The 70,627-nt window shown below is 40.4% G+C and overlaps 7 protein-coding genes across 9 annotated transcripts in view; 3 read left to right on the top strand and 4 right to left on the bottom strand.

The window, feature by feature from the left end:
- cnot4b (CCR4-NOT transcription complex, subunit 4b) overlaps positions 1–14,233 on the bottom strand; it is a 14,393-nt gene extending 160 nt beyond the window's left edge. The window contains exons 1-13 of one of the 2 annotated variants that reach the window (XM_079656564.1): positions 13,980–14,233; positions 10,331–10,558; positions 9,894–10,091; positions 9,153–9,239; positions 8,953–9,054; positions 8,744–8,869; positions 6,939–7,063; positions 6,602–6,781; positions 6,098–6,152; positions 5,571–5,826; positions 4,601–5,092; positions 1,077–1,316; positions 1–456 (exon numbers count right to left, since the gene is read on the bottom strand). The exon at positions 1–456 is cut by the window's left edge and continues 160 nt beyond it. In XM_079656564.1, coding sequence (XP_079512690.1) covers positions 173–456; positions 1,077–1,316; positions 4,601–5,092; positions 5,571–5,826; positions 6,098–6,152; positions 6,602–6,781; positions 6,939–7,063; positions 8,744–8,869; positions 8,953–9,054; positions 9,153–9,239; positions 9,894–10,091; positions 10,331–10,504 — 2,319 coding nt within the window. In that variant the 5' untranslated portion in view covers positions 10,505–10,558; positions 13,980–14,233 and the 3' untranslated portion in view covers positions 1–172. Of the gene's footprint in view, positions 457–1,076; positions 1,317–4,600; positions 5,093–5,570; positions 5,827–6,097; positions 6,153–6,601; positions 6,782–6,938; positions 7,064–8,743; positions 8,870–8,952; positions 9,055–9,152; positions 9,240–9,893; positions 10,092–10,330; positions 10,564–13,979 lie in introns of both variants that reach the window. The other variant, XM_079656563.1, reaches the window with a different exon arrangement.
- Positions 14,234–14,877: 644 nt separating this feature from the next.
- LOC307022613 (toll-like receptor 1) lies at positions 14,878–16,950 on the bottom strand (the record flags this gene model as incomplete). The annotated part of the gene is given in 2 exon segments (XM_079655458.1): positions 14,878–16,845; positions 16,848–16,950. Coding segments are annotated over 2 exon segments (1,389 nt in total). The 3' UTR covers positions 14,878–15,559.
- Positions 16,951–16,971: 21 nt separating this feature from the next.
- LOC307022614 (toll-like receptor 6) lies at positions 16,972–18,363 on the bottom strand (the record flags this gene model as incomplete). The annotated part of the gene is made up of 2 exons (XM_079655459.1): positions 18,091–18,363; positions 16,972–18,012 (listed from the first exon to the last, which is right to left on the bottom strand). The coding sequence occupies exon 2, from the start codon at positions 17,893–17,895 to the stop codon at positions 16,972–16,974; it is 924 nt and encodes a 307-aa protein (XP_079511585.1). The 5' UTR covers positions 17,896–18,012; positions 18,091–18,363.
- A 12,577-nt stretch (positions 18,364–30,940) lies between these two features.
- mkrn1 (makorin, ring finger protein, 1) lies at positions 30,941–42,413 on the top strand. 2 transcript variants are annotated; one of them, XM_079654533.1, is made up of 8 exons: positions 30,941–31,093; positions 31,763–31,894; positions 34,856–35,037; positions 36,012–36,235; positions 36,757–36,971; positions 38,417–38,527; positions 39,011–39,155; positions 40,832–42,413. In XM_079654533.1, the coding sequence occupies exons 1-8, from the start codon at positions 31,020–31,022 to the stop codon at positions 41,042–41,044; spliced, it is 1,296 nt and encodes a 431-aa protein (XP_079510659.1). In that variant the 5' UTR covers positions 30,941–31,019; the 3' UTR covers positions 41,045–42,413. The 2 variants fall into 2 exon arrangements, with proteins under 2 accessions (XP_079510659.1, XP_079510660.1); XM_079654534.1 differs by lacking the exon at positions 31,763–31,894.
- Positions 42,414–43,179: 766 nt separating this feature from the next.
- tmem121b (transmembrane protein 121B) lies at positions 43,180–48,921 on the top strand. The gene has a single exon (XM_079654814.1). The coding sequence runs from the start codon at positions 43,313–43,315 to the stop codon at positions 44,489–44,491; it is 1,179 nt and encodes a 392-aa protein (XP_079510940.1). The 5' UTR covers positions 43,180–43,312; the 3' UTR covers positions 44,492–48,921.
- il17ra1a (interleukin 17 receptor A1a) lies at positions 48,919–57,743 on the bottom strand. The gene is made up of 11 exons (XM_079654813.1): positions 57,478–57,743; positions 56,464–56,488; positions 55,637–55,783; positions 55,389–55,510; positions 54,900–55,026; positions 54,431–54,478; positions 54,213–54,352; positions 52,952–53,026; positions 52,748–52,829; positions 52,065–52,175; positions 48,919–51,465 (listed from the first exon to the last, which is right to left on the bottom strand). The coding sequence occupies exons 1-11, from the start codon at positions 57,565–57,567 to the stop codon at positions 50,018–50,020; spliced, it is 2,415 nt and encodes an 804-aa protein (XP_079510939.1). The 5' UTR covers positions 57,568–57,743; the 3' UTR covers positions 48,919–50,017.
- Positions 57,744–63,357: 5,614 nt separating this feature from the next.
- rergla (RERG/RAS-like a) lies at positions 63,358–68,127 on the top strand. The gene is made up of 5 exons (XM_079654640.1): positions 63,358–63,584; positions 63,671–63,727; positions 65,141–65,214; positions 66,916–67,064; positions 67,155–68,127. Exons 1-5 carry the CDS (start codon positions 63,533–63,535, stop codon positions 67,432–67,434), a joined length of 612 nt encoding a protein of 203 aa, XP_079510766.1. The 5' UTR covers positions 63,358–63,532; the 3' UTR covers positions 67,435–68,127.
- The last annotated feature ends 2,500 nt before the right edge of the window (positions 68,128–70,627 follow it).

Genomic DNA, 70,627 nt, shown 5'->3' on the forward strand with positions numbered 1-70,627 from the left:
GTGCATTAGGGGGGGCGGGGGGTAGCTTGAGACCAAATCGAACAACCAATTAGAAACCAAGACAAGAAACACACAAGCTCTTGTGGAGAAAGAAATATTATATTATATTATTAGTCGTTAATATTTTTGCATCTGCTGATTGGCCGTGGGTCATGTGATTTGTGTAGGGTCCCTAATGGCGGTCGATATCGGCGCTCTGTAGCAGGTCCGCCTGCGTCTGAGTGGGGGGTCTGAAGGCTGTCTGGAAGCCGGGTGGGGGGGAGTGGAAGTGGGTGCTGGGGGTGGAGAAGTGTGCCCAGCTGGCTCTGTGGGGGGGGGGCTGGCCCCCGTAGGAGCCGTTGTGTGAGGCGGAGCTGGGCGGGGGGGCATCGTTATCTGTGAGCGTCTGCAGGGACTTGAGCCAGTGGGGGGGGTTGTCGTCCTGAAGAGAGTCTACACTGTTGCCGGGGGGGAGTCCTGCAGGGGGACAGGAGACAGTTACTCACACATTGATGGAAATCCTTTAAAGATTAAGAGTCTATAAATACAATGCCTTATTATTTTTAGATGGATGGATGGATGTGGCTATGGTACTACACAGTATTCAGCAGAGCAGGGTCTGTGGATGTTGTTTGTTTGTGCAAACTTTATTATTATTATTGTGACATTTTAAATCAGTTTGTAAGTTATTTTGACTGCATTTCCCTTGATACACTTTCCTGGAACCAGCCAATAGTTTTCAAAGGGACCCTATAATGCACATTCTCAGGTTCATAGTTGTATTTTGGGACATGTCTCCATGCTTTAATGTTCAAAAAGCTCTTATTTTTCTCCATAGTGCCTGTGCTGCAGCACCTCTTTTCACCCTCCGTCTGAAACCAGAGCCCAGTCGCTCTGTTGTGATTAGTCAACCGCTTAGAGATGTCCCTCCCATTAGCCTATCATGTACAACTTGTTGGAGTGCTAGCCAATAGAAACTGAGAGAACCTTTGGGAATTTTGAGCCTAAAATAACATTTACAAAAACCAATATAAAACCCTACAGGAAAGTGAAGCACAATAGGGCCCCTTTTAAAAAGCTTATCAGGGGGCTCCTACCTGTGATGATGGCGGGGTCCATCCATCTGGGGGGGCTCTCCCAGGAGCGGCTGTGAGGAACACTGTTGAAGAGGCCCGGTGGCCCCGTGTGGTTGACGCTGGATAAGGAGGAGGAGGAGGATGATGATGAAGAAGAGGAGTTGGGCTGTCCTCCAAAGTTGATGTTGATGTTGGGTAAGAGCGCTCTGAGGCCGTCCTGCCACTGTTTCACATGTATACTCTCTGCACAGCTGCTGCTCTCTGCACGGACACAGGGGGAGAGGAGGCTCATGGGAAACAAGCAGACCACCAGAAACACTGATACAGTATAAACGATAAATACAGCCACGTCCTAAATGCCCTTTTTTAAAAACACTCAAATCGCGAATAGACAGACTAAGAGTTCATTATGAGTCATTTTATGCATCATTTCAAGGTTTCTATTGCTTTGTGTCCCAAAGACAAACAGTAGGAGTGAGTACTTTTGGGGTTTAGTGAAGGAATAAGTCAACTAGATGATGAATCTGAACATTACACAGATGCCACATTTCAATTCTAATGTCACTACAAATGAGAGTTGGCTGATGATGCCCTCAGAAACAGAATTAAATAGGTTTGAATTTCACTGTTTCTATCCCAAGAAACAGTATAAAAAGACACCCCATCAGTGTGAGACGATCCACTGACATTCCCAGTTAGCTTCTTGCTACATTTTATATCGCCTATTCAATGATGGAAATCTTTGGAAGTTTTTTTTAAAACATACGAGAACAAAAATATGGTTTAATTTAAAAAAAAGGCAATCTAATGATCAAATAAAATGTGCCTGTGGTGAAAAGTGTCCCGAGTCCGGAGAGGCTGCAGCAGAGAGCTCATTATTCCTCCTGTTAGCTGTGTGTGACGCTGAGGTCTCAGAGCTCTGTCTAATGACACGGTGCAGGACAGGAAGAGGAAGACAGCCTCCCCAGATATCATGGCTCCATAAATAATAAAATACTAATAGACAGGATGTTAGTCTGCTCCCTCATTAACCCCAAAAGCTAGCTTCCTACAAGGTGGCGAGGGAACAGAAGCCATTCAGATATTATTTATTCATCATATCGTGGTACGTTGTATTTCTATAAATATAACCATTAAAGTTACCAGAGACATAACTTAAGCATTGAGGCTCCGGAAGAGTTCATTCATTTATTTATTTATTATTAGGGATGGGTTTTGTTACGATTTTGCCAATACCGATTTTTTTAAAAGATACTCTAATCGATAATTTGGTGCAAAAATGTAAAACGTTCCATAAAAAGCTGTTAAAAGATTCAATAAGTTATTTTATTGGGCTATTTTTGCTGAAATAACTATAATTACAGTCGTTACGTTTCTCAAAAGTGGTAAATAAAGAAAAACAAAGACAACAAACACCATAAAAACAATATTAAAAAAGAACATCGCTCTGGGATTTCTCGGTATATTTCGACACCGACCAAACAGGAAGTGGTACCAATTTAGTATTAATTCTACCCATCCCAATAACTATTTTAAAGCTTTGGCATTAACCCCTGTCACACTTAAGGAGAATACTTCCTCCCTCAGTACTGCCTCTTTGGTTTGGAATCAGACTGTCAGGCGGCGGGTAGCATTAGCATTAGCATTATCCCCTATGTTGCCATTTGCATCCTCAGATAAACAAGTGCCGCCATGTTTCATTCATGAGAGCGAGAGCTGCCTTCCAAATCAATTTGAACCAAGTTAAGCGATGCCACAGAGAGAGATTACTTTCCATTAGATTAGCTTTTGTCCTTTATGACTGCTTTTAGTGTCTGTAAATGCTTCCTCATCGTCTCCAACTAGCGCCATTTAACATCCATTAGCTTCCATTCAGATGCTGCTAACATCTCTGCGGTTCAGAAATGTTGAACAATTTCAAAATGAAAGAAGCTGCTTGGTTTGAGTAGCTTTCTTCTTCTTTTGGGGCTATGCTGTGTTAGCATGCCTAGCTGAATAGCTAACTACCCAGAGTACTACGCCAATGTTCCTCCCTACGTAAAATAAGCACATCAAAACCCTGATACATTATTTAGTTTGTTTATATGTTGTGTTCAAATCTAGTACACGTCACTTCCACTGTGTAGTATTCCCCAACTGGTAGTGGATGCTAATTGAGAGTTGTGGCTAATGTTAGCACCCTCTACTCTGCTTTTTAGTTTAAATTATTGGCTTTTTTCGTGGACCCCCTTGCAAAAATTCCGGAACAAATGTTAGGTGTGAAAAAAATGTATCAATGTTTGGCTTTTATGGTAAAAAAGTATTTTAGAAAGTCCAAAGAAGACTCGGTGTGTGATCTGATCCGTCTCGACCCTGATGAGCGGTGATTTGGGACGGAAGCAAAATCATTTCTTGTGAGGGCATTTACAGTCAGATTATTTCAGTTCACGAGGGGCTTTTTGAAGGGGGATTTGCTTATAGAGCAGGTGTTGAGGGAAGGTTTCAGATCATCCAGTGGAGACCACAGTAGGCGTGTGATACAAGATGGAAAGAAATGCTCAGGAACACAGAAAGAAATTCAGTTTGCTTTCTCAATATGTACTTGACTTAAAAAACGGTCTGCTGTGTGTTTCAACACTGCTACAGTTAACGCTGTGCTGCCACCAAGTGGTCAGTGAAACACATTTTTACCCACAATGCAATGCACTAAATGACGTCATGTATCTGTTCTGCAGACAGCCACTTTGGTGAATAAATGACCTGAAGAACAAACTACTCTGCAGTCTATGTGGTGGTAAACTGCAATCCTCTACAAAAGAAACTGATTGTAAATATGAAGGCTTAATAACACATTAAGGATTTAACAAGATCAAAAAAAGTGAATGCTAACTTCTTTAGAAATCTGTTCATGATCATTTTAAATCACTACTTAGACACAAAAACGTTCATTCATACCTGTAATCCACTTTATGGTCGAATAAAAACACTCACATTGACCTTGAAACGGAATTTGAGTTCTATGACTGTTATTTTGTATATTGATTGTTGTGTTTTATCTTAATGAGTGTATATGTATAAATGTGTCTGTTGATTGTATATACAGTATATATATATATATGAGATACATATTTTATACATATTTGTATTATTGTATTTTTGTATTTCGGGATTCGGTAAAATTGACATTAAAGTTGACTTTGACTATATGCTGTTGGAAAGAGGAGATGATTAGCTTTCCGATGCTATCGTTATGGTATTGTACTCCAAACATGAAAACATGAAAAACCCCTGTTCCTGACCCCCATGTCATTTCCTTGAGATATAGGGAGGGGGGTGCGCTGAGGAGCAAGAGCTAGTGTCGACGGTGATTGTTGAAATTCTCTTCCTGTCTCTTCAAGCTTCAAAAATGTATTTATTTGATGAAAATGATTATAATCATTTCTTATTCTGGCAAAACTGTATTTTGAAATCAACCAAAACCCCATAAAAACTAAGTTCATCACAAAATGACCTGTTCTGACTTCAGCGTGATGTTGATGAAGCGTGTCACGTGTGCTCAGTCTTACCTGCGATGGGGATTCCTCCGAGCCCAGTACTGTGATGTCCCAGCAGCCCTGTGGAGTCCAGGAAGCTGCTGTGTGAGGTGGACGTGGTTAGACTGTTTGTGTGGTTCAAAGGCACAAAGTTTCTGCGAGAGGAGGCGGGGCCCATCCAGGATCCACAGGACGCAGAGGAGGAGGAGGAGGATGAAGACGATGATGATGTGGGGAAGCCGAAGGTGGTGTAGCCTCCCCTGTGAGGGTGTTGATGATGGGGGAAGTGGTGAGGATGTGGGAGGGGGTTGGGGAAGGGGCCTCTGTGTAGCGGGGGGGCGAGGGTTCTGTGTGGGGGGGGGCTGAAGCTGTCCTCCACGGAGAGCTCCTTCTCGATGAGGTCCGCCAGAGCCCGGCGCGTGATGTCGAAGGGGTCGAAGCCAAGGTCGTCCTCCTGCTGCTGTTTGGACGAGCCGAAGCCAAACGCCGCCTGCCAGTCTGTGGAGGAGGACACCGGCATGGTGTCTGCAAACACAGGAGGGAACAGTGAGCAGCACACCTCAGGAACAAGTAACACAACATTTGCTTTGCTGGCTCCAAAATGGTGGAAAGACTGATATCAGGACAGCAGAAAGTCTCCACATCAATCACACTTGTTTCTTTTGTTGAAGGATGAGACCCGAGTCAGCCGACCTCCGTTTGTTCACTGATATCTAACAAATCAGTTTCCCCTCACACCGACTCCTCTCACGGGGAACATATTCACAAAAAGGGAAGAGGAAAACGTGAGGGACACAATATGAAGGGGGGGGGGGTCCTCACAAAAATAATTTTCTGTGTACAGTGACTGCATTTTGGAGGTCAGCTCTTTAACGTTTAGTAAATGAAGAACACAGAATTATTAAATACAGAACACAGAATTTGTGTGAAGAAGAAATGTTTGACACCAAACAACACTGCATATTTACAGTTGTTACACACATCCTCCGTATCTTATCTCTACCTGAGGTGAAGAGGCTGTGCGGCTCGGGGGTGGTGGGCCACTCGGCGTTGCTGTGGGGAGGGGTGGGGAAGCCGCTCATGCCGCTGGGCAGGGGGTTGGGATGCCTGAAGTTGCTGTTGTCTGAGAACAGAGACTGGGACTCTGCAGCCGCCGCCTCGAAGGGGGAGCGAGGCGTGTGTCCCGTCACGCTGAGGGGGACCATCAGCCCCGGCTTACTGAGGCCAGGGGGGGGCGACGGAGAGTCACTGCTGTGGAGCTGAAGCACAAAGGACAGGTGAGCGGGCTACTTCTTATATCATTTATTTGATCTGGTTGTCTCATGGGGATTCTAGTTGAAATATATGACCAAAACAGTTAATAACTGCAGAACAACTATTTATATTTAAAATAGGCAAATCATATATCCCTGTTTTAAGATTATCAACAGGGACAACACATACCAAAATTAAATATGTGTTCTTTTAGTTTACTATAAAAAGGGTCTTGGAACACATTCGATGCTTTTGTAATTAAAGTCCGTTACTTACCAGTTGTGAGGTTTCACCGTTGCCTATACTGATGTCTGTCAGTTTGTTTCTGGGGCTGTCAAAACAAAAGCAGAGAACATTAATAATTGTAGTAAACGTAATTGCAAATTAAAGCGAGTCATTAGTAACGGCCAATTTAGAAATAAACACTGGTCAGTTTAGAGTAAAAGCCTGATAACAACAGGGAAGCAGCTGTAATGGGTTGCATTCACAGTAGGGATGCCAGCGATTATTCAAATATTCGTTACAGTCTCCATAATCTAAAAAAAAAATGTTTAATTCGATTTTATTTATATAGTAAATAATCGATTAATATTCGCCAGGGCTGTCCGATTTTCGAATTTGATCATGGTCAGTTTCTGGCATCCCTAATTCACAGTAGCTTACAAAGGATAAACAAGTGACACATTTGATATATTGATTAACTGCCAATAGGTCAGTGCTACACATTTCTTCAAAACTTCAAAAATATTTGGACTAATTCATCTTTTGATCTAACTTTACCTAGCAAGCTCGTGGTGTGAGGAGAAGGAGCAGAGGGCCGGGACAGGGTCAGGGCTGAGATCAGGTTCGGGCCCCTCGGGGCTCAGGTGTTCAGAGTCGGAGCCATCTAGAGTGGGGCTCCTCCTGTGCTCTGAGGACAGCCCGTTGGTCATCCTCCCGTCTTTACTGGAGCTGTTGGACCTGTGGCAGCACACAGAGAAACGCACACGGGTCAGCACTGAACAGAACGGTTCATTAGAGAGCTAACACATCTCCATTCACAGTGAAGTCACACAATCCCTGTGATTGAAGGAATGATGTCACATGACTTCTGAGAGACACAGAGGTGCATGAATACCTCTGTAAAGAGTTGGCCTTGCCCTTGGGTTTGTCCCCTGGCACAGCGGGGGTCTGCAGGAAGGTGGGGTTGTTTTTGGAGAGGTCTTGGAGAAGTTTCTGCTCATACTCCTGATGCTTTCCCGCCTGCAAGCAAAAGAACACTTGAGCATGAGCTATGTAGACGACTGACGGAAATTAAGGAAATATATACAGGGGAGTATCGGTACAAATGGCATTTACAGGTATATGGTATATTCCTATATATGCCTTAGCTGGTCACGTGAAATATTATTTATCAGAATCATTTAAGCCAGCGGTTTTCAAAGTGTGAGGCGCGCCTCCCCTGGGGGGCGCCAGAGAGCTTCAGGGGAGGCGCAGCGTGAGACACAAAAGAACGAGAAAAAGACGAGTAAAGTGACACTTGCCCACTTGTGGCTGTCTGTGGAGACCGAGTTCCCCCACCTCGCCAAAAAGGCTGTAAAGTGCTCATTCCCTTCACCTCCACCTACTGTACCTGTGTGAGTGCAGGTTTTCCACATTGACTTTGATCAAAAGCAAGTACCGGTAAAGGCTGCAGCCAGAGTAGTATCTGCATTTATTCCTGTGTGCATCAAAGAGGCAGACTCATTGTTCCCACTAAAGTAGGGGTGAGTGTAATAAGGAGGCAAAGTTGACGTTCAGTGTATTGCCGGGAGCATATAAGGATTTATCCACCATGTTGAAAATGTTAAAAAAAATATGTCTTGAGAACACGGCGTGCGGAAATATACGGGTCGTGCTGCAGCTAGATGTGCCTGTCCTCTGTAAGAAGGTGTCGGCGACTGACATGCAAGGAAGAACGGCTGTCCACAGGCTGTTCCAACTTTAACAACTGTATTAACTTCCAGGGTAGTGAATTGAACATGCAATTGTAATTGGGTGTGTGGTATATTTTCATGCACGGACACGCATGTTCCACAACACACAAACTGAACAACACTCAATTTTCCGATCGCTACCAGTGTCCTTGCGATCTTGTTATGATAACAAGTGCACGTTACTGATGCAATATGGTTGAGACCATTCGGGCTTATTCTAGAGGGGTGCAAGCAAGTCCAAGTAGTGGGGGAGTGTTATACAGTATGTTTAAAACATAAAAATAAAAAGGTTTAAAAAAGTTATTGTTTAATGTTTTAAGGAGGTGACGCTACTCAGCCAATCAAATCGGTGCAGTCAGCACAATAGATTCAAACACACACACACAGAGACGAGACAAGAGGAGAGAAACAGTCGGAGTAATTTCAAATGGCGGAAGGTAGACAGCGAAAACAGAGCATTTAATTACATTTTCTCTTACTGGACCTCTTTGAAATGCAATTGAATACCCCTGCATTATAGCAACAACAACAATAATAATAATAATAATAATAATAATAATAATAATAATAATAATAATAATAATAATAATAACAGCAATAATAATTGGGAGGGGGGGGTGCGGCTGTTCTTATGTTCTCTGAGGGGAGGCTCCCCTACCCACACTTTGAAAACCCCTGATTTAAGCGACACATAGTTTGGATTTCTTGCCTGTATTTTGAGGAGTTATAATAAATAGTTGTATATAAAAACAGAGGATTGTTTCAATGTTGATGCCAAGTTAACTGGATATTCTGAGCTTAAGTTAGCTCAGAAAACAAACCCACGTTATCATGGAATATTTCACTCTCGAAGATTTACGATCAGTAGCTGAACCCAGCTATAGTCTGCTAGTTTAGATTTGTCTTACATTTCTGATGCAAATTGAATATAGAGTTTTAGTTTAGCGGTCTCCTGGATTGGACTTACCTGCATCTCCTCTTTAGTAAAACTGGCAGCCTCGTCCCCCAGCTCGTGGAGATACATGCAGTCTGGTTTGGGGCACTGCATGCTCTTTAAAAAGTAACTGCAGTATTTTGTTGTTCCTAAAGAAGCCTGCAAAAAAAAACAACGCTACAATCACAAAACATTCACTCCGTCCTTTATCAAATGATATGACATGTACGTCTCAGGCCTACCTTGAGTGTTCTGCTGTCCACCACCACATTGTTGACACACTGGATTGCTCTGAGAGCGTCTTCAGAACGAAGATATGTGACATAGGCACTGGCACTGGGCCCCTGGGAGTGAGAAGGAGACGGAGACAAAGCCAGAATTCAAATGTAGTTTCATTAATGTGGGCTGTGACGCACTGTTCACTGTGGGGGGGCGGCCTCACCTGGGAGCCAGCGTATGAAGTGCTGTTGTTGATCACCACTTTGTGAATCTTCCCGAATTTCCCAAAGTATTCTAGTCTCTTTAGAACCTGTCAAACAAATCATCATTATCGTCATCATCTTATTGGTCTTTTTTGGCGTGTCCTGTGGAGCTTGATTAGTGTTATACCACAGGGCTATATCACATCTCTGATATACCACTTGCTAACCTACTCTCTGAACTTGTTTACTGTCTAAGACTCTTAGACTAAATCCTCTTTATGTATATACTGCTTATGTTATACTTTATGTCTCCTCATCCTATCTTACACCTAATATTGGTTTTCATTTATAAAATCTCATCTTTAACTGCTGAAGTTGTTCTTTGAAGAAAGGGGATCGGGCCCCTTTAACTTGCATGCAAATGATAAAGTAAATAAGTGTTGACTAGTTGTCATTGGACAATCCACACATCCAGATGTTCTTATTTGACGTGGTGCCTCCAGACGGCTTTCACTGCTGGAAATATGATTAATAGCTTCAAGGTATTTCTGGCATGCATCGTCATGGTGATGCTGCTGTTGTTGTTTCCGGGCCTGCTGAGTGTGGGAGACGTTGGCAGACTGAACTGCTGCGGCAGGATTACATCCCATTCACTTAATGCTTATTCTAGTCTTCTGCGTGGTCACGGCAGCACACACACTGAACACTTGCTGTGTGTGTGTGTGTGTGTGTGTGTGTGTGTGTGTTGCGTGTCGTCTCACCTCGGGGTCAGCCAGCCTCTGGGACAGCCCCACTACAAACACCAGGTTCCTCTGGACCACTCGGACGCTGGCCAGATGCTTCCTGTTCTCTGTGATCTTCTGCTTCTTCTCCGTCTGCTTCTGCTTCTTCTCGTTCTTTATCCTCTGCAGCTCCTCCTGTGACAGCGGCTTGTACACTGCAGGGTCTTCTGGGTACGGCTGCAGAAACACAAACACATCATTCAAGGAAATCAGATGGTATCACTATCCATTCATTGTTTTGTATGACAACCGTGTGTAAGATCTGAAATGATGTTTACAACACACAGTTTGGGTAATTGAACCGGTTAGCCAAATGAAATAGATAAACCTGGACTTTTCTTATTCGACTGCTGTTTCTTGACCTGTCTGATGTCATGGTCATGTGACATTGCTGCCCTTCACTTCTGGAGCTCTACCTTTCTGCAGGCAGGACAGAGCCCGTTCTCGTCGGTCCTGATTCGATGCCAGCAGAAGCGACAGATCTGGTATCCACAGGTGCAGGGAAAGAAGTTGACATCATCGATCTCCAGAGGTTCCATGCACAGAGGGCACTCCATCATGTCGTCCTTCCCACAAGGGTGCCGGGACATCCTAGGGTTACGCACTAGTGGGCCGACAGCTTTCACAGGACAGGAACAGGAGGCCTGAACTGGACCAGAGACACAACACAGGTTAGACATCCTCTCGGTATCAGGCTGGAATTAAAGTGAATGGATTCTCCATAATGGACGAGGCCTTCGAGGTAAGAGGGTAATATTTAGTATTTGTGATTCAAGCAAATGCTATTTGTGTGTGACCTGTTTTTGTTTAAAATATTAGTATACAGCTCTGGAACAAAAATAAGAGACCACTGCACGATTATCAATTTACCTGGTTTTACTATTTTAAAAAAGGTATGTATTTGATTAATATAAAAAAAAAAAAAAAAAATGTCTTCCAAATTCGAAATAAAAAGATAGTCATGTCGAGAATTATTACAACTGGTCAAAGTAAGAAAAAAGATGCAGTGGTTTTAGACCTTGGATAATACAATGAAAACGAGTTTATATTCATTTCTAAACATCATAATACTTTTGTTTTCTAAATTAGGAAGAGTTAAGGAATCAAGGTTAGGTGGAATAGTCCAGAAACAGTATTTGTGTTTGGAGATATGTTTGTTTGGGCGCATAACAGAAAGTCATCTAAATATAAACAATGACTAGTGAAACCACTTAAATGCTGATTTCCAGCCAAAGATGCGAGGATTCAGTGAAAACACAATCTAATGATCTGTCATTGCACAGAGGGCTGCAGAGAAGATGCACAACTTTGTCTAAATAAGTCCAAGTGGCCAATTAAACTAAAACCCCTCTGCAGGCAGATACTGCGGGTTAATTGGCAAGAAATCGGGTGATTTCACAAAACATGATTTACCTTGATGCATGGCTGGGCATTCAGCTAATGGACAGACAATGAACACAAATAAAACATAAAGGCTGTTTTCTTTCAGGATTTGGAAGTTGGATTGTAGACCTATGTTTTGCACGTTTCTCTGAGACTGATTGAACACTTTTGATACTTAGAAATAAACGGCTGTGCAGGTTGACTCTGCACACCTTCATACTCACTATGGCCCTTTTGTGACAATGTGAGTATGTTGTGATGCATTTTAATTTAGACAATATCATGTTGAATAAACTAAGATTAGCGCCTGTTCACACAATTACATCTATAATATATCCATGTAGAGACCACAAACTTTCATTATTGATAGTTGAGTGTTCCAATTTGTCTGTGTTATGACTCCGATTAGCATTAGTTGTGTTCAAAGGACTAAGTTTACACATAACGTCTGCGACTATTGCCGATCACAGGAACTTCCTAGGTAACGAGTCCTGAGTTTTTTCTCTCCAACAAATGTAGTGCTGTAATACCACCTACTTGTTTACTCTGCCTTCCTGCATGATTCCTAGGTTGGAAAACAGACTTTTCCTTCTTCACTTATTGCTGAATGATCTCAACTTATTTCACCTTAGCCCACTGCTGCAGAAAACATCGACCTTTGTATTACACAAGATGAAGAAGCTTCTATCAGGGCGCAAGGCACAGCATGGAATATCTCGATTTACATTGTGTCAATTACCTTAGAAAGTATTACCATCATTTTTCCCAGCTCTAATGACTGAAAACAAGTCGCTGAAGCCACCACTAGCTAGTAGACACAAAAATGCAACACATCCAGAATGACGCTGATACAAATAAAGCACACACAAGGAACTAATAAAGATACCTCTGAAGTTTGATTGTGATGCAGTTATGACTTTTCCTCATTAATAATTAACTGAAATGTATTGTCTGTGTGTTCACAAAGAAACTGGTGAGCTGCATACAAATTGTCTGACTCAGGCATGTCAGACAACAGGTCCAGATTGCCCCGATGCAACGCACACATGTGAAATGACTCAAGGCTGATAATATCACAGAAGTGCGGTTACAAAAATGGCTTCAATCTACTTATCAAAACTGTATGTTACAATGAAGTTAATACATTAAGGACGTAAGAGCCTCATTGATAGCCCTTTGATTCTACTATCTGTTCAGGGCTAGCAAGTCAAAGGAGAATAATGTCAGGTGTGAACACAGAAGTGACACTTAAGAGACCTTTGGCTGAACGGTAGAAATGTATGAAGATAAAACTGTAATAACTCAATACGGTTTGTTGTGAGAAGCCCTGCCTACGGAAAGCTAGCGACAGACGGAAGAATTAGTGAGTCGCAATATAGAAGTAATTTAATAATTGCTGTACAGGTGCTAGGCTAGGTTAGCGGGCTAAAGTGAATGAGCCTGGAGTGAACAACATTGGCATTAAATAACGAACAGTGCAGAGTAACTGAAGAAAAGAAACAGGAATATACATTTTGCAATATAGTCTACAGTCTAAACATGTGTGGAGAATTTACTGAAAATGTCTTTGCATATATCATTAGTTCACTGTCATGTAGCAGTGTTTGACCCAAACAGTCATGAGTATGTTAAATTCCTAGATTTGAATACCCTGTAATTATAATAACACCGTTACAAAAGTGTTTGCGGTAATTCCAGGCATGTATTTATTCAATTAGCAACCAAAGGTGCCATGTATCCTGACATCCTTTGGTGCTTAGCTGTACACATTCAGCCTTTGCACCAAAATCAATATGTGGCACAGAATTATCAACAATGATTTTGTCCCCAACATATCTTTCCACCTTTCCCGGACTGTAATGTTCTTTTATTAGTTGCATGGCTGAAACAGGACATGACTAAATGTGCTTCACTATTCATCATATGGTTATAGTAACGTTAGCTTTAACGCCGTGTAAAAAGACTGAATGCACCATTACGTTTCAGGTAAATACCACCGACAGTATACAATGCTACCAGCACAGTTTATAAGCAGTGCTAAGTCCCCTTTTAGCTCAAATATAAACAGTCAACTGGGACAATGGTGTTATAGTCACATAGTTGTAATAAAAGTGTGAAATAGCGAGCAGTATTTGTTGACTGTCATGTGACTTGTGAAGAGACACTAAGGGCGCCGCCGGGGCTAAGCTAAGCTAAGCTAACCAGGCTAATAAGTTAACCAGCTATGCTAACCGGTTAGAGTGCCAGGCATGGTGTCAAGCTGGAATGCTGCTAGCTACGGTCTGTCTTACATGACGTCGGCAAATGGTTTTTCTCCTACTCTATCGTATCGTGTAATACAACGAAGACAGTGGTGATCCCCTGCCAAAGTTATTAAAATATACTGGCACTTCCTCTCACACCAGAGCGGTGTGTCTAAGTTGTGTTGCTCACTAAAGTCTGTCAGGAAGACGAGTTTACGCGGCCTGCCCTCCGCCGGCAGAGCCCGATATAACCGAAACACCAGCCCGATGTGAATGGAGCTGCCGCGGCTCTTCTCCCGGAGCAACGCCTTTCAATGTCTACCGGACGTGGACAGCCGTTGAAGGCTATGTCTGAACTATAGTGTGTCCAGTAAAAACGATGAATAGCCTTGTTTATGGCGCTGGGTTAATAGGGATAACTGTTAGTCTGGATACTCACCCTGCCTATGTGCTTTTGGAGATTCTTGTCCAGGATGTGGGGGAGAAGTATGCCTGTGTGCGTCGGTAGCTCCGTTACAGCAAGCTTCCGCCCCCGGGACTCGGTAGCCGCTCTCTTGAGGAGACAACCGGCCCGTTTTCTCAGCTTATAGAGGTGTTGGCTACCTACTTACTCTACAAACCACCATCTTACATTGAAAGGAGGAGAGAACAGGGGCAAGTATCGGCTACAACTCAGTGAGTCGGCGCAAATAGTCTTGATGTTACATGCATTGCATTATGGGTATTGTAGTCTCTGCTAGCAAAGCGTCAGACCAAATTCGTCTGTTTTGCTAACATACATCAAGACAATCTTTAGCAAAGAAAGGTGCTTTGACTTGTGTATAAAAGAATGATGACAACAACATAAAATAACTTGAATATCAGCACATATAAATCATCTATTCGTATTTCTTTCAAAAAATGCCCCCATTATATGCCTAATAGCCAAATAATATATTTACGAATAACTATACATTAATGTCATTTATTTGTTCTTCAAAGAAAATGAAAACAACTTTTGATTCCCATGTTTGTGAAATAATACCCTATCCTTTGCTTTTGTATTTATTTATATATTTAAGGACAGAAGCAGCCAAAGGGATTTAAAAGAAGTTGTTATTAAACATAACTTGTAGGTGATTTAAAAATGTTCAATACATGATTCATTAATAGACAAGACAGAATATTAAACACCAACTATGCCTTTTATACATGATATAAAGTTGACAGCAATGGGATTTACCACCTTAAATATATTTATAAAATACACAAGGATAACCCAATTCTCCTCACAAATTACATTATAAGCCTTTTACAAGATCCCCTGATAAGCAAGTTCAATGTTTGAATATGTTTGGATCTATTGAATAACAGTGTAACAGTCTTATAATTCATTCCTTCATAGTTTATGGTGTAAAGACTCATTATAAACAGTAGATGGAGACATTTGCTTAAATTAAAAGAGGCTTTCAACAGATGACACAAACATTTGGCCACATAGCAGAATACAAATATTTTTCTCTGCTGGTAAATTACATTGCATAGAAATTACATATTTGTATCAGTTAAAAAAATATGTTCTAGTTGTTGTACCTTTTAAGACTTCTTCTTTTGTTGAATGAAACCTCTAAATAGGCTTGATTTGTGTTCAAATGTAACTGTAATTTTGACTTTTTACAACATATTATTGATATCTCCAATTTTGTATAACCGGCAGATCTAATGGTGGTGGTATTAGCTTTAGCATTTTCAGTTAGAAGGGAAAGGTATTTCCCAAAGTTAGTCTTTTCAGTATTATATTAATACTGTGTGTGACTTAGCATTTGTGGAAGCAATTTCATACTAGAAAGACAAAATCTTTGTAAAATACTAACCTGATTTGTCTAACTTGACTTCTGAAGCCTTGTGTTAGCATTAGCTGAACTTTGGAATGCAGATTTGTAGATCACTCACATTTGTATTGCACGACGAAGAAATATTATGAACAAGAATAACAATTTCAAATAGAAAAACATTTTTGCCGTACAAGAGGGTATTTTTCTAGATTTGGTCTGTAACTAAAGTTGCTGTATCAGCAATGGCCAAAGCCACATCCTTCAGAACCATAGATTTGTCTGCAACACGTAGCATCGATTTAAGACTTGCCCAGAAAACCTGCTGCTTCCGTTCGTCGTTCGGCCATTCAAGGTATGTCTGCTGCCTTAGTAAACTTCTAAGTCTCGAGAACTTCTTTGGCAGGTAGTCAGTTGGAATGGGCTCCAGCAGTATGAACACTAAAGAGTCCTGCTGGATGTTAGCGGCTCTGTGCTGGGCAAAGAACAGCTCGTAGTTGCACCATTCACTTTGGAAAAAATGTTTGGAGAGGATAAACAGCGTCTTGTAGCTAGACTCCACACAGTTGATAATGTTGTCTATGATCCAGTCACCAGGGACAAAGTCACGCTCATGAACGCAGAGTGAAAACCCGGAACCTTCCAGAGAGCGAACCAGTCGGCTGTCCACCCATCCCGAGTCCTGGTGACTGTAGGAGATAAACGCATGATACTGGAATGATACATTCTTTAACATGTTGGAGTTTTTCTTGCCTCTCCTCTCCACTCTGATCCAGACCCATAACATCTTTGTATACCAAACTCCGTCACATTTATAGAAAACCAGACCTATGGCAGCAGATATAATTATTAATACAGGGATAGCAACCGCAGCTTGAAGCCACATCTCACATGACAGCTCACTGGTTTTGTACTCTGAGAGGGACACTCCTGCAAAAGATGGCGGCGTGCTGCATGTATAATCTAAGGGCCAGTCCGCGGGCAAAGACTTGTTGAGAACACTGACGAACCAATAGGAGTCACATGAGCAGACAAATGGATTGTTTCCAGCTTTGAGGGTTTGAAGCTTGGAAAGTCCTGCCAACTTGGAAATGGATGTGATTGCGTTCTGGTCTACGTAGAGATTGAGCAGCGATGGAGCGTTGAGATCTGCAGGACTAACCTGGATGCTGTTGGAGCTGAGTTGGAGGTGTGTCAGCTTGGGAAAACGAGACAGATCCTTTTGCGTTATGGCTGTTATTCCCGTCTTTGACAAGTCAATCTTCTCAAAGTTCACCGACAGGTAATTAAAGACGTTGTTGCCCAGGATATTGTTTGCCAGGCTGAGCTCAATCAGCTGAGCAGGCCAAGAGCAATCCCTGTCCAACGAGATGGAGTTGAAACTAAGGTCAAGAAACTCTAATGTCTTCATCTGATTTGTCTTTTCAGAGATGAAGGAAAGACTGTTGAAGCGGTCCTTGCTTACATACAGTCTCCTGAGTTTGGGGAAGACGAGCAGAGAAACCACCAGAAGCCTGTATCCTTTAAGAGGTTATCGGATAGATCCAGTGTCTCCAGTAACGGCAGGACAGATATGAGATTGCAGGGTAAAATGTTCATTCAGGTCCCAGAGAACTTTAACTAGGTCAGATTTGAGACAGCCTCTAAGCTCATGTTGATTTGGGGGTATTTGTATTGGTAATGCTTCACACCGTTGAAGTTAATGGAGCAGAGATTGACCGAGTGATTTATGGTGCGAAACTGAAACCCGTCTGGTGTGTCTTCATTATAAGTTATGTTGACAAATGAGAGGTCATAAAGGTGGGAAAACCACACATTCTTCATAAACACCTCCATAAATGAACTGTTTATCCAAGTGTTTTCTATGGTGAGATTCTTTAAAAGTGGCATTGTTTTCAGGCTGTCCAAAAAGTTCCCGGTCACGTTACAGTTTTCTGGGAATAGAGTGATGATTCTCAATGATTTCGCTCCTGTCACATTCACGTCGGCAAGGAGGTTTTGAAACATACTGGCCTCCTCACAAAACGATGCAAAAACTGAAATAGTTTTAAGAGATTTCAGTTTTGCAAGGGCACCAGAATCATATTTTTGCCAGCGGATTCCTACTTCCAACACCAAGTGACTCAGAGAAACGTTGGACAATGGATCAAAGTCATTGTAGTTTACCGACAGAGCAGTTGGACTACCCAATGACACCACATCCAGATTTACGAGGTTCTGAAATGATGCTGGAATTCGATAGCTCTTGTACAGATTGTAAACCAAATCGAGGATTTTCAGCTGTTTCAATGAAATGTCAGGGACGATAGGTAAGTTATTGAAAGATATATTGAGAACTTTGAGTGCTGGTGTGTAACTGAATACACTGGGAGAAATCTCCTGCAGGCCACAGTGAGTTACCTTCAGACAACAAAGCTGGGACAGCCCAGAAAACGAAGCTCCGCTAAGTCTTCGGATAGAGTTGTGAGAAATGTCCAGATACTGCGTGTCGTCGGGTAGATTTGAGGGAACATTCGTCAGCTTTTGATAAGAGTGGTCTTGCATTCCTCTCCTCGATGTGACACACAGTATGAATCCCTTTTCATCTTCTTTTACAGCAACACAGTCAGTTTTAATCAGGGACAGGATGGCATGGTCCCAATCAGAAAAGCTACGTTTGTACTGAAAAACATGCAAATAAAGGAGTAATTTAGAAACATGGTATTTCAATATTAAAAACAAGAGGAAAAAGGGGCTTACCTTTGTGTGGACATGGCTTCAGAGATGGGTTTCCAGCAGTCTGAGTGTCGGGATCTGGCGTCTGCACTGTTTTGAGCTCTGACTTTTATACTCTGTAATCTGAAGAGCAGTCTATCAACCAATAAATCTCTGTTCCTGTTTCTGTAAATTCCTCTGTAAGGGAAGGCAAGGCAAGTTTATTTATATAGGACCTTTCAACACAAGGCAATTCAAAGTGCTTTACAAAAAATGAAAGACATTAAGAAAATGGCCTTTAAAATCAGTCATTAAAAAGCAAAGATAATAGTCTTTTAATCCTAGAAATATTTGTTAGGTGATAGTATGCTGATTTAGTAATTGTTTTAATGTGACTGTTGAAACTCAGGTCACAGTCCATGACTACACCAAGATTTCTGGCTCTATCTGTTGTTTTGAACATTGCAGACTGAAGCTCAGCGCTAACTTTTAATACGTTCTGCCTTGGCTCCAAAAAACATTACCTCAGTTTTATCTTTGTTTAATTGGAGAAAGTTCTGACACATCCAGTCATTGATTTGTTCAATGCACTTACTCAGTGTTTGAATTGGAGCATAGTCTCCTGGTGAAATGGTTACGTACATTTGTGTGTCATCCGCATAGCTATGGTAACTTATTTTGTTGTTTTTCATTATCTCAGCCAGTGGTAGCATGTAGATGTTAAAGAGAAGAGGCCCCAAAATGGAGCCTTGAGGTACCCCACATGTCATATTTGTCAACTCAGATGTGTATTTACCTATAGAAACAACGTTTTTTCTGTCCATTTTCACATTCTTTACGTTTTGGTAAGTCTTTAGCGAAATGTTGTAATATTGCAACGTTGGGTTTAGGTAGGAGCAGAATTCCTTATTTCTAATCACATTGTATGAATAAATATATTGAACAACTAAGGGTTGCTCTCCCTTTTTTCTTCAAGCTCTTCTCCTCTTCAAGGTTGCAGTTGGATGCGCGGAGGCAAGCTTCATCACAACATCACCCGACAATCCAAGTTCAGACTTGGCTCATATCCCATTGACACTGCCTTGGTACACATCAAAGTCACAGATCATTCCAGAGATTCCAGTTCTCACCCACACTTTGAACCCCCATGGGTTGCATCAAGCAATCATGTATTGCTTGATGCTGCTGAATTTTCCCTTGAAAGTAATCATCAACTCATCCTCAGAGTTGTGTTCTTCTGGTACCACCTGCAGGCATTTCTCTCTGAATGTATCAAGCCAGGGTCTGAGTTTCCAGAGTTTGTCTTTCTTTTCCATCTCTGACACTGTCAAGTTGTTAAGAAAAAATAATGATGTCAACAGATGTTGGAATCTGTTGCGTGCCATCACATCAGAAACAGGGGGGTACCGTGTCTGTGTCCCAATACATACGGACTCCAGCCATTTCTGGCTTAGCCTATGATCATAATAAAAGCAATACCTACACCATGCAGGTAAATTAGTTCAACAACTCACACAATGCTGTCTGGCTAATAATAATAATAATGCATTTTATTTATATAGCGCTTTTGATTGAGAGAGGGGGGGGGGCTTATGGGTAGACAGAGTTAATGAAGTTAAAGTTAATGTTAATGATAACAGGCTAATGATCATACTAAAAGGGATACATCCAAGTGTCCCAACACATTTCAGAAATAGCTGTTTCTGCCAGAACCAGAGAATAGTTAAATGAATTGTTGTAACTAATTAACTGATAAGATACAAGTAGAGTTTAACATATTGCTAGAGATATAATTTCACACATTCTGGTCTTAATTCAAAATCTTAACAGAGGACACATTTAGAACTGAGTTATAGTTAATTATCAAAGACAGTATATTTCTATTTGTGTTGTGTTTGTGTTTGGCAATTTCCATTACAGGGACACATGCTATTTTGACTACCACACTGACCCAAAGACATAAGCTGCTCCAAATGTGATGAATGTATTCCACAAAAACTAAATATGTACATGTTCTAGACATTGTAATAATCACAAAAATATCCAGTCCAATAAAACAAAGAGATGTTGCTCGTTTGAAGATTCTGAAGTTTTGTGAGTGTATGGCCAGAGGGCAGGATCTATAAACACATGCACTACCCAATAGCATTGTGAGGCTGAACAAAAGGACCTATTGACTATGTAAATGAAGTCTTAAAAAAAACAAAAAACATTTACTGACTTTTTTAGGATAACTTAAAGTAATGTTGTAAAATTACAACAGTGGGCCTTACAAGGTTAAGTAGGATTCAAACCAATTTAGAACTGTTTCCGAAAGTCCCACCCGGTTTTCTAGTCGGTCTAGTAATATGTTGTGGTCAACAGTGTCAAACGCAGCACTGAGATCTAATACTAACACTGAAGTGCTGCCACATGTGTTTAAGTGGATGTCATTGAAGACCTTTACAAGAGCAGTCTCAGTGCTGTGGTTTGGTCGAAAACCTGATTGGAACATGTCGAAACAGTTATTTAAATGCAAGTAATTACTCAACTGTTGAAAAACTACTTTTTAATGATTTTACCTAGAAATGGCAGGTTTGATATGGGCCTGTAGTTGTTCATTACTGAAGCATCTAGATTATTATTTTTTAAGAGCGGTTTAATGACTGCAGTTTTCAGGGCCTGTGGAAAAACACCTGAGTGAAGAGATTTGTTTACTATGTGAAATAGAGGCCATGCAATGAAAAACATTTTTGAAAAATCCTGTTGGAATAATATCAAGGCAGCAGGAGGATTTTAGAAGTTGAATAATGTCTTCTAGGTTGTTATAATTAATCTGATGGAATTCTGTCATGATGTCTGAATTGATATTAGGTGGACACAGGGACAACACATTTGCTGTACCTGATACAGAGGCACTGACTGCTTGTCTGATTTTATGAATTTTGTCAGTGAAGAAGGAGGCAAAGTCATTGCACGCCCTGGTGGATAGAAATTCAGAGTTTACTGACACTGGGGGGTTTGTTAGTCTGTCAACGGATAGCAAACAAGGCCCTTGCGTTGTTTTTGGTAATGATGTCAGAGAAGAAAGACTGCATTTTTAAATTCCAAATTATAAAGGCCAAGTCTCTCTCTATAGATTTCAAAATGAACCTGGAGATTTGTTTTTCGCCACCTACGTTCAGCTTTTCCACACTCTCTTTTTTCTGTTTTCACGGTCACTGCCTTTCTCCATGGAGATATTTTCTTGCCAGACACTTCCTTTATCTTAGTTGGAGCAATGGCATCTATAACATTTTTAATTTTTTAATTAAAATGATCTACTAACTCATTTACTGAGATGTTAGCAGGGGCAAGTGTGGAAGAAAAATTCTGAGTAAACATTTCCCTAGTATTTTCAGTTAAATATCGCTTTGTGGTTACCTCTTTTTGAAAAAAATTGTGAACAGAAATAGAGCTCTCAAAGAAAACACAGGAATGATCAGAGAGTGCAACATCAGTCGCCTCAACCTTTGAGATATTCAGACCCTTTGAGATAATTAAGTCCAGAGTGTGCCCCTTATTGTGCGTGGGCACCCTTGACATGCTGAGTCAGTCCATAGTTATCAAGAACACAAAACAGTTCTTTAGCCCCTCTGTCCTGGGGGTTGTCAACATGGATATTAAAATCACCAACAATGACTAGACGGTCAAAGTCAATACACACTATAGACAGCAGTTCAGTAAAGTCATCAAAAAAGCTTGAACAGTATTTGGGTGGTCTATAGATATTTAGGAACAGAGCTCGAGAGGAGCATTTCAGCTGAGGGGCAACATATTCAAAAGAAGCAAAGTTCCCATAAGATGTCTTCCTGCATTGAATGGAATCATTGAACAAAATAGCATCTCCGCCCCCTTTCTTATGCATTCTTTCCTGACTCATAAAACTAAAGTTGGGAGCGGTTGATTTGATAAGAACAGTTGCACTGTTATTTTGTTCAATCCAAGTTTCCGTTAAAAACATAAAATCGAGATTGTGCTAAGTGATAAAATCGTTGATTAAAAACGTTTTTCCTGCCAAAGACCTGACATTTAATAAAGCTAGTTTAAGTTTGTTAAATACACTATCAGTAAGACTTTTTGTGACAAGCTGTGGCTGACATGGAATCACTGCTAAATTGGATAAACTCACACAAACGTTTGAGCACTTCCTCTTTCTAAGCTGATTCACCGCTCTTAATCTATTACCTATCAACACAGATATCGGCAAAGCTACTGGCAGGCAGGGCCCCGGCATGTCCTGGAAAGAGTTGAGAGTGCCATACGCCCTTGAGCCTGAACCCAGCACATATCAGTTAGAGTTTGTTGCGTTTTGTACACACACATCCTTATCAGGCTTCGGAGACCGCAGATGCTTTCTTGAAGGGGGGGGGGGGTGGTTGATTTTGGTGGGCGTCGTTGAAGGGCGGGGGTAAAGGACATGCTGCCAGGGGGGGAGGTGGTAGGCACAGTGATGAAGACGGGGGAGATGGTAAGCGTCTCTGATTCTGTGATTTTGATGGGCGTTGCTGAGGGGCGGGGGTAAAGGACATGCTGCCAACCCTGCGTATCGCCTTAATTTGGTAATTGAACTCCAGGAAGGAATCGGTGCTAATCCTCTGTATCTCCTTCATGTGTTCAGCGATCTCCAGGAGGGTGGGCGAGGGTGAAAGGGTGAACGGAGAGTAGAGAGTAGAGAGAGCTGTGGGGTGAAGGAAGAGTATCCTCAAAGGTGATAGGGGGGGCGAAGGGTGGTTGAGACTCCTCCATTTGTCTCCCATAATCAAGACATTCCTCAGGCGGGTGCAGTGATATATTTTCAATGTTTTCTGAGCGATGTGTTGTGTCTTTCTCTTGTTTTTGTTGTTTTTCCTTGGCAGAGGGAACAGATTGATGTCGCAGGCAGTTGAATATGTTAGGGATAAACAATTTCACTCCTGACTTGTTGAGGCAAACTCCATTTGCCTTAAAAAGATGTCCCAGAAAAAGTTAAAGTTGTCAATAAAATGGACAGAATGGTTAGTACAGGCAGTTGAAAGCCAGGTGTTCAGTGCAAACAGTCTGCTGAATCTCTCCACTCCTCTTCTGCCTGGCGGTAGAGGGCCACTGATGAACACCTCTGCATTTAGAGAGCTGACAGTTTCCAACAAACATTTAAAGTCTTCTTTCAGCACTTCTGACTGTTGTTTCACAACATAATTTGTTCCAATATGCAGTAGCTACCACATTTCACAGTCGGATGTTTAGCCCCAATATGCAGGATCTTCTCAGCCAAGTCAGAGACCATATCCTTGGGAAAACAGAGTACTTTGGTTTTGTTCTTACTACACAGACGTTTACATCTCTTACAGCAAAGTCACCCACAGAGTTTCAGGCCCAGTCGTTAGCTTTCCCTCTAGCCTTTTACTTTTGGAGTAGCTATTGGTCCTTACCCTGCTGTGTGAGGAGGACAGGTTATCCAGGTCATCAGAAAGAGATCTCCGGTTCTGGGTCAGTGGATCGTGTCTGTTCTGGATTGGCACACTCAGTGGTTTACGAGGATTGTTTGTAGTTCTCCCTTTAGCAGCTGTCCATGGCTGTTTCCTAGTAGGAATAGGGGTTGAAGAGGCGCTCTTCCTGGGTGATAACAATGCAGGCCAGCCGGTTGCATCACAGATTTCAGAGCGCTGGGCTCTGCCTGTTGTTTGTTCTCCCAAATCCCATGGAAATGATTCACTCTTAGGCCTTGCACCCAGACATTTCCAGGGAGGGCTACCACTTTATTTATTTATTACCCGGTACACAGCCCTTCTGTTCCTTGGAATCCTTGTAGCTGCTAACTAGCTGTGAGTTAGCATGCCTTTGTCCATTCTTTTGCAACACTGGTAAAGTGGTGTCATTCCAACCTAGTCCGTTCACTTCCATGTTAACTTCCAACTGTTGCATTTTCATTTCCAACACGGCCATCTTCTGTAGAAGTTTGTGGAAGTAATCTGTGGAGAATGGAGGCATTTTGCTGCTAACTAGCTTAAGTTAAATAACATGCAGTACCAGGCTTTAGCTGTTGCTAGACCACCCTACTGTAAGACTGAGGTCGTCGTAAAAATATTGAAATATGGCTGAAACCCTCTGTCTATTTACGAAGAATAACTGTCCAAGTGATAAGTAAATGTCCAGGAGCCGCTGCTCGAAGTTTTCAGAAAAGAAAAATAGGAAAATCAGCATAAAAAAGTAAGCAGAGGCAAGAGCAAGCAGAAAAGCGTCTGCACTATAATAAGGCTAGCTAACAACAATGTAACAATCTGTACATTTTCTTTCCTTTTTAATGACTGTAATTTATGCAAGGGGCTATTTGATTAAGGATTAAAACTAATATAACAAATAATATAATAAATAATGTTATGAATCATTAGCCAGTGTGTTGTCACCAGTGTATTTGGAAGAGATTTGGAACATGAGACAATAACTGAAAGACCTGTGATCTGGACAAACGGAGACAAAAGAGACACAACTTAAAAGCCTTGACAATCCTGTATTTATTTTGTGTCCACCCCAAACAAAAACAATGAGAAAGCAGCAAAGAAAATGTATATTTTATAAGGTCATACATGCATTTTATCTTACTTATTTGAAGTATTTGATGTTGGTTAGTAATGAGAATGTGATAAAATGAAGGTTTAAGATAGGATTTTTAATTTAAGTCTTTAAAATCATTTTGTGTTATAAGTACACAATCATCATTATTTACAAGGTCACAACTCATAACAACAATGTTCTTTTTATGACATGTTTTAACTAGAAATAAATATACAGATATACTTTACTTGAAACAATTGATCAAACTGTCAAAATGTCACCGAATAAAACTTGTGAAAATGACACACATAACAACAGATACAAATTGGCACTTTAATCCATCAAGTGATTTTATAATCCATATCAAAGTGACATTCAATAGTCTGTTCTGACATACAGGTCCGTTTTTATGTAAGACATGAAGAAATGCAGGTTAACTGACGATGAGATACTGTTTCAATTATTATAACTAACACACTATGATGGCAATGTTCATGTTGCAGTGTGGTGATCAGGAATCTCTCAGGGTTTGGAGGAATTTCTCTGCAAAGAAAAAGAAACTTTCAGAAAAACAGTTGATTTGACTTCTTTGTTTCATTTCAACTTGTGGCTTTGGTTTCAGACTTTACGGAATCCTGTCATTTTCCCAGTCTTTCATCATTTTAACATCATATAAAAAAAACTGCATTTACATTTGCAACAATACAAAACGTGTTTTAATTGTGTCAAATGTAATTAATAATAAGGTTTGATCACCTGAAGTGACTTAATTTAAGGTAAATTATAGTGCACCAAGCTGTACTTTATTGCATTTGCACTAACAAAATGATGGCATTTAAGATATAAGTTCACATATTTAATAAAATAAGGCTTGTGTTATGTGGTTAAAAATAAACTGACAAATGTGATACTAAAATCAGACGAGATTATGGAAAATGCGTAACCACTGTTTTGTCTTTGGCTGCATAGATCACCACAGCAAGCACTGTTCATTGGTGGGCAATAGTAAATAATTAGAGGAAAACATTTTCATGTATGTTGCAGTATATTTGATAAAGTGTTCAAGGGGCCTCAGAGACAGTACCTGTCTCCTGTGAAAGGCCCTTCAGCTGGCACCTCCCCAGGGTCAGGTTACAGGTGTACAGACCTAAGCACCCGGAGCACTCTGAAAAACGGCTGCAGCTCCGAGCCTGGATTCCACTGCAGCCATGCTGAATAAAAAACACATATTGATATGATTTTAATCATCATATAATACTGTCAGGGAAAGAGGAAGGGCAGTAGCTTAATGTGGAAAATCATAGAAATTAACATAAACATATAAACATGTAACTGATTAATACAAGTAAGTAGGACAGGTCAGTGCATGTTCATTCCCTGATGTCAAGCTTTGTTTGATTTCAAACTATTTTATAATAAAGTACTTGGAAAGATACAAATATGTCAAGTGGAATTCTAGGGATATTATGGCCATTTGATGTTATGGTACAAATAAAAACACAAGATTTGGGTTATAATATTTCACTCAATGTCAATATGAAGATGTCTTTGTTATTTATTATACCTAACTGCATTTTTTTATATTTACCCAACTTTTCTCGGCATGTTAGATGTTAAAAAAAACAAAAGAAAAATCCATTCATCTCCATTGTATTGGGGTTGAGTCTCATATATGCATAACGTAAAGAGACACTGAAAAATAATTATGAATGAGGCATAAATAGATTTATTGAGATCAGATTTGACACAGACTGTAATAGTACATTTTTGGAGCAGTTTTTCGTGTTGTGCACTAAGAGGATGTCAGCATGGTCAAACTTGGAGTTGAATACCTGTTAGCATACATTTAGTGAAGGCTTTGACTTTGAAGCGTTCGCCAAACGTTCGCCATTGACATAGAATGGATCATAAGCTCACCATTGAAGAGGTTAAACCGACCCTTTAATGTTACCGGCCCCCTGCTTTTGTTTTCATAATTGAGACTAAGTGAATATAAACTGAGCTTTTAAAAAAAGTCATCATTAAACAGTTTTCATCACTCACCGTTTTTGAGTTAAACTGTCCAAAAGGCCTCATACGTCCCCTCTTGCCATTCTTTCTCCTGGAGAATCCCCCAGAACCTCCATGCGAGGCGCTCGTATCGGTCTCCTGTGTGGCTCCAGTATCCAAAGGAAACTCATTCTTGGTGGACATTTGTCTCTTAGTCTCATCAGTCAGAGGAACAAGATGAGGCGGGCTGCCCCACCCAGAATCTCTTTGCATTCCTGTTCTCAGCCTCATACCTGACTCTGCAGATGGAATATGCAGGCAAGCGATGTGGATAATAAAAATAATAAATTTCATTTTTGGGAAATGGAAACCCATTGGACAATCTACAAGTAACACCAAACTATTTTCCAGGCTAAATTCAGCAGCATTGAGGCCATATTTATATTTTACCATTCAAAACTCCGCCTCTGCCACACCCTGCTGTGTCCTGATGATCCCCTATTTCCAAGGGACACATGTCCGTTGTTACAGAATATAATGATCAATCCAAGACTGTGACAACCAGGTATATTGATATTTAGATTTATTTCCATCTTCAAGAATTAGGTTGATCCAAACTGAGGCCTTTGTAGTTTGAGGAGCTGCTGATGTTGAAGTCATGTGACCAAATAAGTGAGCGGCCTGCAGCATTTTGATTTGTCCGAGTGCGACTTTAGAGCAGCAAAACTGTTTGGCGAATCAGATTTTAATGATGGATAACAGGGCTTTGATTCATGTTATGTAATGAGTTGTCATATTTGACACCTTCAAAACTAATACATGCATTGTATTGGGATTTTAGGCATATCTGAATTCTGCATTTATTGCCCACATTTTTATATTTTAGATGATACTTTATACCTTTTCTATACCACATTCCAGTGGAAAAAGATTGTCTCTTTAAATCCCTCCCATCTAGGCCAGCTGGAAAAACGTTTCCCCAGTTAAAAAAATGTCTGCTGTGGTTGGATAAACCAAACAAAAAGGAACTACAACACTGGACACTTTAAAATGATGACGGATGATCGTTTGTAATTTTTTGCGAAGCCTAAAAAAATGTCAGTAAGCCTTTTCGCCTGCTGGACCTTATAGCTGCTATACATTTGCATAAACAATGCATCAAATGAAAATGTGAAAGGTGTCTCTGGTTATCTCCTGAATCTGCCTCTCTCCTTGACTACACAGAGCTTTATGGTGAGTTTCAGCTCATTGTTTAGCTGTGCAGCCCACAACTTGTTTTTTTATACTCAGTGTCATTTTCAGCGTAGCAAGAAACTGTTGAAAGAGAGAAACCAACATATCTTATCAGCAGCAAACATCAGAGAGCCACAATCGGACAGTTGTGAACAAAAACGCTGCTCCTGTGGCTTGGAACCAGCTGCAAATTGAGCTGAAACTCAGAGAGCTGGTTTCATTAAATGTCATTTAAATTGTCTGTAACTGTGCTGTTACCATTCTTGGGCCAGGACTCTCTTGAAAAAGAGATTTGGAATCTCAATGAGACATATCCTGGTTAAATAAATGTACATTAAAAAAAAAAGAAAAAGTGGAGCATAATAGCAACTTTTGTCAATGTTATTTTTCCCATTGGATTTTAGAACATTGCAGAAAATAGGATCTTTTAGACAGAAGGATAGTTTCAACATATTAACGTCCAATACAAGTTGAAGGGTAAATGCGATCGCCAGGTGTAAATAGCTAACAAAACGCTATCAACTAACGGCTTCACTTCAACACAGCTAAATTAAAGGCAGCACATTTTTGGCAAGATGGCGTTTAGTATTATTATTCTTATACCCCTGGTTTTCTACTGCCTTTTCTATGGAATGTAAAAGCTTTAGACATTTACCATTGGGAGTTCACTAATGCATTTTATGTCGTACAACAACTTTGCACCAAACCATAATCCCCTAGTATGCATGTCCTTACATAACCTCAAATAAATGTTAAACATAGCCATGGTTGGTACGGAAAGAGGAAACAGATCTCAACACAGATAGCTAAATAAAACCTCTTATGTGAAAAATACGAGGAAGTGTTTTAATTAGTGTTTATAGCTAAGAAAGTACGGTCTGATTTGGTTCTTCTTTTTTAATACGGTAGTTCAAAAGGTCATGGACTAACCATGGGTCAATTCTGATTTTAAACACATGCTCCTGCTTGACAAGAGGAAAGAAACTAGCATTCATAAGCAGTAAATATCTAATAATTTAACATATTAAGTGTCAAGGATGTTTATAAGGACACTTATTAAATGTCCTGAGCTGTTACTGAGTCAGGCATTAATCTTAAGGCTTCAATGCTCTCTAATAACAAGGTGTCGTCATGTATCGGCTGGATGTGGGTTCCTTATTGTCTTTGGGTTGGTGGGTGTTTGTTAATGCACATTTAGAGTAATGAAATGCACTGTATACAAATAATGAACTTGAAAACGTATAACTTTTTTTAGTGCTATTGTCAAAACAAAATGCAAAAACACGGAAATGTCTTGTTCAAATAGTCATCTTTTATCCCTTTAACAGGAGACCTTAAAGGTAAATAGGGGGCTTTCTTTGAACTGCAGTATTATATATCACTCTGAAACATACCCAAGATCATTCTTAATGATTTGTATTTGAAAATGTGTAAATAAACACCTAAATGTGCATTTCGGATGCTTTCCACCAGTGTGAAAGAAGACATGATGGAAGAAAATTACCCAAAAACGAAATTAACCAGTTAATAAAAGGTATGTATATTTGCCTGTGGTGTTTTGTTGTCTCTCACATGGTAACCTTGGAAAAATGGTCTATCCTCTGTTCATTCTCTGTAAATAAACCACTCCTGCCTACTCATATTTTCACAGAGGCAGCACTCAAACAGATTAGCCAATGGATTGAAAACGATGATGTAACTTCAGTGCGATCACATATATTCTCCACTGAGGACTCATGATCAAAGAGACACAAAATGTTTACCATTGTCCATTGACATTACTGATATTGCGTTCCCATAGAGACCAAGACAGAACACAGGATGTCCGCTCAGGCGCTGAGACTCTGAACAATATCAGTCCCAGTGTTGTGGTGTCGTGCACCAAAACACACGGCTGTGATCCTATGAATGGTCTTACACTTCCAAACAACGCCATTGAAAATATATAGGAGGCAGAGAGAAAGGCAGAACACCTGCTACCTGTTCTGTTTGCTCGGCTTTAACTTATTAGTCCTGTGCTTTATAGGCTGATGGATGTTTAGTATATTGACTTCTGGGATCCCAGCAACATATCATCACACTCTGGGCATGTGGCTTCAAAATCCCTCTGGGCAAATTCCCACTGGAAATGGTGACTAGAAATGTGTAGGAAAAAACAATTTCATGTCTTTGTCATTACATCCAGCTAAATCAAGCAGTTTTTTAATCAGTGGCGGAAAGTAACCAAGTACATGTAAAGAAATTATTGCTATAATTATAATCAAAACATATAATATATTATTCTTGAGTGGGCCAATCTGCATAATAAGTATTGTTGGTACTTTAAGTATATTTTCATGCCTATACTTGTTTACTTTGACTTGCAATGCAGGACTTTTACTTTTTACAGCGTATTCCTACACTCTGGTACTTTTACTTTGACTTCAGTCAAATATCTGAGTACTTCTCCAACCTCTATAAATCAGCAGAGGTGGGAAAAGTAAAGTAAGAGTAGAAGTACCAGAGTGTAGGAATACTCTGTTACAACTAAAAGTTCTGCAATCAAAATGTCGCTCAAAAAAAAGTACACATTTATTAGCATCAAAATATACTTCAAGTACCAAAACTAAAAGTGCTCATTAAGCAGAATGCCCCATCTAAGAATAATATATATCACATGTTTTGATTATAATTATTGATGCATTAAAGCTGGTGAAGGTGCAGTTAGTTTTAATTACTTTGTAAACTTCATGGTAGCTTGTGAATGTTACTCCAGGTGTAACTAAAGTCTGACTTATGAGTTGATTATATTTCACATCATTAATCCAAATCTGCAAAGTAACTAAAAGTACAAAATAAACTAAGTGGAGTAAAAGTACACGATTTACCTCTGAATTAGTAGAACAAGTACAAAGTAGCAATTGAAATACTCAAGTAAGGTACCTCAAAATTGTACTTAAATACAGTACTTAAGTAAATATACTCTGTTACTTTACACCACTGCTGATTAAAAAAGTGTTTGTGATTATATTGACCTAAGACAACCATTTTAAGAGTGACATTGGTGCCCCGTAGTGGACAGTACCTCTGCTATGGTACGGTTCGTAATTGGTTCTGGGGGGTTCGGTAATCTCCGGCTTGAATCGTACATATGCGAAAGCGGCCGAGCTGGAGCGGAGCTGTCCGGAACATCCGGCTGTAGCTCCTCAACATAAACAGCTATGGCGGAGGCAGCAGCAGCGTCTACGGCGGCTTCACCAGGTATAGGAGGTTGGACCAAACACGTAACCTGCAGGTAAGACAGGACAAGGGGCTATTTAGATATCGAAGATGATAATGTCGTTTGAGGCTAAAATAGCGGTGACACGGTGTCTAGCGCGCGACTGACTACAGCGTCGTCTGAGGCTCAGTTGTTGGCTAACTAGCTGTAGCTACTAGTGTTGTTATGTTCGCAGTGTTATGGTCACAGCCTGCTGGGCTTCTAGCTTAGCAGCCAGCATACTAGCTACCCTTTCAAAGCTCAACTCGGCTAGCATAATGCCACATTATAATATTAGACCACGACTGTTACACAACAGTGATAAATCCCTCATCGTTTTGGCCAGCTGTTCGCAGTCATTTGTTAACGTTTAACTGTGACTAACACACGATTAACCATCGAGTTTATCTGGTTGGGTCACTTTAAATGTACCATTATAATAGCCAAAGCAGTTACCAGTCGCCAAATCCAAATATACTAACGTTGTGAACCCAATTGTTTGTTGTCACCTTGCCTAAGATCGGCTTTATTTGTGAAAGTGAAAGACGGCATTGACGCGCAGTTGTCATGTTCAGCTCTCTCAATTTAGCTAACAACTTTCATTTTGACGTACTGATGTGAACATGAACTAGTGTTTTCCGTTCAAATTCCAGTAGGCCTGGACATCTTTTATGAACTAGACAACTGTCTAATTTGTATTTTCAGGTATTTCATGCATGGTCTTTGCAAAGAAGGAGAGAACTGTCGATATTCCCACGACCTGACCAAAAGCAAACCAGAAGCCATGATTTGCAAGTTCTTTCAGAAGGGAAACTGTGTGTTTGGGGACCGTTGCAGGTAAGGACATGTTTGTACAGAACTGGCAGCTGCCTCGGCCTATAAAAGTGCTTCCTGACAGTTGTCAGATGAGATGCAGTATAACCTTCTTTCTAAAACTGGCCTTGCTTTCAGCCAAATGACAGCGCAGCAACTATCCTGGCTGGGTTTTCAGTGTGGCTGCCTGATCCTCCAGTGGGTTGGACACCTGAGACTGTTTTAACATGTCAACATGTTGTTTGTCTGTGGCAGCTCCATGTAAGTCCAAGGAACTAGAACGACATCTCAGCATTGCTCAGCTTTCTAGGTTCTGCGTTGATTCTTTGTAGAGCTGGTGTTCAACATGTCAGCACAAGCCTCATTCTGGGTTTTTCATCGTTGTTTTTCCATAATCCTGCCTATAACTTAAATCAGACCGTTGTGAATATGATGATTGTTTTTGTTTTTGCTCCTGTTTGGGCTGCAACCATCAACTACCCTCATATCATCTCATCTACTAATATTGTCCTCATGGGCACAATAGTGTTTTCTCAGGATGGCATTGCTAAATTAGTGTGTGTGAGTTTGTGTGTGAACGTTTATCACCCCTGTTGAGCAGGTGGTTCCTTTCAAGATTCAAAGGCTTTATTGTTACAGCTCGAAAATACTTAGTGCAGACCATTTTCAATTTATTTGTAATTTTTGAAAATGAAATATTTATGTATATATTTCAAAACATCACGAGGTTGACATTCATTTCCACATTCAAAAAATATATTTTTAAATTGGCAAAATATCGGCTTTCATCAAAAATGACAGTATGTTCAATTTCAACAAGCAACAATATATAATAATAATGTGTTTTCAAACACATCCTATCTCCCCATTGATGCCAGCTGATTATGGTACTGGACTGAAACCAATGTGAACCAGTTGCTTCTCTAAAAAAAAAATGCTTTGAAATGGTGAGCAGTATTTATTCATAGTAAATGGGCTCGCACATGAAATGGTATGGTCCTTTGAGAAGCAGATTAGGCTCCATGCCTGTTGCCAAGCTTGAATGTGTACCCAGACATGACCAGCGAGCGTGTACAGACGGTGTCTGCTCCATGTCTGGTTTCAGGAGGGTCCCCATAGTTACAGAGGAACCCGATGACCAGCCCAACAGCAGCAGGGGCGCATTAGTTACTTGCATACTTGATTATTTTTCATGAATGGTCTGCTTACTGCCTTTGGTTAGGTGTATAAATCACTGAGCGGTTGTTGTTGTGTTGATAAGTCACATTCCTCCATCCTTGTGAAGGGGCTGCAGTGAGGAAGGTGTCCTCATTATATCTGTGCTAGTCCTGAGAAAGGCTCTCTGTGGGGGTTTATTATGGTTGAATTCCTCAGGCTGTGTCTATTGTGATGGGCTCTGTCTCGCTCTCTCACTCTGTCTGCGTCTCTCTCTCTCTCTCTCTCTCTCTCTCTCTCTCTCTCTCTCTCTTGCAGCCAGAGTGCACTGCAGCCTGCATGGCAATTGCATAATACTCTGTTTCCCTGACCCCCCCCTCTTCCACCTCCCCTACCCTGTTGCCGGGTTCCTCAGGTTCATTCTGCTGGAGCACCCTCATCTCTCATTTATTCATGCATACCCCCCCCCCCCCCCCCCCCAGACTGGTTAACAGTGTGTTCTGATGGAGCGCTGGTGGAGGCTGAAGGAGAGAGATAGGCCAGTTGCTCCTTTTGTACCGCTGTGTGAGCGCTGGCTGTTAGTCATCCTTTATGGTAGCTATGGAGTTGAGTTGCTTTGTTTCTACACTGGCAGACAGGTCCGTGTGGACAGATGAGGGTCTGTTAGCATCAGGGATGTACCATTCATTGTCATTGTGATTCTGGTTTATACATCCATGCTGCTATATGTTACGAGGAGGTCAGCTGCATTTAAGCCCCTTTTTTCATTATCCTGTGTCCATAAGCAAATAGGAGATACACAAAAGTGTGATGGAAAGGAAATGGAACAGTTCTTTTTATCCTCAATTTTTTTTAACCAAAACTAGTGCATATATTGAGTTTTTTTTAAATGAGTGAGAACCTGCTAAAAATAGGCAATGAACTCATTTCCAGTGCACGTGCTTTGTTTGTTTTCTGTTTTTTCTCTCCTCTAGTTTATGGTCAGTACAAGGACAATGCCCATATTTAGTGCTATGTCTCTTGCTGACAATGTACAACAGTACAGTCCCTTTCAACAGAACGTTAGTGAACAGTGGTTACTGTCCGTGACTGATCCATACTCTTTTCTTTTTATCGGTCACTTATTCAGACTCTCTTTTAAACCAGAGATAGTGATTGTTGTAACTGTGGAAAAGCAAACAAAGACAGTTTTCCTTTTGTTCCTAAGGAGTTTGAATACGTTTAGTTTGACCAGGATCTATGAGGAAATGTTTAAACTACTCTTATTGTCAACGGAGTGTGGTAAATGTGAGGAAAGTAAAATAATTGTATGTTTTCGTCATTTATAATAATTCATCCAAATCCATTTCTTTATTTCACACTTAATACCATGTAGCTTTGTTACCCGTGACATCTTTTTTAAATGTATCAAATCAAGACTAGTCGGCAATGTTGAAATAATATGGAATTGTGGATTTGAAGAATTGTGACACCCCTATAAAATGTATATAGACAATGGGAAAGAAGAGAGCTATTTTGACTGTTTTTTATTTTGGTAAAGTATCATAACGATATGGTACAGACAATTAAGTCCAAAGTCATTTTCATCCCATTCATGCATGTGTGAGGGACCAAGTAAATAACGGTTTATCAACTGGAAAAAAACAAATATAGCCTTTGGAATAGCTCTTATTCAAAAGTAGAAGCTTTTCTTCATTCACCTTTTTTGTAAGTTTGTATTTCGGCTTTTTCCTTTTTTCCCATCACTTTGGATATAACTTCCCAGCTTTAGTGCCGTGGGACATTAGATGGTTTGTACCGTAACAAGTGTGCTCATGTTTGCCCCCTCAGGTTTGAACACTGTAAACCGGAAAAGAACGAGGAGTTGCCAACCACACAGACGCTGCCGCTGCCCACTGCCTCGCCTGTCGGCTCATCAGACCCAGAGCCCAGTGGGCCAACGCCTGGTTCAGGGGCACAAGACTGGGTCAACGCTGCCGAGTTCGTTCCAGGACAACCATACTGTGGACGGGGTGAGGGACCAGCTTGACATCAATATGCTAACGATGCGCTAGGTCTTCCGTTATTACATCCTGCCAGCTCGCTAACCAGCAGCCAGATAGCTCACGCGTTAACCTGATGTGACTCTGTACTCCTTTGAGACATCTTGAAGTCAAATCCTTGGTGAGGTTTGAAATGTTTCCTGCCTCGCACGCATTATGTTTTTTTATATCGTCTTTTGTGAAACATTACAGCGTTAATGTCATCAGGTTTAGCGTTAGCGCATTAGCTCTGGATGCAAAGTAGTAGCACTCAAACTTCCTCTCCACTTTGTTAACCGGTGCAAGTGTTATTATTTCTGGAGATGACACACTGTTGTTTGTCAGCAGTATGAGACATGTTGAGACAGAGAACCATCTCTTCCCTCTATCAATTCAAGCCAAGGCTAACGCTGTATCAACAGTTATGAACCCACAGGCTTCTGTCAAACCTTGTGTCGCCTAGTGGAGATTCTGACAACTGGCAACATGTTTGAGATACAGAAAGTACAGAACGCTGGGGAATTAAATGCCGGACAATCTTTAATAAAAAGTACCGACAAAAACGTCTGAACTGAATCAAAGCCTGGTTATTCTCCTCATTGAGTCTTCTGTTAATCCTTTTTGCCCATCATAGTTTGATATACAGTACCTTTGCTGCATGGGTCTATTTGAATGGGTTTATTAAGCTTTTAAATACACTCTTAAATAGGCAAGGTCACGGGAAAAGGACTTCAAAATTATATTTTGTTTGTTTGTTTTTCAACCAAGTGTAAATGACTCTAATACAAGAGTAGCTCAAACTATGAATATGTTGAGTGCAAGGTGAAACTTAACATTCTGAAGCCTGTCTGATAAGTTAAGGTCCCTCGGATCAGATTCTCCTCATCTGCTGAAGAAGGCATTGATGCATTGAAGTTATTTCTCCTCTGTGTCACTAAATAACAGTCATAATATTTCCCCAACAGCTGAGCCAGTGAAGGGAGAGACCTCCGTCCCTCTCATCGAGGAGTTGGACCGGGAGGCGTCGCAGGACAACAAAGCACTGAGGAAGCAGCTCTGTCCGTACGCGGCTGTCGGAGAGTGTCGCTATGGCATCAACTGTGCGTATCTCCACGGCGACGTGTGCGACATGTGCGGCCTCCAGGTTCTCCATCCCACCGACAACAGCCAGCGCTCCGACCACACCAAGGTAAGGCTTACAGAAATAACCATATCTGTGGAGCCAGTTGGAACACTTCCTGGAATACTCTTTACTCTCTGAACTGGAATCATTATTAGTGAATTTTGTACTCTGCTTTTTGCTTAAGAGAAGTCAGATATAAAAGATTGAATATGACATTTCTCAGCACCAGATTTTAGTTGTGTATTTTTCCGAGTCACCTGCCACGGTCCCACCTTCAAGGAGAGCAGATCTGCAAGACTAGCAAGCAGAGGGGGACAAAACATAGAAATGAAAGACAAAAGGACTTTATAATACCTTTACAAGTTAGAAAATGGCGTTGCATCGGAACCAACTTGAGTCAATTCAACTTCTTTCCTGACCAGGACCATGGCTGCTTCTGTGCTCTATTTAAATTGAATGATGTGGAGTATTTGTTACTCTTGTCTGAACAGGATTTTAACATGAGAGCCAATATGAACACTTTATCAGCGGGACATGGATGTTAAATGTAGAAAAAGGTCATGATGTGTTGGTTTAACTGTTCCCAGGCATGCATCGAGGCCCATGAGAAAGACATGGAGATTTCGTTTGCCATCCAACGCAGCAAAGACATGATGTGCGGTGTGTGCATGGAGGTGGTGTTTGAGAAGGCCAACCCCAGCGAGCGGCGCTTCGGCATCCTCTCCAACTGCTGCCACTGCTACTGTCTAAAGTGCATTCGCAAGTGGAGGAGTGCCAAGCAGTTTGAGAGCAAAATCATCAAGTGAGTCACGTACGCACGGCAACGTGGGGTTTGGAAGGAATGTAGGATCCACCTCAAACTACATGATACATTAGTTTAAATCTTTATCTCTAGGGCCCAGGAGTTCAAAACTTTTAATCTCAATCAGATCCGATCAGATTTTGAAATCCCATTTTTTGTGATCCAGGATCAGACAAGTCGGCCAAATGTTGTCCCTGGAGTTCAAAGCAATTCAGGATAGGATCAGCCTGATCCAGATTACGATTTTTCAAGATGACTAGATCCTGAATATCAGTGCTTTAATCCTACCGATCGCCATCTAGTGGACATGAAAAATAATACAAGGAAGACAAGAGACCACATTGCAGAGACATCTATAATGTCTAATTATATTTTTTTTATTTGAAAGGTGATGACAGATGGACTTTTTTTTTGTTGAAGATATTTTTTCTTTAATCTAAATTACATTTGTGATTGACAATCTTTGCTGTGATACTTTTATGAGCATCAACATTTATGTCATCAACATTTGGTTGAAAAACAAATAGGCCACCACAAACATGAGCAAAAATGGGAAAAATAAAATGTATTTCCCATGAAGGCTAAAAAGTGTGTATTATTTCAGTTAACAAACGTTGCCATCTTATTTAAATTGAAATATATTTAAAAATAAATTGTACAGTACATTTTGCTCTGGAAATCCACCCCCCTGGTGGGATCAGGATAATCCAGTTTTTTGGGATCAAACTGATCCCAATCCTGTGTTGTCGGTTTGAACTACCCGTTTTGAAGATTTGATCCAGATTAAAGCTTTGATTGGATTTCCTGATCTGATCGGATATCAAAGTGATCCTAATCCTGTTTTTTGGTTTTGAACTCCCCAAAATCCAAATCTGATCTGATCAGATAGGGATTAAAAGTTTTGAACTCCTGGGCCCTGTTGATTGAGGATATTGTTGAATATCTGTCCATCAACAAAGTATTTTCTCTTGAGTTGGAGTTTGTAGAACATTAAAACATGTCAAAAAAGTTGTATGTGAGGCACATAGTATTTACAGCTTGAATTTGATTCTAATATCAGAATAAAATACATGATTTATCCCGGGCGGAATTTGATTTCTGGACAGTTGTTACATTTAAGACTGAGTTCAATAAAAGATTTAGAGAAATAACAAATATTTTAACATAAGAAATTAAAAATGTTAAAAAAATAAAACTAAAATATAACAATAAAATGTAAATAAACGTAAGAAGTTGAAGTAATTTGTTCTAAATATTAACAACATGCAACGTTATTTCGAAAGCTCAAACTCTACTCTTACGTTGTTTTTATGTGAATGTTTTTGACCTGATAAAGGAATATAGGCAGCTCTTAACACGCAAATACAAGTTGATTACCATGTTGAAATGCTCTGGTCAGGATACCACTGGTGACCGAGTATCTTTTCTACCCTCTTCTCCCACAGGTCTTGCCCAGAGTGTCGAATCACATCCAACTTTGTCATCCCAAGCGAGTACTGGGTGGAGGAAAAAGAAGACAAACAGAAACTCATCCAGAAATACAAGGACGGCATGGGGTACGCAGATCATCTCCACACCCCCACACACCCCCACACACCCCCACACACCCCCACACACCCCCACACACCCCCACACCCACACACACACACACACACACACACACCCACACACACACACACACACACACTACTTTGTGTCTACTGTGGGAAACAACACATCAGTGAAACAGTGAGCGGTCTCTTTTCATTCACACTCAAGTGTTTGTTTTTTAGCACAGGCGATTGAAAGTGTATTATTTTCCCTGCAGGATGGAGAGGACATGTTTTAATAGAGAGCCATTGCAGGTGGATGTGAAGAGAAGCGTCAGAGGAATGAGATGCTGAATCTGCGGGAGTGGGTGGTTATGGTGGGAAGCTAAACAGGAAGTGGGCAGATTCAGATTTCACTGCGGAACCTTTAGTGTTTATTTAAAGAAACTCCACAGAGAAAACGTCCATCTCTGATGCTATCTAACCTGCCGTTTGTACTCTCTTCTCCAGGAGTAAACCGTGTCGGTACTTTGACGAGGGCCGTGGAACGTGTCCTTTCGGGTCCAATTGCTTCTACAGGCACGCCTTTCCCGACGGGCGGCTGGAGGAAGCGCAACCTCAGCGAAGACAGACGGGAACCAGCAGCAGGAACAGGGTAACTCACTACAAACAGTCAATGCCATTTTAACAGCAATAAACCGAAAAGGCATCAAACTGTGGAAGAAGGCTACACCTCCTCCGCTCTAGCGCTCTCTGCTGGCTGGATGTGGGAATGATATGCAGAGCGACCATAAACCCTGAAGTTAAAACGGCTTTGCTTTAAAGGTTCTGTTTTGGGAACAGCTGATCATGAAGTGAAAATCCACGCGTTTGAATAAAAATCACAGACAGTGATTCTGCTCAGTGGCAATAGTCTCCACATGCTGTACAAACGGGGACAGGTTGTATGATGCGTGATGGAAGTTCCTCAAATCAGACAAATCAACAACCTTTTAAGATATTTAAATAAGATTAGGAGATTTATTTTTGTCAAAATGGAAATCCAATCAAATTCGTGACACATTAAAATATTGTACTTGATACAATACAAAAAGATACTGAGGCACAGTGCTAAGACTGACATTTAGATCAGAGGTTGCGAGAGCACGCTCGGGAACTGCCAACGGGGGTGGGCACGCTCGGGAACTGTTAGCGCCGTGTTATGCATGCCCACTGCACCTCGCGGGAGCGCACGCAGCGTAAAGCAAAAACTCAGACATTTCAATGATTTGTACGGATTGGAAACGGTATCATTTCCTTTTTGGAGGGCATTCATAACACGGCATAACACCGGAGCCTCGCCGCGGGGAAACTTTGGAGCTGTTCCCAGTTTGTTCTAATCTGTCAAAATGACGGACTGCTTTCATTTTTGCGTCATTGTTAGAAAATATTCGGTTAACGCGACCTCTGATTTAGATATATGTTCCAAATACAAATTGGTATCATAACTTTCACTGCGAGTAGCTTGTCATTACTAAGATGTGTCTATGATTTCCTTCCATAAGTAGAAAAATAAAAAGCCTGCTGCATCAGTTGTACTTATACTAAAAGAAAAATGGAATATAAATACCGTAATTTTCGGACTATAAGGCGCACCTGAATATAAGCCGCAGCAGCTAAATTGAATGATGTGTACATATATAAGCCGCACTGGACTATAAGCCGCAGGTGTTTTAATGTTTAATTACCATATGTAAGGGTTCGTGCACAGAGGGGATTGTTGGGAAAGAGATGGCTGTTTGAGGAAGCTCCGATTTATTAACATTTCAACAAACAAGTTGCATATTTGCATAACGTATTCAAGCGTTACCATTTAGTGCAATAGGTCGAAAAATGGGAAAAAAGGTGCGGCTTATAGTCCGAAAATTACGGTATTTAAATGATATTAAAGTAGAAATATGCACATTGTACTACAATATATTACATGTCAATTTAAATATAGAGTGGTGAATAAGTATTAATAACATAAGACCTGAAGAAGTCACTTATTTATAAATATTTTAGTTCTGAAGAAAAGCAGCAAATTAAATGTGCATTTATTTATTTTTCTCTTCGTGTAGTCTTTTTATTGAAATATTCCCAAATGTTTTTATACAGTGTTTTTTAACCAGAGTTTTTTAAAAAGTCGAAAGAGAACCACATAATTTGAAATGCTGAAAATCGTATTGACCCTTTTTAAAGTTCAGAGGTGTCTCCTCACATTGATGTTAAAGTGAGTGTTCTTGAAGGTAAACGCCTTCAGTGTATTTTATGCCCAGACTCTGAGAATACTCCTCTCCCTTCTCCTCCCAGAACTCGAGGCGAACCCCGCTGTGGGACATCTTTGACGAGCGGGAAAGCACCGACTCGTTCGACAACGAGGACGAGGAGATGGTGACGTTCGAGCTGAGCGAGATGCTCCTCATGCTGCTCGCCGCGGGGACCGACGACGAGGTGACGGACTCAGAGGACGAATGGGACTTGTTTCACGAAGAGCTGGACGATTTCTATGAGATTTACCTATAGCAGCCCCGCCTACCAACCCCCCCCCCCCCCTCTATGTATACTAGACCCTAGAATGGACTGTCTTGTGCGAGTGATAGACAGTAGCTTTCCTCCCCCCCCAACCCACCCCTTGTATTGTGGCAGTGCTTTTAAGCAGGCCATTAATAAATGAACTTATAAAATATCTAAAAAAGAGAAAAAAAATCGGTGCTCTCGTGCTAAACTTTTTCTATCCTCGTGGGTCTACCTTGTGCGGTTCATGTTAAAAGGAAAAAAGAACAAAAATAACTCGATATAAGATTTAACAGAAATTATAACTTTCTTCAAATATTAATAATAAACATTGTCAAGTTTCTTTGTGGGTGTGGGTTTGACTTGTTCGTTTACTCAGGTGTAAATATGTACTCCTGGGACTCTGAGGATGCACTCGAACTTACTCGGCACCATTTACTGTAATCCTGATGGGCATGTTGTAAGATTTTAAATACGGTTTTCCAAAGGCCGGAACTTCTTTTTCTTTATATAAGCTTCTGATAGCCGATATATTGTGCTGATGTTCACCATAATTCATGTTCATGTTGTACTGAACAGTATTTAATGTGTCCCCGTGTTTCAGGGTTAAATAGTCTTTCATGAGACATTGAGATCAATATTGAACTGTCTGTTAAAGTCCAGCGAAGGAAACTCTTGTAAAGTTTTTGGCCGTTTACAGCAGGCTGACCGCTTGCCCTGATCCTGATCTTGCTACCTTTGGACATTTCAGAGACCGACCAGCTCGTAAAAGTTGTATTGGATTTGATCAGAAAAATTCTAAAAGACACTAATTTGAACCCCTAGTGTGCTGTTTACTACTTCTGCCCTACAAGGGCTACTACTGAACAACACTTGAATCCCATTGGTCAATGACATGTTTTATGAGCTGCTCAGAGCGTTCAAAGATACATTTTCTGACAGGTCCTGGATCAGGGCTAGGGGTTAACCTGCTAACTGACCCCCAACCTTCTTTTCTCCCCCTTTTACACACAAGCGCACTACAAAGATTGAACTAGTCTAAATTGGCTCCATATATCAGTAAAAAAAAAAAAAGAGAGAACTTTATTTAAAATCTTTTCCCTTCCACCATCTTGTATATCAACATCCAGGAAGCATTGTAAGTATGGTAATGCCTTCCTTAGAGCCAGGCTAAAGAGTCAACACTCTTCCAGTGCAGAAAAGTGTAATTCACTGCTCTCTGTTGGCTTCACTGAGTAATGCTTCATGTGGAGAAACTCGTCCACAGACTCAACCTGTTAAAATCCATTGGAATGCATATGTTTATACTGAAATGTGTGTTTTCTATGTTCCACAGCCATCCATCTTAACTTGAAATTAAAGTTTATTATCAATCTGAGTACTGTGTGGTCTATAATTGATATGTTGTCTTAGTGTTGCAACTCCAGGTTATTTCAGTTATCAATAATTCTGCGGATTATTTTCTCAAATTGTTTCTTTAAAGTTCAGAAAATAGTGAAACAATGTATATCTCAGTTTACCAAAGTCCAAAGCGCTCTATTTTAATGATTTATCTTGTGGGCCAAAATCTCTCAGACACTTCTTTTAGAACCAAGAAAGGCTTGAAATCTTTCATATTTTAGACATGCTATATATATACTACACATTTGTGAGACATACTTTTCTTTTGTTTCTGTTATGCGCCATTTTGTTTCTTTCTGAAATGTTTGGGCACATACTGTAACCCTAAGCCTAAAATAAAGAGATTTGCAAATATATCATAGCATGTCGAAATGATCAGAAAAGACAACATGGTATATGTATGTTGAAAAACGTAGAAAAAAAGGTTTAGTATAGTATGTTTTTACATGATAAACTGTCATAAAGAAGTCATAGTAGCCTATATGTCGAAATATCATGACAATGGTAAATCGCATATAGCCATCTTAGTATGCTGAAATCTTTTTTTAAATATAAGTAAACATAGAAAAATTATAAGAAAAACTGAATGAAGTATTAATATTTGTATTATACTATAATATATGACAACACAATATACAAAAGTATTAGAATTGCACGGTAGAATCATATAATTCACTCAATGTTTAAAATATTTTATTCAAAAGCAAATAAATAAATGGATACAACTGTTAAATAGCCTACAATATCAGATATTAAACCAACTGTATAGTCCATTCCACCAGACTCCATGCCTGTGTTTGCGCATGTCACTCTCTCCACCTTTAAAAGCATCAGAATCAGAAAGAGGGGAGAAAGGGAGGCGACCGTACAAATACAATGATCTCAGAAACTGGCAACGACAATCTGAAGGAAGACTATCTCCAATCGGAAGCGAGCTATTATCCAGACTCCCCCGTCTCCTCTTCTCCCGAAGCCGGGCAGCTGAGCAGGAGGCGGGACACCCTGACCAGCAGCGGCAGCATCATCTCGGAGGAGAGCGGCTCCATCCAGCGTCTGGTCTCCTCAGCCGCGGCCGCCTCCAGCATCATGACATCGGGGGAGTTCATGCAGACCGCTCCCCTGCTGGCGCACAAATCCAAAAGGAGCCTGATGTACAAGGCGCTGTGCTTCCTCCTGCTCGTCTTCCAGGGCGGCATCCTGGACTTCTACCTCATCATCTTCACCGACCTGTACTGGTGCTCATGGATCGCCACGGATCTGGTGGTGATCTCGGGCTGGGGGATTTTCTTCATGAAGAACGCGCGGAGCAAGAGGGAGCGGGCCTGCGGCTTCCACCAGAAGAGCTCCATCTTCGGCTGTAACCTCGGGGAGTTCACCTACGCCTACCTGGCCTGGCTCATTTATGTCATCGCCTGCACTCCCAAGGTGGTGCTCATCCTGGAGACGTCTATCCTGGACCTGATCGAGCTCAAAGTGCCGTGCGGAGTGACCGGCTTCAAGATCATCATGCTGCTGTCCGTGCCGCTGCTCTTCTGCCTCATCAACTCCATCATCGAGGATCTGAACGGGGCGACACGGCACCGATCCCAGAGCTGCTTCTTGAGCACCTGCCTGGACCTGCTGGACAGCTTCACGCTGGTGGAGATGCTGCTGAGGAGCGAGATCCCCACGCTGTACCTGAAGTACACCGTCATCTCGGTGTATTTCGTGGCTCTGGCCGTGCCGACGATCTGGCTTTACGAGCTCACCGCGTCCGAGCTGCGCTTCCGGTGGCTGTGGGCCCGCTTCTGTGCGAGCCTAGTGGTCAACGCCCCCCTGCTGGTAGTCAGGTGTTTCCAGGTCTACGTCTACGGGATGCCGGTGTCGGTGTTTATGTTCAAAAATATGTTCTTCTTAGTGTGTAGGTTCTTGGAGCTGGTGGAGCAGTGTTTGGCGGTTCGCGGGGTCCGGAAGCTGGCCGGAGGCGGCAACCCGGCCCAGTTCTCCCATTGCGTGTCCGAGAACGACATGTGTCCGCACGGATACGTCAACACCCTGGCTGTCACCCAGTCCTAGAGCCCGGCCTGGGGCCTGGAGCTGCCTGCGTTCAAGACAAAGCTGCAAATAGGAAAATCCACTTTCAAACTCCTTCTTCCAGATAAACAATAAGGATATCACAATAAACCTACTTGAAAGGCAGCCTATTTAGATTTATCATTACACGAAACAGGAATAGGGTACTTTGAAAAATGATAATAAAACAAAAGGAAAAAGTAGAACTATTAATCCATAGGCTATACTTAAAGAGTCACTTTATCCCAGTTACAAAAATAATTATTTTCTTATATATCCAGGGGCCAACATAGTGGTAGTGAAAATAAAATGTTAGTACCACTCACAATATAAAAAATTGCATTTGTCCTCGCACAATGTTCGTTGTCAGTGTTCATTACAAAGAAATAGTCTAATTTCTGAAAAGAGCTGTGGCTTTTTCGACATATTTCATTATGATTTATTTCATATTTTTCAACAGACTATACTATACTTAGCTTTTTGACATATGAAACCTCAAAAGGCACCCATTCTTATATATTCGGTATAAAATAACACCATATATATAGTATATTGGAAGGCTCCCAAGATACCCTAATGCATGTACACTAGCACTGAAAAATAGTTATTCATGATATGACCCCTTTAAATGCAAGGTCTAATGAAACTGCATACAGCCATTCAGAAAAAATATGACATGGCTTGTAGCTGTAGCCCTATATAAGATTTTACATCAAATGACCACAAAGTAAAGCAACCGATAGGACCTAAGGCGTTCAGGGACTCTAATAATCCCACCCAATAACCACATAGTTATGATGAATACACAGATTAATAACAACAGGCAAAACTCTTTTTTCAAAGCAGTTGGATTTTGTTGACAGGGTTTTTTGCCACACTGCAATATTGGATAACTTCCTCTTTGACTGATCTTTTTTGAAATTTCTACTTGGAACATTTCACATGACAGGAGAATGGATTTTCCGATTTTTGGACATGTCTGGAACACATCATCTGTACCAGCCTTACAATGTTCTCCTTACATAATCTACAGGTGCTACAGTCAAACCAAACACCTGGAACAGCCTACAACAAACAGAAGAGCAACTGTAGTGAATTGGACCTTGTTGAGTTGTGTGTGTTCTGTTTGTGAGTTTCACCGCTGCACTTGAATGGAGACGGCAGATGGACTTGGTGTCGTGTTGGGACGTAAAGTGCAATTTTTAGAATCTTCTGGACTGATTGACCAGGACTCTGCTCCCTCCTTGTACACCAGTGTTTTCTATTGGTAGAAGTATTACTGAGAGTAGACACATATGTTAGATCCGACAGTGCCATGACAAACAGGTTTTCTACAGCTTTTTCAAATTGACCCCTGACCAGCAGGACCTTCTGTTGGCCTCACTGGCTGTGCTACTGTTTGAAAACTGTTTTCATTTCTGGGATCAGAATTCCCCAAAGATAACTGTATTCAACAGCCCTCATTTAAAGAGCCTCAGTTCTCTGGGTCACCTCAGCTCTTCATTTATTTTTAAACACACCTGTGAGTCATGTCTGGAACTATAGATATTAGTATTCCTGTTTTAGAACTATAATGAATCCCATTTCTCCCCAAAAATATATGATACAAGTAATAGGAAATTGGTGATGATAAAATATTGTGCTTATGTCTGTAGAGATGATCATTATTGTAACTCAAGTTTTTGTATGTCCAGTTCCAGTACCTCCAGACAAGACGAAGAAAAGTGCTCCTTTGTAATTGTCATGTACATTGTTGGCGAATGTTTTATAATTTACACAATGTCTGCCAGTGAACCAGCTACCTGCTCGATTCTGTGCGTTGAAATGAACGCAGTAGGAAGTCATTTGGTGTTTTTAGGGGGGTTCAGTGTCAAGAGTTTGAGATTTGTTTTGATGAGAATGGTAGAACTTAATCAGTCCAAATCTTAAGTCATTCTTTTTTTCTTTTGATCTTTTGTTGTCAAAGGTGCCAACAATGCTAATAGTGCAACCATATCTTCAATGTTTATTTAGTTCATTTTGGAAGAAGATAAGTTGGAGTTGACACATGCTTGTGTGCAGTGAGCGACTGCATGCACTGAGACAAAACATCTAGACTGTTCCAAATCTGATTATGGAAGCCCTGAGAAGCCTGACTGGTGATCCATTGAACACGTTTTTTAGTTGCTTGTTTTTTTTTCAGATTTTACCTTGACATTATGGCATAGATACAATCTATATATAAAAATCAATATATGAACTTTTGGTTTAGAGAGCTTGAAGAAATTCAGACCCACCTGGAGGAAAACATGAATTCCATAAATCCTATAGTGGTGCCTGTCGTGACCCAAATGACTATTATAACAACACACTACTTAGAAAATCTAGAATTTTACCGACATTTTACAAACAAAAACGATACAAATGTAGATAAGACCTTTAAAGTGGGTCACCAGGTTGTTTTGGTCTCACTTGTCTTGCGTCTGAGGGCTTCCTTAAATAATCAATTGAATCGAGTAAAAAGCGACAACATGCCATAGCCAACCGGTTGTGTTTATCCACCTTGATGTTTCGACGTGTGAACGTTTACCTCAGTTGATATGGGAGACAATCTGTTTGACGGGAACAGCTCACTTGAAGAATGGCTGTGGTTACACTATGTGCTAGTGGCAGTGGTAATGTACATAACAAACATGGCAGATTAAAGTATATTATATAATCAAAAAGATGTGAAGTGAAGACAGGTGCAATATGGGTCAGAGGAGTCGGAACAGATTTTAGTGCCTATTATTTTGGAGCTCATAGTTTGTGAGTCCCGGAGGTGAGGTAGCATTTTTGCTCTTCAAGTTCCCTCACCTTGAAGTCAATGGGTTTTCTGAATGGATTGTTGGTTATATGCCTGAAATAAGGCGTGTGATTAACACAAACTTAAAAGAGTTTTGAGGCTTTTAAAAAAATAATTCTAAGAGGGTGTTGCTAGCTAGCGGTTAAATTAGGCTAAAGAGTTCATCACCACTACGAAACTGAAGTGCTTGGTGTAGTTTGATTATAGCTAGATTGTTATGCTTACAAAACATACAGTGGCGTTCATTTGATAAGTTTAGTTTGCTGAACAAAACATCTAAGTATATTTAACTTGCGTTTCCCACAGAACTTGTTTTTTGCATCATGAATCAAAGGAACCAGCGAATGCTAACTTTCGGGTTGTTTTCAAAATGTCCCTGCAGCACAGTTTTGAGGGGGATTGAATCACAGTGAGGGTATACAGGGGTATCACAGTGAGGGTATGTGTGATTTCCTTGCTTTATTTGCCTCTGTGAGGGATCAGTGTATGCAGGTCAGAGGTTGTGCCTTGTGAGCAGTGCGGCTGCTGAGGGGTCAAGACTGAGGAGGAGGAATGTCCATCATAAAGGAACTGAGAGTGTATCCCCTTCAGTACAAATCACAAATAGTTTCAGGTCTCTGCAGGGGATTCTCATGCCGTGTTGAAATCAGTGGATATCTAGGGAAAGGCTAAATTAAAACATGCTCAGAAATGTCTAGAATTGATGAACAGTAGAAGTGTGAGACAACAACAACTTATTTATAGATGTAACTAATCTCACTCTTTTTCACACAAAATCAGGCAGTTCTCCTTTAAAAGGTTCTGACAAACTAAATTGCTCATGAAAAATCCGAAATCTTGTTGCATTTGTTATTTTAAACAATAATAATGCTCATATATTCGACCAATGAAATGCAGTGATATACAAAATAGACAACCTAATCTCAATATAGCTTTTCCCAGAGTTCAGAATGAGCCTTCACTCTTAACAAATATATAATGTTAGATGGATAACGTTGCCTGCTGTTATGAATATGATACGAGGTTATCCTTCCTGACTTACAGCTTCTATTTGTTTGTTGCTTATCATACATTGCCAAAGTATTTCAGAAATGTTATATTTTATACTATTTTGTGTTATTTCCTTGTGCCAGTAATCTGCAATGCCTTTGCAAATGTATCCTACACTGTTGTTAGCGCTTTGTTACAATCTTTTTTGGATTTGCACATGAAGCTCATCACTCAGTTATTATTATGGAGCTCTAAGCTGAAGTATGTTTGACCTTTAACCTGCATGGACGAGCACAGTGCAAAGCTACACTGGAACAACCAAAGGCTTTAATAGACGGATATTCAAAAGAAGCCAATCATGCTACTCAGATTTCTATTTCATTCTTTAGCCTAGGTGCAATGAAAAACACTCTCTTGTCTTACATTATATGGGCTTTCTTTTTTATCCTAATTTGTTTACAGGGAAATAACATTGCTGTTGTTTACAGATAGGATTCTACCTGTACTGTAAAGTTGTGTAGTGTATATCTGTACTGATATAATCTATGTACCGTAGATGTAAGACAGAGTATTATGTGGTCGAAACCTGAAATAAATCGGAGGAAAGTGTACAAAGTGATTTGTGTGTGATGTTTATTATTTATCAGTTGATAACAGATAAAAAGGACCGACCGTGAAGCCAAGGTAAAGGCTTTTTAGAGACATTATTAAACAAAGACTCATATTCTAAAGGAATTGTAATACACACCGATAAAAGAAAAGAAAAACGTACAAAATACTTTATATAAAATCAGCCATTTAAAGTTTCAACACTGATTGAAATATAATGGAACAATTTGAACCATAATACATTTTGGCTGTCCAACTTAATGATTGTTATTACCAAGCAACATCTCCCGAAGGATATACAGTATGTACTCTCCTTTTGTATTGTGAATGTAATATTGGTGGTAACTTGATTAAGTCAATTATATACTATGTAAGCACAAAATAAACTGAAATAATAAGTCTTAAAACCATTTTTTACAGAGTCTATAAAGCAGTGATTGTACCAGAAAGAAAGTAGAGCTTTCAGACTACCCTTCAGGTTTTATTTTATTACATTCTTTAAAACATGAATAGATGGCTATAATTAAATGTGTTATTTCAAATCTCTCTTTGTGAAGTCGTGCCTACACGAAGTGAGACAGAAATGGCACATGTTTTCAATCCCTAACCAATCACAGACTCTCAAGTGATTTCCCTGCTTTAAATACTGACCAATCAGAATCGCCCCAACTGATTGGAAGGAGTTTAAGAAGATGGAACAGAAATTAGAAACATGCAACAAGAAAAATGTAATCTTTCTTCTTCCATCTCTGGATTTAGGTTTATAATGTTCTGGTCTCAGCAAACCTGGATCAAACAACACACCATTTATTGGATATGAACAGATCTACATGTGCGTCCAAGTGTCCACTTATTCGTCCCTTCAAGGCATGACCTTGTTCAATTGTCTTCATTTGTTATGATCAAACAACATATACATACTCAATTGGTTATTGTGATCAGAAAATCATCAGCAAACATAGGATTTGTAACACGCCCCACACCCCAGAAATACCTCTGTCTTCGGCGCGCCTACACCCTCCTACGTTGTGATTGTGCACGTGGTGTCGGTTAGAGTCAGTGAGGATTTTGTCCTTTTAACTTTGAACTGAGAGTGTAAGTTCTCTTCAGGAATCTATGTCAGGGTATTCCAAATCAAACAGCTGCTCCTGCAGTCTTCTCAGGGCCTCCATTGGATCCTCTTTTAAAGCTGATTCATTCTGGGAGGACATCTTGGAGATGTAGCCCTGATCAGACCCACTGTTAGGACCCTTTCCTGCGGGCTCCAGAACCTCGTCTTCCTCCTTCTCCACTGGCTGAGAGAGGAAGGCTTCAGACGGAGGGAAATGCACACTCTGCATGCTGGTACAAGAAGAGTCTTGAGGTTCTATAACCAGGGAGTTCTGTGAGGCCAAACATCTCTGGTCCGAATGAGAGGAGGGTTGGCTTATGGGTAGCAGGTAATCCCCTTCCTCATCCTCAGTGGGATTTTGACTGAAGGGTTTTTCCTGGAGGGAGACCCAGTTCTGCCTTGGCGGTTGTGGATTGTTCACAACTGGCTCAACTGTGTAGACAGATTCTGGCCAGGGGCTGCGAGGGTACAGGTGATCCATCGACTCTTCATCTAGGGTTGACAGACGTCTGCACTCAGGGTTAACTACTGGTGTAAGTTCTGCCACTGACCAAATCTGGCGTTGTGGGTTTAGTTCAGGTGTAAGGACATGAACACCTACTCCATTTTCATTGATGTCTACCTCATTGATGAAGACAGGGAGCCCATCTCTTATTAGAGGAACACACTCGAGGACAGGGGGGATCTGCAGCTGGTCGATGAGCAGGCTGGCCTCAGTTATCACCTCCTCCTCATCGTCCACACACTCCTTCTCAAACCAATCAAGGTTGTCCAACTGGTAGGCCTGGAAGGTTTCAACGGCACACTTCAGATCCCTACCTGAGGGACAGTCAGAGTAATCGTCCGCCCCGATGCCCTTGATGTGGCAGACCTGATCCGGCTGATATTTCTCAACGTCTAAGATGCGGAAGTACAGCTCCTCGAAATGCTTCATCAGCTTGTACTTGACGCCGATGTCAAAAACCGACGGTACGTCTTGCTCCCCGCTGATGTCATCGAAGTACGCCACCATGTACTTGCCCAGCATGCCCGTGTGATGCATGTCAGGCAGGAAGAGGTTGAGGAAAGGAGTGAGCATGTCGTCGGTGGAGGACAGAACGTCTTCCCTCAGTTTCACCGGACCTTGGCCGCACATGGCCCTCCACTTGGCCTGAACGCCTCGCGAGCACAGCACCAGGATTTTGTCAGAAGGATTTTTGAGCTGTTGTCGCTGCCACTCGAGCCAGCGAATGCGCCCGACCACGCCGATGGAGGTGGTGTCCAGCAGGTCCACCAGCACCTCTGTGCCGCACTGGGCCTGGAGGAAGGCGCACAGTTTCAGCACCACGTCCCTGTAGAGGCGGTGGTCTTGGGAGTAGATGACCAGCACCTTGGGAGGTTGTTTAAGTTGCTGTGGTTGACGTATTTCATCTCCCACAGGTGGCGCAATAACAGCAGGGTTCCCTGAAAGTGCATGAGAGCATAGATAAAGGCCATATGCAAATTAAAAGTAGTTTTTAAACCCATAACATTGAATGCTCAAAAATCAATGTTTAAATGAAGAACTAATGCTTTTAAAGGGGCCCTATTACGCTAGTTTTCAGGTTCATATTTGTATCTCTACTGTGACATGTTTCCATGCTTTAATGTTCAAAAAGGTTTTTATTACTCTCATACTGTCTGTGCTGCAGCAGCTCTTTTCACCCTCTGTCTGAAACCAGAGCCCAGTCTGTTCTGATTGGTTAGCTGGCCGTCTCTGTTGTGATTGGTCAAACTCAATGTCCTGCAACTTAACCTATCAAGTACAATGTGTTGGATCGCTAGCCAATAGAAGCACACGTGTTACATAGTGATGTCATTATGTTTCGGAAGTAAACAAAGGAGTCCAATTGTGGCGTTTCCGGCAGGAGGGGAGTGTGTTGGAGAGAAACTCCCTCTTGTGTGAGCTTTGGTATTTTAGCCTTAACCTATAGAAAATAACCTCTATAACACACTACTGGAAAGGGAAGTCTCTAAAAAAGCATAATGAGGTCTCTTTAAAATGTACTGTATATGTGACTTACTTGGCTTCCTACAGAGGAGGCACATCATAACGGTCAGCACGACACAGAAAAAGACCACTCCCACAATGACAAATGTGTACACTTGGACATTGGGGGCTTCTGTTGGCTTCACTGTGGAAATGAAAACACAGATCACTGATTAGCATTTCCTTTGAGGTGCAGTCGCTATGGCTATTGTATTAACTGCCATGGAAAATGTGTACATTTATAGCCCTTTGGTGCCACTATTTGGTAGAAGGTACCAGGTAGGTACCAGTTACAGTATGGTTCATTCAATATGATTTACTTTAAGTTTAGCCCATAATGGCTCATGATTTAGGTCCAGATTTCACCTAGGTGTAGTCTGATTTGTAAATACATCACGTTTTATATCTTGATGAAAACTGGCGTTGAGTTTACACAATGCCCAAAGCTCACCTTCATATTGTATTAAAGTATGTATGGTCAAGTTCACATACTTCTTTTTACTTATATCCTCATTCCTCTCAATCAAGATAACAATGAAGAGACAAAGGAATTGAGGAAACACATATTTGTTAGCTGCATTTCCTTGTATAAGGTGATTATTAACTCTACAAGATGTATGTAAAAACACGGTGTGTTGATGAAGGGAGAGTCTATCTATCACCACTTATCTCTCCTGGTTATTCAATACTTATTGCCTTTTTTCAAAGGCTTCGTACCTGTCAAAGGACCAGGACAAATATCCACATTTGTCCTTTTACGGGGACAGTCCGTATCACATCGTAGGAACATAGGTTTGATCTGCAGGCAATAACAAAGACACGTTAACACATCTGATTATAGAGGGTGCAGAGTCAGCTGGAAAACAGATAGTTAAGTAATACATTACCATCACTCAGCAAAACAGATTTGAAAAGATTTACCTCAATGTCAAACTGGCAGCAAGTTTTCGGCCAATTGTCAAGTTTGAATGTTGCATTCAGGGTCGTCTGATTTCCCTGGGGAACAGAGAGTGATGATTGAGGCACGGCATTTAAGAGTAGTGAACAAGAAGGAGATGCTATAAGAACACTTAGAGAGGCAAATGTAAACTCAAAATGTTGATTTGCCTTTCATTTGATTAGGTGCACCTGGTTAAGACTAATGGAGTGTGATCCAACTTCTCTCCAACAAATTCCACCCCCCTATGTATACAATAGACTTGAATCTGTAATACAGACTACAGTTCAGAGGCAGACAATAATATTTGTAACTAATTATCCTCAGAATGTATGTGTTTTACAGGACAATAATGTTTAATATATAAAAGTGTAAACCATTATTACAATATGTTTCATTATTTTCTCTTGTTTTGGGCGCAGAACCAATCGCTGATCGTTGCTACCCGAAAACTATGCGAACAAAACATAAATTCAGCCAATTAGCGTCCTCGCATCTGATGGCCAAGGGGCGACAAATTCAGCGCCCAAGGCAGTCTGTGCGTGGGAACACTTTGAGGTAAAGTTACAGTATATACTGTAAACTCTGTCCAGGACAAGGTGTTTGGACGTTTTGATTCATAGTTAACCACACTGAAGATTATGGAGGTATACCACACTACTCACACAGCTGACAACTATTTCTGTGTGACAATGCACTCATCCGTCTGTAAGAGATCTAATTAATAACTAGGCTACATCGAGCCAATTTTGATGATTCTTTTGAGGAGTTTTATTGTAAGGTCATTACTAAACAGTCAGCAGCCTTTGTAAGACCTTCTACAACCCCAGTCAGTGAAACCCCCCTGCAGTGCCACTCAGATACTTTGAATCTGTTGATAAGTCTTCTAATACTATATATATGTTTTTCTTTAAAATGCAAGAGCTGGGTGGTCTGTGTTTTGAAGAAGATAAAACGTTCTTTATTTATACAGTGTCTTTAGAAAGGACCGATGGAGAACTGCAGCTAATGCCTCAGTGGTTTGCAAATATAATGAGCAGCCTTTTGTATAATAAGCAGAAAATAGGACACACAGTTTCCTGTACTGAAAAAAAAACTGGGGTAAAAAGTAGGCTAAGGTACAAAACACAGGATGTGGTATTGAGCACAAAGCCAGATACAGTAATCTTCTGGGTCAAATCGCATGCCATCTTCCATGTGAGCTACCCTACTACACATATTTGGAGAGGCTTGACGTGACCTTACCTTGTATGTATGGGTATCGAAAGTGATACTGGAGCAGCGAACAATAACTATGTACTCCTCACAGAGTGGGTCAGGAGCGAAGCTCACAGCCAGTGTAGATTCTCCGCTGACTGCAGTGATGCCAGGCCTCCACAGACTTCCTGCAACAAGACAACAAGTTAGAGGTCATTTATATTATTTAGTAACTTCTACCGGTCTTTAGAATATCAGGGACTTACCTCTCTCGATGCAAAAACGGGTCATCTGCATTTTAGCATCTTGACATCCTAAAGAAACCATAACATGTCATCAAAGTCGAGATCTCAAACATTTCCGTTTCACATTTCACCTAAAACATCAACGTTTAGGAAAAGTGTTCTTGCATTTAACACTGCTACAGTATGGTGAGGTTTTATTATTCTGCATAATCCTCTGTTCCTCAAGGCTCAGTTTAGGGCCCTACACTTTTTTATCTGTTTAGCCTCCACCCGGAGCGTCTTTTGGGAGGCATGTCATACGTTTCCATAGTTATGCCAATGACACACAGCTCTAAATTCCTGTTCTTTTGATGACTCAGGACCAATGGATTCCCATCTTAACTGTATTTTAGAAATCAAGTTACGGACGACGGAGAGTTTCCTTAATCTCAACCAGGGCAGTGAGAGAAACTATGTTCAAAGCTGATGTGAGGTTTTAACTTCAACTCACCAGGAACGACCACTTTTTTGCTGACGTCGTAGTTGCTATGGTTTATCTCTGGTTTGGGGATGTTGAAGACGGAGACCTGGTATGTCTGACCCGGGTCCAGCACCAGCATGTTAGCTGAGAACGACCACTGAAAACATCAAATAATAATGTTTGTCAGAAAATGTATATTAATCATATTATTTATCTGTTCAAGCAAATTAAAAACTTTCATCACAAATAAAAGTGTTGCTGGGCTAAAAGTATACAAACATTGGTTTTGAAATCATAAAGCAAGGGGAATTACAGTAAAAGAAATAACACACACAATAAGAGGTGATGTCATTTAGACAGACAGATCATTAACTCATACAAAGCAGATACAATGTCAATACAACTCTTCAACTTAAAACAGAAGCAAATCTTTTGGAGGTTGATAAAAAAAATTAAAAAAAAGTCCAATTAAAAGAAAAGCAAGTTAAGATAATATATTAGTTGTTGTGAGCCACACACCTTTTCCCCTGATGGACTTCTCATTGGCAGTTGTTTTTTTAAAGAATATCGCACACACACGTTAGCGTTGGTTGACCACATCATAACATTAAGCTCGGTGGCGTTGAGGTCACGAATACCACCTGAGGAGAAACACAGCAGAGGTCACTTCCTGTCTTCAAAACATCACATCAAGATCTGGCTTATCATTGAATCTTCATTCCACCACTGCTTATTGCATCATTTCTGTGTAAACGAACAATAGTTACCATCATCCTTCAACTTCCAGCTGGCCTCCAGCACAGGCTGCAGGTGTCCTGACTCGTCCCCCCTGGTGTCCACAGAGACCTGCAGGTCCTCTGGTTGGCTGGGAGTGTAGTTATTCACTATCAGCCAGCCCTTGTCCAGACAGTCAACTGATGAACACACACGCTGAATGTCAGAGAGCTAAGAAGTCTAACAACACATCTGATTTTTCATGCATGATCCTTAATTTCTTTAACAGCGAGAAGTATCCCAAACAAAGTCAGTTTGGTGTAACATTTAGAAAATTCCAATGTTTACATTTTAAGATTTTGAGATATTGAGGTGCTTGTCATTTTTTTTCATTGCAAATTATACTTCTATTGCACTACAATTCAATGAGAAATATTGTACTTTTTGTTTGATTATATATTTATTTTATAGCTCAAATAACAAGTTGCTTTAAATGATAGGATTTTTGAGAGTTAAAAAAAATGTAAATGTATTTTTATATAGGTTTTGTCATAAATTAAACTAGCCAACTAATGAATTATCGTTAAAATTATTTCAAATAAAAAAAATTGTGGGATGTTATTTGATTTCTTTACAATTATCTGAATTCTGTACTTCTACATTTTATACTTTAAGTACATATTGCTGATTTTACTTACATTTTCAATGAAGGGCTTGTACTTACATATTTTTACAGTGTAGTATTAGTACTTTTACAGATGTGAATATTTCTACAACTTGCTGACAACATATGTCTGAACATTAGGTTACAGAATAGAAAAGAGCAATCGGCTTTCTCCCTATCCCAATGATGGAACATAGAAGAATTGAATATACTCACAAATTCTGACTTTACACTCCAAACCCTGCGTCAGGAAAAAAATTGTAAAGTATATTGAAATGAGAGCATCAGTTTTGATCAATCTTGTAAATAGAAACTCGACTTGCTTGCCAACTCTTTACAGATAAGGCCATACACAAAATTAAACATCAACATAGACCAGGTTAATATGTAATGATTTATTAATAATCAAACAGGCTATGAAGTTGTTGAATAGTTTTTCTACGATTAGATAGAAAGAATGATTTACATCACATCTCAGTCAGCGAAACCAGTGGTTCTTTTCTAACTGTCGCTGTGAACGTTTCTGTGACAGGAACAGAGCTGATTTTTAGTTTTTTTAAATCTTGGCATCAATATGCTGTCATATAGCCATGGCCATTGCTTTTTCAAAATGTGTTTTTGTTACCACAGTTTTACAATATATGAAATGACTCAATAGGTTGACAGTTGAACTTTAAGTGGTGTAATTTCCAGATTTTGTTACTTCATGTTACCATATCAATATATATATAACATCTGACATTATTATCCGAGCATGCAATGTCTTTTAAGTAACACGAAATAGTCATAATACTGGGAACCAACAGTGATGATACAAAAAGGAAAATGGTTCAAAAACACATTAAAATAACTTCTTATTGCACATTTAACTTTGACTTCTTGTGTTTGTATAAATATTTCATTCAATGTATTGTATTGGGATTTTTTCTTAACCTTTTTATGTTTATATATATTTTGTTATTTTAACTTCTTATGTTTGTATACATATTGTATTCCATTTTTGTATCTTGTATTTAATTTTAACATGGAGGAACTATCACCTAACCCACGTTTTCTTTTAAATAAAAAAATTAATACTTTTGATTCTGATTAATCAGAATCAAATTAATCATTTTTTGGGAAATTGTTGTTTATTTATTTAAACGCTTTAAGTCTGCTGGTGGTCAAGATATCACCTGTGTAATTGAAGCTAACCTTGCTAGCTGCTAACAGTGAGCCGTGCTATCTTACCTGTTGAGAGCAGATGAAAGGCCCTGCTACCCTCCAGGCAGCGACACACAGCGACAAACACCCTAACACCAGAACTAGTCGAATAATCATTTTAAAGAAGGAATATCATCAGTCCATGTCCCAGTCTTGAAAACATTTGAGACGAAGTTTGAAAATGTCTAAACAAAGGCGAGAACTCAACGTCACTGACGCTGAGGAAATTAATGAGAAACTTCCTGCTCTCTATGTAAATCACTTGTTCCGTTTACAGTAAGTTACACTGTGCTGCCTTCATGTCGCATGGGAATTTAGTGTACTATTCAATTGATATTGCCTGCTTTTATATTTATTAGATCATTACATTTTCAGCAAATTCAGCAAATATGCGTGTAATGTAATGCCATTCGGACTTCAGAGTTCACTTTATAAAATATTAAAAAGATAAATGTGTTCTTATTTATCGTATTTATCAACAGAGTTTTACATTACTTAAAAATCAACAAAGAAGGTAACATCTGCCAGGAAGTTTTTAACAACATAATTTTCCTGTGGAGTTTGAATGCAACATGAATAATAACATAGATCTCTTCTTTGTGTCGGCTCAGGCAGCTTCAACATGACACATAACAGCTTGAGTTTTTCTCAAGAAATGAGGCGATCATATATTTCACCACTTACTACACCATGAACAGCATCTCCCACACTATTTATTTGTTTAATTTCCACTTTCTGAATAAAACACAAACAAATAAAGTCAGGCAGTATAGCCCCAGTATAGTATAGATTCTAGAATGGGCAGTGGTGTAAAGTAACTAAGTAGATGTACTGAAGTACTGTACTTAGCTAAAATTTGAGGTAGCCTATACTTGTACTGTACTTGAGTATTTTAATTGGTAGCTACTTTGTACTTCTACTCCAATACATTCAGAGGTGAATTGTGTACTTTTTTTGATTTGTGTAATGTCTGCATAATGAGTTCTTTAATTTACATTAAGTATACTTGTAGGCTATGCTAATACTTTTGTACTTTTAATTGAGTAACTTTTGGATTGCATGACTTTTACTTGTAAGCGAGTAGTCCTACACTCTAGTACTTCTACTTTTACTTAAGTACACGATCTGAGTACTTCTCACCTCTGCCTAGTTGTGTAGATTTCAATTTAAAGTGTGGGCCTATACAACAGTGTATTGTTATTATATGGCACATTATAAACATTTTGACTTCCACACATTCACCACCAGACGGCACCACAAGACTGCAGCATCAGAACACTGTGTGTGTGTACAGCTGCAGTATGGACTCACTGAACAGTGGGATCATGTGCACTGATCTATCATTATTTAATTTAAATCCACAGGGTGAATTCTTAATGCAGACAGAGTCAAAGGAGTAAAGACATCTTAGATTTCTTGTCTGGTGCTATGTAGGAACGGTCTGTGACTGAAAAGGCAGTTCACCCCAAAGCAAACAAAAACAAACATGTTCCTCTAACCGGCCTTTATCAATTTAGATTGTTTTTGATTTATTATATTTGTGTTAGTTGCAGAGGTTAAAAATATCCGCTGTATAGATGTCTGACTTGAAGTCAGACATCTATATGATGGAGCACCATATATCTCCATCATATTTGAGGGAAGTCAGTGACTTCCCTCAAATATGATGGAGATATACTGTATGGTGCCTGGCATGTGGTGCTCAAACCTCCAAAAATACATTTGAAAAGGTCAACATGAGTTCCAGAAATCATGTTTAAATTATTCAAAACTGTCCACAAATTAGCATTTTCATGTTAGAGCCATTAACAATAGAGTCTGTGACACACTTACACTTGACTGCTCAAACTTATCCCACGTTATTTTCCCTTGAATCCAATTAAGACGTGGAAAAACATCTTAACATGTAAAGTAAAGTTACAATTACAATCTTTACAGTGGTTTGCAAGGGCCCACAGGTATGAAATAAGATTGATAATAAAACTATAAAAATGTCAGTTCTTCAAAAAGAGCTTATGGCAGTGTTGTTTTTTAAAATATGCCGGAGTTAAAATATACTTAACTTAAATTGTCATACACTGAAATGCAATTAATTTGAACCATTATTCTTTCTTTGTTGTATTTAACATATCTTACCTTTTATTTTTTTTAAATGCTCAGATCTATTAAACAAATGTTGTGGGACAATTTAGTTAGGGTAGATTAATTTAAGATTTAATTCTGTAATTGTTTTTTCATCTTATAATCACTATCTCCAATTCTAGATGTGTTAGTAACTATATTTTGTGGGGGTGTCCCATTATGCCTTATTGTACTTAATTGAAATGGGATTCTCAAAGAATAAGGAACCATTTGGGCACAATCACTTTCATTTGAACTACTAAATAAAGTGCATTTTACAACCTGAAGTAATGATTTGGTTCCAACTTGTCTCATCATCTTACTTCTCGGGTGTCTTGACCTTTTAGACAAAACTATGTAAATAAGCCCCATCTTTTAATCTTCTGGAACAAACCTTAAGTATCCTCTTTGAAATATTCTGTCAGCTTCACTAAACCAATGAAGCAGCAGTCCCTCATTTCTCATCCCTGACAGTTTAATGTGCCACGCCTGAATTAAACCCCCCCCCCCCCCCCCAGCCTTCAGAGACAGTGTGGTTGGATCAGTGGGGCCCCTCCATGGGGGCCGGGCTGCCTTCAGTGAGTCCAGGTGTGTGTAAGGCAGAGATTAGACCTGCCACAGATAAGATAAAGCTTCTTTACTGGGCTGACTGACAGGATCCTTCAGCACAAGTCATTGGACTGGAAATGCTGGATAATGAATTGCCACACCACCACTATACCCTGGTGTCCACATGGGATCAAAACATTTCGAAATAAATCTGTGTGTATTTGTATGTGGGTGTCTTTGCTCTGATCGGATCAAAATTGATAACTTTTCTTCAAATAGAAAACGTTTTGAGATATTGCAAGGACACCCTAATCCTGTTTTACCCTTACCTAAAAACATATACAGTACATTTGTACATAATGTACTAAAAACATGTGATTAGATCCAGTTTGAAAACTCTCATACTGTCTTTCCGAATGTTACTCCACCTCCCGATGACCAACTGTATTTGAAGAAGCAGTGAAAAAGTGAGTTTTCCATAATGCTTCTCCCTTTAAAAAAGCCAGAATTCAACAAAAACGCCTATTATTAAATAGACTAAGAAGGAGGGTCCATTTGACAAGAGATCAATTAGCTACATTTTTCTGTTTTAGCCGAATAAAATAAGACATTTTTTTGTAGAGCATAAAGAACTTTTGTCTGTGATGTGCGTGGGGGTCAGAGATAAACAACTCACAGTTATCAATCTAAATATAATTTGTAACAAACCGTTAGAGTGAAAGCTGTCCCCACGGTGGATCATTCACATCAACATGGACACTGTTTTCTGAAAGAAATGTTTCTATTTAAAACCAAATGTTCAATGTTTTAAGCACAACAGACTTTCTTCTATTTACTTACATTGTATTCTTTGGAAAACCTTGACACATCTGAATGGAAAGATACAGCTAGCAGTGTGAGAAAAAGTTGTTTTGGTAAAGAGTAAACTAACACTATAAAAGTGAGGAAGTGAGGGATTAAGATACTTCGGAGGTATTTGCTTTATGTTTAGTGAACAGAGCAAATCTGTCTTCATTCCCCTCTCGACCTTTTGATTCCTCACACCAGAGGACTAATGTCACCGTAATGATGTGCTTTCTCCTGTTGCATAATCAGCCGCTTTTCATCATTATTTACTCTCACTCTGTGACTACTGTTTTTAAGATATCTACAGGATTTCCAGACCTTTCCTTTAATAGCATAGCAGTCAGCTGCCATCCATCAGGGTTGACCCACATCTGCAGCCTCCGTCTGTCCTCCCTACAGTCAGCTAATGGAGAGGAATGGAGCGCTGCCACAGCCTTCACGTTACCTTAAACACTAAACTAGAGCACGGTTATCACATCGATAACAAACAGTGTAAGGGGTGAACAAACAAGACTTTGGTGATGCTGTCCAGCCCTAAAACCACCATACAACTGCACATGACACTTTGTATAAACGAAGAAAGTGGATTCAACTTAAACGTCTGTGTATTTCAATGTTTCTGTGGCTGCACTGTATACAAGCAATCTACAAATCATGCACATGCAACATTTTGGGAAACCAATCATGCTAAATGCTACATGCTAACCCTTCAATATGACATCATCTGCCTCCACGAAAAACAATGATCTTCATAATCTGATAGTGTCAAGGGAAACAGGAAGGACAATAGATGGAAATAACCTCATATCTCAGTGCTTATGTGCTCCCTTTAAACTACAGATGTCATAGCAAAAACCTGCCATAAATGTTACAAACAAAGTTATTAATGGAAAAACTGACCAAGTGCAGAGGGTTTGGCCCCTTACATGGCCCTTAGGAGCAGCGAGCATATCTTTTACATTGACCAGAACACATTATTTTGACAGACTGCCATATCTCTTTTAGCCAGAGGTAAACTTGACTTATTTATGTCACGATACTGATGCTTTACATTCCGTGATATGGCAGTGATAATGTCATCATTCGTCCTCCGTATCAGCCCACCTCAGAGTCATCATCACACTTGCTTTTATTAGCAATAAACTGCGAAATGTGTTTGTGTGGGAGCTGCTGGCTGACGTCTTCCTTCGTTTTATACCAATGGTTCACTTGCATTTTCAAACCTCCTAATAGAGAGTGATTGTGTATTGTTTTGTTTTTAATTGTGTACAATTGCAGATATACAAGATATTCGGAAACATTCTCCATTCACGTGTTGAAGAAGTGAAGTGATCTGTAAAGCCTCACACCGCAAATGGTATTCTTTTCATAGCATGCACTGGTATTCTCTATTCCCTGCAGTGTTTATTTCTAAAGGGAACCAAATGCTACAGTTCAAACATGTTGCCTTTATCAGCATATTATATAAGATCAGGATTTACAGCTTTCTAAAATAGGGCTACCAGAGGGGCCTCAGAAATAAGCAATTATGAAGCTAGTTTATATTGAATCCAGAGTCACTAAATCACACCTGGACAGGAAAATGATCAACTTGAAATTGTGCAAATGTAACACTTCAGGAAAGATTGAGTAGATTTGTTTTTGCAGGGGAACGAACAAGATTGTTTGCTAATTGAAATGTATTAAATGACTTTGAATAGAATATAGAGAATATGGGTCTATTTTAACCAGTGATGAGCACACATTTGAATGTCAGTCATGTGTAACTTGGCTTTGTTTAAAGAGAGACATGCTGCCAAGAAAAAAGGTGACCCACCAAACTAAACTTCTATACAAATTTACATTTTATAGGGGATACCCTTATCAAAAAAGTGACATGTTATATAAGGGGGGACCGTTATCAACATTTTTTTATAAAAGGGTAGTAAAGTTTGACAGTACAATGTACATGTCATTTTCAAACACTATTGCTCATGAGTCATCTTCGTGGCAGACTAAAAACCCAATTTCTTCATGTTAAAACTGACACACACATATATAGGAACACAAAAGATTCCTCTCAATTCAAACTAATGCACAAGCACTTACAATGGCATAGCTTTAATAAGGGGAATGTGGATTTCTGCTGTTCCTTTTTGGTATCTTCATAGTTCTTAAAACTTATTTTAGGTCTCTTTGGATAAAAGCATCAGTTGAGTGAAATGGGTTTTAGGGTCATTTGTTAAAAATAATCCCTGGATCTTTTGGGGGCTTGACTACCACAAGGTACATTGAAAAAAAGAGAAATATGCTGTAAATTAAAAAAATGAAATGAGGCTGACTGAAAAAAATATTCTGGATGGAGGACACGCCCCCCCGGTCTCCTACGGTGTCACGCCGCTGTGGGAGGGCCGCCCCCCGGCCAGCTTGTAGCGGATGACGCAGGGCAGCACCGGGGCTCCAGGCAGCCCATCAGCTCTGCGGACCCCGGCTCTGACACACATGTTCGCCTCCTCAGCTCTCCAAAGCATGCCATCTGAGCGATAGGCTGCTTCTGTACGGGAGAAGTCTTGTTTCTACCGCCGACATGAATGAGATCAAGGTTGCTGTGCTGGGCAGTGAAGGGGTCGGGAAATCAGGTAGGAGAGCCGGGCAGCAGGTCACTGCACCTCGGAGGTAAACAAGGGCTCGCTTCTGACTCACCTGTCTGTATGTCTGTCTCCAGCTCTCATCGTCCGGTTCCTCACCAGACGATTTATTGGGGAGTACGCCTCATCTTCAGGTAATGAGACTGTCGTGCAAACACTAATGGGAAACTGACTTTCACTGTTAAATCGTTACTCTATTAAACACGATTCAAATATCTGTACACTTTCTACTCATTACACCTGTAAAAACCCCAACAATTATATATCTGACACATGGTATATGAGTGAGACATACAGTAGGATACTTTTGTATACATGATACACTAAGTATTTTACACTAAAAGATGTTTAATCCAGTATGTCAAATGCAGTTCTGTGCATGGGTTTCAACAAAGTTTGGCTGTGCAGATTAATGTAGTTAAATGGAAGCAGATTGCTGTGTGTTCAGCCTCTTGTTAACAATTCTGCAGAGCTACAACGATCAGTAGTCAGACAAATAGTACTTTGTAGGCTAATTCTTCATGCAAAAAAAATTGGTTCGTTGCAGCCCAATCAACCAGTCATTTAACTTCCATACATTCTACGTCATATTGCTGTTTCAATTACCATACCTCAAACAACCTTTTTGACAAAAATTAAAATGAATATTATGGAGAGGGATGGGGCAAAAACTGGACATCAGTGGCCTGTCAATGTCACTATAGGTCAGATACAAATTGCCTCCATGTCTGAAGCAAAGCTTTGATTATATTCTGAAACTATCACGCTTTAGTCAAAGTGCACAATTGGATCAGCCCTACTATAACTAAACCTTTACCAAACATTGGCATCAAATGTTAAGATTCATAATATTGTCTCCAATTCATTGATCAGATATTTCAAGGTTTAAATCCTGTTTATTTCACTAAATGTATTCTGTAACTTTCTTCTATTGTCATATGCCAACATTCAGTATGGCTATTTATATCCTATCAGAAGCCCTATTCATTTGGAAGGTCTGTTATCAGCCTGCTGGTTTCTAGTTTCTATAAACTGTTTATCTTTCTATCCAAGTCCTCTTATCTCATATACTTGTATCGTCTATTGTAATGTATGGTGAAGCCAGCTCGCAAGCCTTTACCTACAGATGGCAGATATTCTGTCAAATTTAAGAGCATGGCTGAATATTTGAGAGATTCTTAAGATTGTTAGTCAGAATGTGGTCTGAACAGCCATTCTGTTTGATACAATTCTGCAAAAGGCCATCTGACAGCAGGAGGAATGACTCACATTCGTCCCTGATAGTGGCTCAATAGGCTATTGTTTCCCTGAGAATAATCGAGTTTCATATGAGCCTGTTTACTTCTGCACTCTCAATGAGTGAAGCAAGGACACTGCCTGAGGTGTGTAAGGAACACGTGCACACACAGAGAGAGAAAGGTGTCCCAGTATTGGTGACAAATACAGTTTTAGAAGTATGAATCCACTGTTTTCAGATACAATTTGAACTCATAATTATTCTCTTTTTGATGATTTTCGTCTTGTTTTCCTGCTGCTGTCTTCCACAGAGTGCATATACAGAAAGCGTCTATCAGTGGATGGGAAACAGATCAATCTCCAGCTCTATGACCCCTGCTCTCAGGTGAGGTTACAGATGGAGCAAATATAACAAAATGCACTATTATTGTATTTTGTTCACCAAAAAAAAATAGGTGGCACAGGGGCAGGGTGCTAGTCGGCATATCAACCAGTCGCACTTATCATCTTGTAAACCAATTAATACCAGGGGCGGACTGGGAGGAAAAAGTGGCCCGGGGATTAATTGACAGACAGGCCCACTTAATGCGCGGCATGTATCGGCCGGCCGGCGACGAAAGTATGGTACTTAACAAAAAACCCTATGCATTTTACGTTATTTTGGACAATTATTCATATAGTAATCACATTACCTGAGCCCTTGAGTTGCCTACAGCAAAAATAGTTACAGCATATATTTAGTGATTTTAATGTTAACAGATCATTGATGCAATAACATTTTGACCCAATTTGCCTGACTTGACGCATGGAAAAAAACATGGACGTAGGAAGCATCCTCAATGTGGGTGAGACAATTTAACAGGGGGTATGGGCAGCTGGTGGACCTCATCTCCTCTAGGGGGGTCCGGGGGCAAGCTCCCCCGGGAAGATGTTTTTTTAAATGTTGAAGTTAAATGCATCAATCTGGTGCACTTTGAGAGCAAAATTAGGGACTAAATCTATGGCAGTCAGTAGGGGCTTGGACTGTGAGCCGTAGGGTCGCCGGTTCAAGTTCCCGACCAGACTCCATTTGGAGTGTGGACTTCTACTTGGAGAGGTCCCAGTTCACTTCCTGCCCTGCCGTGGTGCCCTTGAGAAAGGCACCGGACATCCCCTTCCCCCCTCACTCCCATTGCTCCCCGGGCGCTGTACAATAGCTGCCCACTGCTCTAGACTCCTGGTACTAGGATGGGTTAAAAGCAGAGAACACATTTCCCTGTGTTTGCTGTGTGCTCTGCATGTGTGACCATTAAAGAGGGTTTCATCCCTCCAAATTATTTTTCTTCTTCTTCTTCAACACCCATATGAAACAGAACTGTAAACAGATTTACTTTTTCTTTCAACATTTATTTGAACAGCAAGTGGAGGCAAAAGTGACTGCACCCAAAACAATAAACCTGCTAGCTAACTAGCCTAAACTCAGTAACAGAATGTGGGCAACACGTTCTTCTCCACAGCCACGCGACCTCTGAGTCAGACGTCACTTCCCCCCTTTTCTATCCTACGGGTACAGCCGTACAGCCACTCCCCCTGAACCCCGGCCCACATTTGTAAGTGTTCCGGCCCGGCCCAGTGGGGTGTGGCCCAGTGGGCTGGGCTGGGCTGGGCCGGAACACTTACAAATGTGGGCCGGTAGGATTTAGGTAAGCAAAAAAAAAAAAGGGAGTGGCCGGAACACTTACAAATGTGGGCCGGTAGGATTTAGGCAAATCTTTTTTATTTTTTTTAATAAAAAATGTTTTGGCCCACACACAGCACCGGCCCACCGGGGAAACTCCCGGTATTCCCAATGGCCAGTCCGCCCCTGATCGCTACTGTTCATTTGCAAAATCAGAATCACAAACATGGACTCCACACAACACAATGGAGATAAACACAGTAGGGAATATGCAAAACAAAGCAACACATACCAAAGTAACAAAACTAAATCTATATTATAATTACGTGCAAAGAGGGTGACACGCTGCAGCCTTACACTAGCACATATCATTTTTAACTACAAAATGTATATCTTTTATGTGATGTCTTTAAACAATCTGTTTTTCAGGCATATGAGGGAAGGTCTACTGTAAACGAGCAGATCCAATGGGCTCATGGTTTCATCGTGGTCTACGATATCAGCGACCGCTCCTCCTTCCTCACCGCCAAAGCCATAGTACACCTCATCAGAGAGCTACGCCTGGGAACTGGCAAAAGGTATGGCTAAGATCATCGCACGATAATAATGGCCACCATGCAAAACCACCCCGGTGAAAGTCAATTATTGTTGTGCTTTCTGACCCACAGGAACGTGGACTCGCTCATATTTCTGGTGGGCAACAAGCAGGACCTGTGCCACATGAGAGAGGTGCGGCGTGAGGAAGCTCAGTGTCTCGCTGCTGAGTGTCGCTGCCAGTTCTACGAGCTGTCAGCCGCTGAGCACCACCAGGAAGTGGCGCTCATATTCTTCAAGATGGTGCAAAATGCTAACGTGGGCAGCAAGGCTAAGGAGCGCAGGAGACGCCCCAGCGGCTCCATGGCCAAACTCATCAACAACGTCTTCGGAAAGAGGAGGAAATCAGTGTGACGGGTCAAATACATGGACAGCTGTCAGTCAAGGCTGGATCAGTGGCTTGGCTTTGTGTTTCCAATTGTGTTGGGTGAGATGTTAATTAAACTGATGTCTATAAGTGTTATTGTGAGTAGAAGACATCATGCTCAGTGAGTCTGCTTGCTGTTAAACTCAACTGATTCATGATTTTGCGTTTTCCTTTCCTGTAGTATGTTATATCTGTGCATGTAAATGGTCCACAAAGGCTGATATCCCAACGTTTCCAGAAACAGTCGTAAACTCACGTATTCTGGGTTTACTTAATCTGGTTAACTTTGCTGAGAAAAACATCCAGGTCAGACAAATGTATGTTCCAGATTTGAGGTTGCTCTGGGTTTCATTCACCAGATAACTTGGTGAACCTGATAGCTGGAACAGGCCCCGGGTCATGAAGGACCCTCACATGAAAATGTGTTAAAGTGCCTGAGAGAGAGAAGGCAAACCTCTCCTGCTGCAGCCTCCAGAGTTACAGAGAGGCAGGTACCAGTCAATACAAGAACTACAGAAAACTGATGTCTATATGGCACTCCATTCATGCAACCACTTCTATTGTGTTTCTGGAAAAGACAATTGAATGCTATTTTCTTTCCTAAGCAGGACAATTCTACACAGCCAATGGTTGAGGCTCATTTCAACCAGATAATAAAAGCAAACAAACATATGTTTTCATTTATCTCCAGTGTTATTTTTGGGTTTTATATGTCCAGATTTTCATATATTATATGCCTTTAGGGATTACTAAACACCTTTTTTGGAACACAATGGAGGTCAATGTAGCTCACTGTAAACATTTTTTTGTAAGAAATAGCACATTTTGCAGGTTTACTAAACTGCAGGACCGTCAGTATTATTATTTCCCACTGGAGATTAAAACCAACTGATTTCTTCCTTTTTAAAGAGTCCTGAAATCCACATTGGTATCCTTCTCCAAATACTTTAAGGGTGAATAAATAAACTAAAAGAAAATCATTTGCAGGAGTTAATTATAAGATGTACTTTATCGGTAATCCAGTGATTTAAAATACATTTCAATTTCTGCGCATAATGTACACTAATCGTTTGCATTCATTCTCATGGGTCTGTGCTTCAAGATGAAACATTGACTATGAGCCATACATGAATGAATGTGTAAATCCTCTGTTGAACTTAAGAAGTATTACATGTTATTTATCCATTTACAATAGGTTTTAGAAGCTGCAGTTCTCGGTTGTTTCTTTGGTCAACATCAATGACTGAATTGTATTGCAGGTCTTTACATGCTGAACATATCTAAATCCTGGCTGGATCTATCAGAAGGTCAGAGGGCTCGGATCTGTTTGATGTAGCTCGCAGCATGATGGCTAACATGTGGTTCTGGTTGGGGCTTGTTGATTGTTGAAACAGTAGAGACCACCAGTGGGCCGCCTCAGGCTGTTCCCTAATGTAATATGACATGGGAGTTATCATCAGCGCAGCGCAGTGCATGGAGGCTCCTAATCCGTTCCATCCATTAGAAATCCCTCCAACTTGATCTCACATTACTCTGCAGATCAGCCTGACTGGCAGCTCAATGAAAAGCACCTTTAGCTTACATGGATTCATTGTTCACCTCTGTTGCTGAACATGAAATCCTCGGTGTGATTTAATGAGGGTGTCTGCAAAGTCTTAACACATCTCATTGTGTGGTTTATACAAATATGTAATATGCGTGTGGGAAGAGAGAAAAAAAAAGGGAAGTTTTAGTGGAACTGACTAACTAAATATAATTCTGAATTAATTGAGTTGCTGTTATTTGTCATTAATCTTCAATTGGGTCAGTGAAAACAATACAGGTGTGTTTCCATCCCCCTTCGAAACAAAGAAGAGTGAAATCTATGGATGTATTATATACGGTGGCCTACAGGTGCCAACGCGCTACAACAGCCCAACACATTTCTGTTAGAGGAAACCCGCTGCAGTTTCAAAAACAAAGCAAATAAAAAACACAAAAACAAATGAAGAAACATCTTCACCAACTTGACAAGACATGCTTAGCGTATACTAAAAGCCCAGCATAAACAAAACTTAGCCGACAGTTAGCCAACTTTATATATTTATTTATATCCCAACATCAAAGGCGCTCTGGTCCTAGCTGTGTGCATCACTTTTAAGTAACCCATTGTTCCATTGTGTTTTGATAACTATGAAACATATAATATATACAAGTACAATTTTAAATGTCATTCAATTGTCCCTCCAAGCTCCCTTACAGTCAAGATGGTGGCGAATAATACCAATCGGTGAATTAAGATGTATGTTTTGAATATTAAACAACCGACAAAACGCAACATGGCTAAAGGAGGACAGTCGGCTAGGGTAACAGTAATTCTAGTAATCAACTAATTCTATTTATTTAATTTTCCAATATCTACTGTAGTAAAAAACAAGATTTCATTGATCGATATGTACAGCGCAAGAACATAGACCTATAGCTGAAGATCCAACTTCAGAAGTCTAAAAAGGTGCAGATAAAAGCTTTTCTTTATCCAGACAGGTAAATATATAACCAGCCTTCTCCTCATCCCCTACAGTCCAGATATCTCAGTATTTCTTAAAACACCTGAACCCTGTGACCTCTGCCATGCAGCTGCCCCTCAGAGCCTCCACACAGTCGCTCACTGACAGCAGAGATAAGAGCTCCATTCAGAGCGGTGCGGGGGGGCACAGTGCCAGCATTCCTGCAGCTCTCAGGAGGCAGACACCTGCGAGGGGCCGGCATGTCAAGAATGTACCGGAGGACCTGGGATGGAGAGACCTGCGGGAGGACAGACTTAAGTCTATAATTGATACACTAATAAAAACCTATGAGAGGAGCATGTAGACCAGGGGTGTCAAACTCAAATACACAGTGGGCCAACATTTAAAAATGGGTACTAGTCGAGGGCCGGACTGGTTCAATGTTTATTGCAAAACTTATTGAAATTAACTTATTGCACATATTAAACCTGGAACTAACAAACTTAAATTATTGCCTATAAAAACAACATTAAACATTATCAGTTACATTCATTTCTTATTGCTCTATCTGCAGAGTCATTTCTTATAATTACATTTTTCCACAGGCCAAAAACAGCTTCAAAAAAACAATTTACCTCAAAGAAAAAGCCAAACATGCCCTGCTGTCGCAAGAAACAAAGTGCAGAAGTGAGTT

The sequence above is a fragment of the Notothenia rossii genome, assembly GCF_949606895.1.
Source record: "Notothenia rossii genome assembly, chromosome: 10".
Lineage (NCBI taxonomy): Eukaryota > Metazoa > Chordata > Actinopteri > Perciformes > Nototheniidae > Notothenia > Notothenia rossii.

Excerpts from the sequence above, each read along its gene's own strand:
- tmem121b (XM_079654814.1), top strand. The coding sequence starts at position 43,313 with ATGATCTCAGAAACTGGCAACGACAATCTGAAGGAAGACTATCTCCAA.
- rergla (XM_079654640.1), top strand. The coding sequence starts at position 63,533 with ATGAATGAGATCAAGGTTGCTGTGCTGGGCAGTGAAGGGGTCGGGAAA. Across the intron at positions 63,585-63,670 it reads TGAAGGGGTCGGGAAATCAG|CTCTCATCGTCCGGTTCCTC; the intron begins GTAGGAGAGCCG and ends GTCTGTCTCCAG. Across the intron at positions 67,065-67,154 it reads CGCCTGGGAACTGGCAAAAG|GAACGTGGACTCGCTCATAT; the intron begins GTATGGCTAAGA and ends TCTGACCCACAG.
- mkrn1 (XM_079654533.1), top strand. The coding sequence starts at position 31,020 with ATGGCGGAGGCAGCAGCAGCGTCTACGGCGGCTTCACCAGGTATAGGA. Across the intron at positions 31,895-34,855 it reads GTGTTTGGGGACCGTTGCAG|GTTTGAACACTGTAAACCGG; the intron begins GTAAGGACATGT and ends TTGCCCCCTCAG. Across the intron at positions 35,038-36,011 it reads ACAACCATACTGTGGACGGG|CTGAGCCAGTGAAGGGAGAG; the intron begins GTGAGGGACCAG and ends TTTCCCCAACAG.
- il17ra1a (XM_079654813.1), bottom strand. The coding sequence starts at position 57,567 with ATGATTATTCGACTAGTTCTGGTGTTAGGGTGTTTGTCGCTGTGTGTC. Across the intron at positions 56,489-57,477 it reads CTTTCATCTGCTCTCAACAG|GGTTTGGAGTGTAAAGTCAG; the intron begins GTAAGATAGCAC and ends TTCCTGACGCAG. Across the intron at positions 55,784-56,463 it reads GGAGTGTAAAGTCAGAATTT|TTGACTGTCTGGACAAGGGC; the intron begins GTGAGTATATTC and ends TGTGTTCATCAG.